This window comes from Thalassophryne amazonica, chromosome 8 (assembly GCF_902500255.1).
Source record: "Thalassophryne amazonica chromosome 8, fThaAma1.1, whole genome shotgun sequence".
Lineage (NCBI taxonomy): Eukaryota > Metazoa > Chordata > Actinopteri > Batrachoidiformes > Batrachoididae > Thalassophryne > Thalassophryne amazonica.
Genome location: NC_047110.1, coordinates 37227218 through 37279246, shown reverse-complemented (window position 1 = coordinate 37279246; position 52029 = coordinate 37227218). Strand labels below are relative to the sequence as shown.

The 52029-nt window shown below is 41.2% G+C and overlaps 1 protein-coding gene and 1 long non-coding RNA gene across 3 annotated transcripts; both read right to left on the bottom strand.

The window, feature by feature from the left end:
- Positions 1-25259: 25259 nt before the first annotated feature.
- Positions 25260-50805, bottom strand: LOC117515435. 2 transcript variants are annotated; one of them, XR_004562148.1, is made up of 4 exons: positions 50791-50805; positions 49710-50267; positions 30444-30454; positions 25260-25271 (listed from the first exon to the last, which is right to left on the bottom strand). It is a non-coding gene; the product is annotated as an uncharacterized LOC117515435 (long non-coding RNA). The 2 variants fall into 2 exon arrangements; XR_004562149.1 differs by lacking the exons at positions 25260-25271; positions 30444-30454 and adding an exon at positions 32200-32209 and having other exon boundaries at positions 49701-50267.
- LOC117515432 (interferon-induced transmembrane protein 1-like) lies at positions 33880-38087 on the bottom strand. Its single transcript, XM_034175999.1, has 2 exons — positions 37803-38087; positions 33880-34123 (listed from the first exon to the last, which is right to left on the bottom strand). The coding sequence occupies exons 1-2, from the start codon at positions 38028-38030 to the stop codon at positions 33941-33943; spliced, it is 411 nt and encodes a 136-aa protein (XP_034031890.1). The 5' UTR covers positions 38031-38087; the 3' UTR covers positions 33880-33940.
- Positions 50806-52029: the final 1224 nt, after the last annotated feature.

The window sequence follows — 52029 nt, the reverse complement described above, 5'->3', positions numbered from 1 at the left end:
GCATGTATTATCTGTATAACAGAGCCACTGGGAAGTCGTACCAGGACGTGGTGTCTTTATAAACCGAAAATACTATCGCGAACGATGATTTGGTTTCTGATTTTGTGAAAAGATATCGTTATTGCCTTAAGAAAAGCTGCAATACCTCCTGTAACCAGCTAGCAGGGCCTTTGCATGAGTTTAAATATTGTCACAGGTTGTGTTAACCGGCGTTCCTATTATTTTATGTTTTTCCATGTGAAAATGTAACCCCCGTCTTAGAACACTCTCCCGATCATACCTTTAAAGTTTTATCGCGTTTGCAGCCTTTAAACCCCCGTTATTAAGCGTAGAAAGAAATGTTGACCTTTGACCTCTGATTTTTTTATGTGTGTTTTTTCGCCTGAAAACGGGATGGATATGTAAGAGCGGCCTCCCGATCATACCTTTAAAGTTTTATCACGTTTGCAGCCTTTAAACCCCCGTTATTAAGCGTAGAAAGAAATGTTGACCTTTGACCTCTGATTTTTTTATGTGTGTTTTTTCGCCTGAAAACGGGATGGATATGTAAGAGCGGCCTCCCGATCATACCTTTAAAGTTTTATCACGTTTGCAGCCTTTACACCCCCGTTATTAAGCGTGGAAAGAAATGTTGACCTTTGACCTTTGATTTTTTTATGTGTGTTTTTTCGCCTGAAAACGGGATGGATATGTAAGAGCGGCCTCCTGATCATACCATTAAAGTTTTATCGTGTTTGCATAATTTAATACCCCGTTATTAAGCGTAGAAAGAAGCGTTGACCTTTGACCTTTGATTTTTTTATGCGTATTTTTTCGCCTGAAAACGGGATGGATATGTAAGAGTGGCCTCCCGATCATACCTTTAAAGTTTTATCGCGTTTGCACCCTTTAAACCCCCGTTATTAAGCGTAGAAAGAAGCTTTGACCTTTGATTTTTTTATGTTTTTTGTGAAAAAATGTTCCAGATGTGTAGAAAACGCACCCCCGATCATACCTTTAATGTTGTTCGTTTTTTGCATCGTTGTTATTAAGTAGAGAAGTGTTGAAAGTTGTTTTTTAAACCATATGCCGAATAAAAGTGATGAAGACCGGAGATGAGTTTCAGTCGGTGTTTTATTAGTAACAATATACAAAAACGTGTCTGACTGCTATGTATTTTTAAAAATCTTGATCATAATATCCAGTCAGTTTTTAATTCGACACCCTCCTTTTATGGTGAGAAACCTTCCCAGCGTTGGAAGTCTTTTTTTTTCTTAAGTTTCTTCCTGGCCGGCGAATCGGTTAAAAGAAGGGTTTCATCCGGCGAGCTGCTCCGTCCTTTTTTAAGCTTCTGAAACTGCTCGCGGGCTTGCGGGTTTGATACGCACGCCACCGGAATGTTCCGCTCCTGTAAAATATTGAGGAATTTCAACCAGCCTGTAGGGGGGCTCGATTTCTTGAACGAGGATCCGAGATGTTTCATAAGATCTATGGCGTGAGACCCCCTCACGACGTTCCCCTTGTAAATAAATTCCCCCGATGGACTCCAGCGCGTATCACCCACCGACAATTTCCTCATAATATATTCAGCGTTTCTACGCTCTCTGGAGGGGATATTCTTCAGGACCTCTGTCACAGTCTCATCCACCTCCTCCTCCTCCTCCTCCGCCCCCTCCTCCTCAGGTTGCTTAGCGACGCGAGTCTCTTGCGGGGGTGAAACGCGTATTCAAGTTCCCCCTGTTTGATCAGGGTTAAATAGCGCTGCAGCATAGCCTCATACTTTTTAATTTTTTCATAAGGGGAGTGAGTACGTTCTTCCAGCACGGCCCGCATTCGCGAGTCTAAATCATTTTCCGCCGTTTGTCTGATGTTATTTCCGCTCGGCGGAACGGTATGTCCGAGTTGAAGCATCTGTTGAGGAGTCAGTAAAAACATCTTTTGCGCCGCTTTGAACGCCATTATCCTCTGGGCAGTATTAGACTCGTTATAACGGGCAGGGCCGCGGTGAGCAGAGGCAGGAGAAAGCCGCCCGTCTGAATCAACGCTCCCCGCTTCCTTTTGTAACTGGTTTTTCTGTCGGCCTGAAGACGTAAAACTCTTTTTCGTTTTTTCAAGGCACGGAATTGAGAGTCGCTCAAGGCGATATTCCCCTTTAATATATTCAAAGCGATCTCGGATAAAGTTTTCAGAAGCTCCGGCCTGCAGGTCTTCAGGCTGTGGTGACGCTCCCTCGCCCCGGCTCTGATTAGCGCTTTAAGAGCGGGGACGTTCCTTTTTAAAAGAGAGCTCATATCCGTTTATCTTTCTGTAAATAAACTGTGGGCCACTCGTGCGGGAGTAATCCCGATCTCAGTCTGAACTGATCTGGACACTCCTGCGTGCAAGCCAGTAATAAATACCCGTAAGGTACGCTCGTAGCATCATCAAGAGCCTCCAAAAAAAATTGTTTTCTGCCGGGAAACATTTGCTGAGCCAGAATGTTCATCTGTAACTTGTCTCTGGGGTTTTTAAACAGCACCATATAATTACAATTCAAACTGATGGTTCGACTGTATTTCCCTTTATGAAACACGTTCTGTGTGATCATGATGACGCTCATATTCCGGTGATGTCTGTACTGGGTGAAAATTCTTACAACTTCAGGATGATCCGTTGCTTGAAAGATGAGATCGTCCAAAATAACCAGATGGCTCTGACCTTCAGGGAAAAGGCTGTCGTCCAGAAATGAGTCAGGGAGTCCTCTTACAAATTTAATATTTTTATTCTTCATTTCAGAATACAGAGGTTGTTCAGACGTATACAGCCATACAATGTTGTCAGGCACATATCTCATAGCGTGGCTACAATTTTCCAGCAATGTTTTCACAAACACAGTCTTTCCCGAACCACTCGGTCCAACGATGAGACAGGAGAATGGGAGCTGAAGTCTGGGGTCAATCTCACCACCCTGAAGGATTTTTGAAATGACGTTTGTCAAACTGAAACTGCTTTTATGACGTTTAATTCCCTGCTGCGGTGTTTTGATAGATGCAGCGAGGGCGGGGTCTTTTATATAACCCTCAACCAGATCTTTGACGCTGTCAAAGTTTATTTCCTGACAGCTCTCGTGGGTTTGAGTGATCCCCTTCACACGCATGACCGTTTTACCTCGTACGGTTTTATATGCGTAACTTTTAGGCCCCGCTGCTGCAAACTCTGTGATGACGTCGCCGTTCAACTCGTCGGTGAGCTGCCCCAGATAATTACCGGTAGGCAGCGGGGTTTCACCCCGCCTACAAACGTAAATCAGGCTATCAGTATCAAAATACAGAATCCTGTCAGGATTTGCCACAGCCTCCATAAAACCGTACAAGGTCAAACGCGCGTACGCCGTTGTAAACGCTGCGATGAAAATATTGACGGCTTTACCCGGTCTGCTGACGTACCACGGGCCGTACCTCCATTGAACCATAGCCGCCTGACTGCTGAGGAATGTTAGATATGTGACCTCGTACTCTTCAGAAAACAGATACCTGAACAGATCGTCAGCGTTTTTAACGAGCGCGGTCTGCGTCAGATTTGACCTCTGGGCAAATTTCCCCCAGAAGGAGTTGAGGCAGATCTTAGCCATCTGTCGTTTTGCCGGATTGTGACTGATTTTTTCTGGGTCTAAACGAATCTTCTGATTCAGCCAGTAGTCCGTGATATATTTTTCTCTGCTCTCGGGGTCTTTATCAAATTCGGGAGGGAAACCGGAAGCTTCCTGCTTGTGTTTTAAGAAGGTGTTTATGTACCCCTCAAAGATTTTATCACTTTTTTCCTCAAAATGCCAGACTTCAAAAATCTTAGCTACAACGTAGCCTGTATCCAGAGCTTTGTGGAATTCCAGGGTCGTCCAAGTCCCAGACAGAGCTCTCTGCTGCTGACTGTGTGTGCACGCTCCCGCTTGATTATTTTCATCAGTGCAGGTGCGACACAGAGTAAACACCAGTTTACCGTGAGGAGTTCTGTGTGGGAGGACGGGGAATTTTAGCCCCCGGGGCGGATACACGAGGGCTTTGATGAGCCCGAAATAAGTCCTGGGGTCTCGGAAATTTCTCTCGATAATTTCCGGATGCCCCATGGGATATGTGAAATTTACGTTAACGTAAGGATACAGCGAGGTCACGTCGACGTAATAGAACCTCTCATCTAGCTTAGCCGTGTACCTCAGACGGGACGTGCAAGTCCGACCGCCGTATAAAGCGTCGTGAGGTTCGAGGGGCGGCGGTAACCCCCTGCGGGCGAGGAAACGCCGAACGCTCTCATCCCTCAGCCTCATTTCAAGCCACTGATGTTCCCAAATTACGCTGAGGGTGACGCCTGGCATAGCCCGCAGAAAGGCTATTTTTTTCTGACACGCTGCGTGGAGCTCTCCAAATGAGGTGTTTGTGAGAGGGTTTATTTTGTGCTGTGTAAAACACCTTGCACACCCGTGGTAAAAACACCCGAGAAACTCCCACGCTTTTATCCCCCCGTCAATCTGAGCATACCCATCAACATAATAACCTCCTATTTTTTTCTCGCCCCTGTTTAGAGCGTGATCGATGGTAATGTTTTGCGTCTCAGCAACCCATTCTAACCACTGCACGGCCACGTCCGAATATTTTTTATGCTTCGTTCTATAATTGTCGGCGGAGGGGATCGCCAGCGTTTTTGGAGCGAGAAAGTTAGTTTGGAAGACTTTCATACACGCCGAGGCGATTGTAACGCAGGTAAAAGGATCCACGCGTGTTTCAGCGATGAATTCAGACATAAATTTGGAGCAGGCTGCAGCCAGGATTTTTGTATCGTTTTCACAATACATAACGGCCTCGGCTTTAAAATCGAAAATTGCGGGGGTTTTTGTGCACGTACCACACGTTAAATTCCTCTCTTTCTCCCTCTGACATATTTGCGACCCCGTAAGCCGCAGAGTCAGGGTATGGTCCGACATAGTTCAGATTTTTTTCTGAACTGAACAGGTGCGGAAAGTATCCTTTGCGGACGATTTCGTCTTTCAGCCGGATTCCCAGGGCTTTAGGCATCTGAGATAAGTGCATTGTAAGGAAAGATAACGAATCTATATATTTCTGTTTAAAGGCGGCGTCTGTCATGAGTAATAGTTTACTCCCAGTCATAATCACAGCGGGGGTTACGTCCTGCTGGACTAAATACTTTAGAAGCAGATAGCCATCAAAACCTTTTGAGTTGTGAGCGATGAACACGTATTCTTTGAATTTTCTCGTTCTAAAATGTTTAAAGAAACGGGCTACGCAGTCTGTCCCCCATGCGCTCCAAAAATCACCCGTCTTTGTTACAGCGCTGACGTAAAACGGCACGTGTTCCCCGTTATTATCGACATACGTTTCAAAGTCATAAAAAACGTATTTGTCTGAATGTGTCTCTTCAGCTTTGACCGGCGTCATATAGCAGAGGTGACCCTCGCCCGGCTCCTGGAGAGCCTTGCCGCATATATGACACCTTTTCTGCTTACACACGTGCGGAGCGCTGTTTTTAGAAAATGCTATGTAATACTCGCGTCTACATCGAGGGCATTTTTTTCTGTTATCACACACATTAACGAACTTACCGGCGGAAGGACGATACTTCGGCTGTTTATGCAGGCTGTAACAGGCGGGCGAGCGACACTTCTTGTTACATTCGCTGCAGAATACCGGGTTATTTTTCTCGTAACACTGCGTGGATTCACAAATTTTACAATATGACGGACAATTATGGGAGGCGGGGTTATTGTACCCCTCAAAGCAAAACTCACATACATATTTCACTCCCAAAAATCTCTTTAAATCGGTGATTCCGTAAAAATGATTATTAAACAGAAAAACGAAAAGAGTTTTCTGCAGCGCCGGTATTCCTGTCTGGAATTTTGTCAGCTTTCTCTCCCCATCAGCTCTGAAAAACACCACAATTTTACAACCCAGAACGTTTTCAAATTTTCCCACCTGCTCTAAAGATACCGGCGTAGCAGCCGTTAATCCGACGCTAATTTGTAATGCCTGCCCGCGATGCTCCGCCTCGTGCGTAGTCAGATGAGGATTCAATAATTGAACGAGATTTATCTCGAAACATAAACTGTTGTCAGGATTATACACGATATTAAGGCATTTGGATTTTTTCCTCAGAACCTCGTGATGGAGGAGGTCATCTATTCTGCCTTTCCCTGCGCCGTTCTGGTTGCGGATGACTTGGACCACTAATTCCAGAGACTCGTCGGATAAAACGTTGGAATTCGATTGTATCAATCGTTCTAGCAGATTTTGGAAGCCCGTCACATCGCCTGCGTCGTTATATGAGCTGATCAAAGCGGCCTCATTGTAGACTGAGTCCCCACGAATCTCCATTTGGATAAATTCCCCGGCCCTGGCATGTGTTAAAGCCTTTTCGACCAAGTTCTGAAGAGTCCCTACGACGTTACGATAAAATTCCGCGTAGTCGGGAATTTCGTCGACGCGGTGGAAATTTAGAGGCTGCCTGATTTCGATATTGTTAAAAGCCGGTCTCCTGATGACGTTAGCAGCCCCACCGCCCATCATGGGAGAGTGTCGGCTGGACCCCGGTCGTGCATCATCCCCGCCTTCCATCAAAACAGAGATTGCCGCGTTTATCGGGGTTAAACGAGCTCCGTTTAAAATCTCTTCTCCGTGCGCATTGCGCGGGGAGGGACTTCTTAAAGGTGAAAAAACGCGCGCGTCGTTTGGCATTTGATTTAATTCATCCACCGCGGATTGGACGTGAGGATTAACTTCACACGCGAGGAGGTTTACGGCATTATTTAGAGGAGTCAGATGTACCTGGTTCAACACCACGGGACCGGACTCGTCTGGAGGCGGGGTGTGCGGGGGGTCAGGGGGCTCTTCAGTATCAGACTGGACCGTTGAATTTATAGCGTTAATCGCAGAAATGATGTAGGGGTTAATTTCTTCCGATTCTCGTTCAGCCGCCAAATTGTTAAGAGCATCATTTAGCGGTGTTAAACGAACACGGCTTAAAAGTCTCTCTCATTTCTATCAAAAAAGATTACTTAAAGCACTTACCCTGAAAGCTGATGCGGTTTTCGCATCTGCTTGAAGACAAGAAAACTTAATTAAACAACATGGTTTTTCAGGATTTTTTTTTTTTTTTTACCGCAAATTAATTCTATTTTATACCCATCACGGGGTCCAGGCGCCTTCACTCTTCACCGGTCGTAGTGGAAATGAGCGGTGACTCTTTCCCACAGGGGGACGTGACTGCTTCATCACCTCGGGCGGCATCTTCGATCAGCGGGTGTCCCGCAACCCCTGATCGACCGGGTAATATCTTAAAAGAAACTGCATCTACCGTGAATAAGAATAAGCTTTGTTTTTCCGTCTTCAAACAAGCCCAGCGAACGACCCCGTCATCAGGAAATCGGATGTAATAAAACATTCAAGCTTCAACCAAAGATTCAAGCTTCTCTACTATGTTATAAAAGACCATCCGGCGTGACACCCCCGCTGCGCAGGTCACACACACACACACACACCTCCGAAACACACGCACACCTCCGAAACACGCACACACACGCACACGCACACACACCTCCGAAACACACACACACACCTCCGAAACACACAGTTAGCGTCTGCAACAGGTATTACAGCCGTGGGGTCATGTTTCCGTGAGGAGCTCTATGCGTGGGTATTTGACCGTCTTGCTGCAAAGACTTACAGACTTACTTGTTATTTTTAACCCTTCTTTAATTTAAGAATTAAAAAACAGAAAAGGAGACGCATTAATTTAAGAATTAAAAAATATTAAAGGCGTATTAAAATATTCGTGTTTAATCACTAAATTGAAGAAAACCTCCCATAATTATGCATAAGATATGGTATTTTTTTATTCCTTCTTTAATTGAGGCATTAAAACCATAAAAGGACGCGCTTTAATTTAAGAATTAAAAATATTAAAGGGGTATTAAATATTAGACACTGATTTATGTTTAATTATTTCAGAATTAGTTAATTCTTTAATACATTAAAAAAGATCTAGGTATTTTTTAATCGTTCTTTAATTCATGAAATAAAATGACATTAAAATATTAGACCCGGGTGGGAGGGGAGGTAGGGCTTGGAGGCAGCGCTTGGGGTGGGGTTAGGGGAGGAGCTTGGGGTGGGGCTAGGGGAGGTAGGGGAGGAGCTTGGGGGCGGGGCTAGGGGAGGAGCCAGGGGCGGGGCTTGGAGGCGGGGCTAGGGGAGGGGTTATGGGCGGGGCTTAATGGCGGGACATAGTGACGTAATCGATTCTGATTGGCTGTGACGTCATAAGGGCGGGATTAGGGGCGGGGATTAGTGACGTAGTCGATTCTGATTGGCTGACAGGGCCATAAATCAGTTTTGAACATAAGGTCTCTCAGTATTCTCTCTCATATGTTTATGGTTATTAAACACAAATTTGTTCCAGTTACCTTACCAGTTACCCTGTTTTGTGTCCACCATGAGAGTGAATGGCTTGGCATAATTGGGCAGAGATAATATTGTGGAACTCACAAGGTCTTGTTTAAGAGCTGTAAACTGTTCTTCAGCTTCTTTATTCCACTGTATTTTGTCAGTCATAGCCATTGGTATAGAGTGTATTAAATCCTGCAATTTCTGCACCTTCTCTGCATAACATGAAATCCAGGCTCTGCAATAATTACAGATACCTAAGAAAGTCATAATTTCCTTTTTGTTGACGGTTTAGGCGCTTTGAGAATAGCGTGCTTTCGATCGTCTTGTATTCGTTTCCCCTCAGGTGATAGGATGTGGCCTAAATAAGTCACTTGTGGTTGCACGAACTGCAACTTTTGCTTTTTAATTTTACTTCCTGTTTTTACCAAATGTTGCAAAAGCATCATAGTACATTTTGTACAGCTGTCTTTTGTCTTTCCTGCCACCAAAATGTCATCTACATACACCAAGATTTGTGAATCTTCTGGTGGAGTAAATGAAGATAAGCAACAATTTATTGCTTGTGTAAAAATGGTCGGACTGTCAGCAAAACCTTGAGGGAGTCTTATATATATATCTTTTCCCTTTGAATGTAAAAGCAAACCAAAATTGAGAGTCTGGATGAACAGGTACTGAGAAAAATGCATTACTGATGTCTATGACAGAGAAGTACATGTTTCCAGGACTTAATCTATTTAGCAGCGTATGTGGGTCTGGTACCAGAGGGGCACTAGTTTCTACTGCAGCATTTACTGCACGTAGGTCTTGTACCATTCGCCAATTCTGATTGTCTGCTTTTTTCACAGGATATATTGGAGTGTTACAGGATGCATCTAAACATTCCCTGATGACTCCTGCTTCCAATAATTCTGCAGTAACCGGTTCAATTCCTTTTTCTGCTTCAGGTTTTAACGGATATTGTTTGATCCGTGGTCTCCAATCAGATCGTGGTTTAATTTTGACTGGCAGAATATTTTTCAACAGTCCTACATCTGTGGGTGCATTCACCCAGAGATGAGGAGGCAGTTTGGCCAATAAAGTCTCATCTTCCTGTGTCAACAACACAGATGTTGTTAAATTTCAATTGTCCAGATCTACTTCATGTATCGCCGGTGTCGTCCAAGCACTTACAAACATGTATTTCCGATACAAGCCTGTGGATGGACTGAAATCCCACACTGACACTGCATCTGCTTCGTGCCAATCAGTTGCTTCCTCAGCTATTTTAGCAATTCCTCCAAGGTCCTTCCAGGACTGAGTGTCTGCCCTTGTCAGTGAAATATGCGGCACAGCCTCAGGTTTTCCTCTGTACCATTTGTCTGCACTTTGGGTCAGCACTACACTACACACAGAGGTGGTTTTTCTGTCTGTGTATAGGTGTGCTACTGTCTGTAATTCTGATGGAATTTTCAGAAATCCTGCTCCATACCTTTCATCCTTTCGTGGAGTGAATAGCATAGTTATGTGTAGATCTTTTGGTGACATCATTACTACGTGTTCTCTGTTTTCACAGGTCATCAGAGCTTCCTCCAATAATTGTTCAGTTTGTCTCAACTCCGACAGATCCAAAGAGTACTGCCAGGCCTGGGCCAAATTTGTATATACAGTAGCGGGCTGCCTCACAGCTCTCATACCACCTACTGTTGGCGTGACTCCTATAGATAAGGCAGTCATCAAATCTCGTCCCAGTAAATTTACTGGACAATGGGGCGAATAAACCACAGAGACACAAGAGAGAATACTGAGAGACCTTATGTCAAAAACTGATTTATGGCCCTGTCAGCCAATCAGAATCGACTACGGCACTAAGCCCCGCCCCCCTCATGACGTCACAGCCAATCAGAATTGATTGCGTCACTATGTCCCGCCCCTAAGCCCCGCCCCTAACCCCCCTCCCCTACTCCCGCCCCCTTATGACATCACAGCCAATCAGAATTGATTACATCACTATGTCCTGCCCCTAGCCACGCCCCTAGTCCCTCCCATAGTCCCGCCTCCAAGCCCCGCCCCTGGCTCCTCCTCTAGCCCCACCCCCAAGCTCCGCCCCTGGCTCCTGACCTAACCCTGCCCCCAAGCTCCACCCCTAACCCCGCCCTTAGCACCTCCCCTAACCCCACCCCAAGCTCTGCCTCCAAGGCCTACCTCCCCTCCCACCCGGGTCTAATATTTTAATGTCATTTTATTTAATGAATTAAAGAACGATTAAAAAAATACCTAGATCTTTTTTAATTTATTAAAGAATTAACTAATTCTGAAATAATTAAACATAAATCAGTGTCTAATATTTAATATGAATCTTGAATCTTTGGTTGAAGCTTGAATGTTTTATTACACCCAATTTCCTGATGACGGGGTCGTTCACTGGGCTTGTTTGAAGACGGAAAAACAAAGCTTATTCTTAGTCACGATAGATGCAGTTTCTTTTAAGATATTACCCGGTCGATCAGGGACTGCGGGACACCCGCTGATCGGAGATGCCGCCCGAGGTGATGAAGGCAGAAAAAACTAAGTTTCTTCTCCGTCACTCCCGGCAGGGTGGCTGGGTGTCAGGCCAGATGGTATTTTTAGAGCAAAAGGTGCCAGTAAGTGTTTTTCACAAAAACCTCGTTTGAAAAACAATTTACCCTTTTCAACAACATTATAGGAAAGAACACAGGCTGTATAAGGTTTAGAATATGTGGTTCATTACATTCATTAAAGTCACACACAAAGAAAAAAGCAATTGTTCATGTTTATTAAACACAGCATACGTGAAGGAAAACATTAAGAAAAAAGTATTTGGTCCACTTACATGAAGAAAAAAGTATACGTTCATGTTTATTAAACACAGCATACGTTAAGAAAAAGGGTATTTGGTTCACTTACATGAAGAAAAAAAAGTATACGTTCATGTTTATTAAACACAACATACATGAAGGAAAACATTAAGAAAAAGTACTTGTTCCAGTTACCTGAAGAAAAAAGCATATGTTCATGGTTATTAAACACAAATTTGGTCCACTTACATGAAGAAAAAAAGCATACGTTCATGTTTATTAAAGGGTAACCATCAGGCTGTCGCGATAAATTAGCTGATAGATGATTATTGTGTCTCCAGCTGCGTATAATAAACTCAACTCCTCTATGGCGATTCTGCTCAAAGCCACTTTTTTAAGGCAACAAGTTCGCATATTTTTTTGTAAAGTCAACTTATTATATTTTACACATTTTAGGATTCAAACATCAAATCCTTATCTCAACACTTCACGGTAACGTTCACATGCCAGCAGCTTGGATGTTAAGTCCTAAATCTAAACATTTTCTTTGCTCACTTGTATTGCTGCAAGTTCCTGCTTTACCACCTCATTCTGACCAAGAAACATCTGAAGTGGGTCAAAAAAATAACTGGAACTGTTCTTGAAAGCAGCTTTCTCCTGGTTAGTTTTTAATACACCCTGAAGACATCAAGATTCTCTGATCAGATTTCTTGGGAGACATCTATTCTTTTAATATGAAAATCAGCCGTCAGCATTTTATGTCAAGTGTTCCCTGAAAATCACAGATAACTGAATGACGGAGAACTGAAGCAACAACTTTGAAGTTTCAAATAAAACAGGGTTCATCAGCATTTTCTGGTTTATCAGAATCAGAACAGCTTTTAAAGGCCAAGTATCCACAGAATACATGGAATTTGACTTTGGTTTGAGCCGCACTCTCTGTACACGGTAAATGCATGCAAACATACAAACGAATTAAGTTAACCAGACTCAGTTTTCAAGCTGTAGCTTCAAGAAAATTAAGTTGACCTGAATATGATGAATGAACAAAACTATTTTGAGAATTAAGCCGTCACTTGGTGGATGCTCACAGTAAATACATTACTGTAATTTAATTTTTTCAGTACAGCAAAATAAACAAGTTACTGTAATCTAGATTTTATTTTTTCAGTACAGCAAAATAAGTTACTGTAATCTAGATTTTAAGTGTATTTGAGTACTGCACACTCGCAATAATTAAGGTAATCAAATCTGCTTCAAGACAACAAATTACTTTGTAAGGCAGCAAGTTTGCATTTTTAGTAAAGACAACTTATTATATTTTACAGTGTAAGGCATGTAGAAATACCCTAAACAGCAAATAATCCGCAGTAAAAATTGTACAACGTGTTTTTAAAAACCGCTTGTAATTATGAACAAACTAGTTTAGCTAACAACTGCTACAGAAAGGTGAACATTTATTAAAATGAATCTGAAATACACGAGTTGACCAACATCACGAGGGTAAGAGTTCTAATGTTAAAACTCTGTTATGTTTCGGACGCGGGTGGAGAACCGACCAGCGTTTGAAGGACCCAGCATAAAATAAGCAGAGCACGGTTCAAAAGGTAACAGAATTTAATAAACATAACAGTGAGTGATGCTAAACAACTAAACAGTCCGCGGTCTGGTGAGGTGAAAACACGGCGCGCTCTCAGCAGCGCAAACGGTCCGGAGCCACAGCAGTTCGGACCCAGGGACCCCGCCAACACCCCCCAGGTGGCCGCGACAAACCGAGTCTGTGAAGAAAGAAAACATGGTGAGTCCAACTCCACACAGAGAGACACAACTCAAAGGTGCACGCAATCAGCAAACACTTCCTGGCTTAAATCTATACATCAGCTTCTTACCCTGCAGGCACGGAACAACTCAGTTCAAATCTCCACTGCAGCAGAAGCTGATTAGACAATTAGCATAACGTGACAGCTCACTAACACAAGGCGTGAGGGACACCAAATCCACTGTCATTACTTCATAAAAGTCACCAAAACCAAATTACCTCAGGAAGTGTGCTGAAGAGCGTGAGACCTCACCCAATCCTCCTTCACAGACTGTGGCGTCAAACCTGGAGCGGTATCTGCGTCCATGATGGTGAGATTGTTCTAACGTCGATCTCACATGTCTGCAAACACGGTCGAATCTCTGGCAATCACACACTGTGCATTCAAGATTTAAATGCAGCAATCTCTGATTAAGACAAAATACACCACAGCTGTGAGTCCTGATGACCTGCACGTGATAACAAGCCTCAGGTGTTCAGGGTGAGGTCCTGATGCTCAGCCACTCAGTCCTGAATGCATACCACCTGGTGGGAGAAACAGAAAACAAAAACCAAGCCAGCCAAACACCCCAGCCCACAACAGTACCCCACCCTCACGGGAAGCCTCCCGGCGACCACACGGACCTGGGCCAGGAACAACAAAGCCCCCCTCCAGGAACCATGGCTGGAATGCTGGCTAGGGAACAAAAAACGCCTCCTGCAGCTTCAGCTCCCCGTGCTGACGATCCAGCTGGGACAGGCCCGTCTCCAGGAGCTGTGCGTTACTGTGCTCTGACAACAGCTCCATCATCAGCTGCTCCACCTGCAACGTTAATCTCTTCATGCAGTCATTGATCATCTCAATGTTGAGCCTCTCCAGCTCTTCCCTCAGCTGGATAACGCACGCTCCCAGCCGCCTCTTCTCTGTCAACAGGGAACTCCGTGCCGAGACCATCACTCTCATCCTGGAGCCCATCCTTTCCCATCCTGAGCCTGTCTGCAGCAGACTGCTCCGCAGCTGACACTCCAGTGCAGAGACATCCTTTGTTGACTTGAATGGTCTTGCCCTCTGTTTCGTTTAGCAAACCTATTAGAGTCTCCACCTTTGCGTTCATTCCTGTCGACTCTTGCTTTAGTTCACTTTGCATAAGTTTGGCCAGGAGTTCTTAAACCTGTGCACTCAGCCTTCTTCCGACTATGTGTTAAAGTCTGCTTAGTCATAAACAAAAAAAAGACAAACACAAACAACCATACCAACCCCCCCTCCCCAGAGGACCGTTCCATCAAACCCCGGGAAGAGAAAAGAAAAAACAACCCAAACTTAAGCTTGCAAAAAAAAAAAAATGCTAACACCCCCCCCCCCCCCCCCCCCCCCCCCCCACGACATGCAGGGACCAACACCCCCCAGAGCACATCCCGCCAGCTCCAGGAGTAATAACCACAGCCGAGGTCCCTCTGGGATCCAAAGTCACCCACGGGGACTCCCAGCGCCTCCCAGAGGGCCGTTCCATCATACCCCAGGAGACGCCCCCCCTCATGACTAACAGACCCAGCCCCGGCCGTCCACGGCTAGATGGACCCACAGTCCTTTCCCCCCCAGAGGACACCACAGTCACACCCTGAGGGCGGAAAAACAAAAAAAACAACCCCAACCCCACCCCCTCAGCGCAGTGGAAACTGGAAGTACGTCCAGTGTCACCAACCACGACTATACCCCAAAAGTCAACCGGGAGGAGTGGAACAGCGGTAATGGCATACGGCACAAGACGGCGCCACCCCTAAAACTTTTAAACCAGCCACCAGCTGCGGGTATATTCCACTGCCCCAAACCTCAGCTACGCCGATGGCGTATGGCTCAAAGGTGCACTGAAGCCGGAGGTGGAACAGGGAAGTAATAAAAAAAAACACCAACCCCCCCCCCTCCCGGGTGCAGAGGTTACCTGGGAAACGCCCAGCATAACCAAACTGCACCACTCCAGCAACGCCGACAACGTACGGCTCAGACGGCTGGAGCCAGAGGAGAAGAGGGAACAAAAAAAGAAAAAACAACCCAATTACCCCCCCATCACCCCCCAGAGGACCGTCCCATCAAACCCTGGGAGGTGAAACCAAAAGAAATAAAAAAGAAAGACTAACAGACTAACATGAAGTCACCTGGGTCCAACTATGCTCCAGACAGCGTGTATTTTCACGCCACCAGACCACTGACAGTGCTTAAAAACCCACAAAAACAACAAATTAATCCCTGATAAAAACACCTCATACTAAAACAAGAAACAGATAATAGACCAATTAAAAAAAAACTACCATTGGCCTACATCGTCAAATGCAAAGAATGGAAAAACGTATTTTCCATCCTTTGAACCTAGACGGTAATGTGACTGTCACCAACAGAGGGAGCCAAAGTGCCAAATAAGAAAATCCCTGTGGTAACAGAGTAAAAACCAATACACACTGCTGCAAACGACAGCAGGTTCTACCAAACAGCTGAAAGTGCAAACTAAATACCACCGGGGCTGCTACAACAGGCGTCGGAGCCAGCTGCACGGGAGGAGACGGGGCTACAGCCGTAACAGCGGGGTGCAACGCGACCCAAGCTGTAAACTCCGGCATGTGCGCACCAACGCGCACAACCCGGGCGGAGGGCACCCGCAACTGATCCCGGATCAGCTCCAACATCTGCTGCAGCCTTCCCGGCAAAAATACCGTCTCTGCTTCTGCTGGTCCATTGTTAAATGGCCAGAGACTACTGTTATGTTTCGGATGTGGTCGGAGAACCGACCAGCGTTTGAAGGACCCAGCATAAAATAAGCAGAGCACGGTTCAAAGGATAACAGAATTTAATAAACATAACAGTGAGTGATGCTAAACAGTAAACAGTCCGCGGTCTGGTGAGGTGAAAACACGGCGCGCTCTCAGCAGCGCAAACGGTCCGGAGCCACAGCAGTTCGGACCCAGGGACCCCGCCGACACCCCCCAGGTGGCCGCGACAAACCGAGTCTGTGAAGAAAGAAAACATGAGGTGAGTCCAACTCCACACAGAGAGACACAACTCAAAGGTGCACGCAATCAGCAAACACTTCCTGGCTTAAATCTATACATCAGCTTCTTACCCTGCAGGCACGGAACAACTCAGTTCAAATCTCCACTGCAGCAGAAGCTGATTAGACAATTAGCATAACGTGACAGCTCACTAACACAAGGTGTGAGGGACACCAAATCCACTGTCATTACTTCATAAAAGTCACCAAAACCAAATTACCTCAGGAAGTGTGCTGAAGAGCGTGAGACCTCACCCAATCCTCCTTCACAGACTGTGGTGTCAAACCTGGAGCGGTCTCTGCGTCCGTGATGGTGAGATTGTTCTCCTGACGTCGATCTCACACATCTGCTCACAAGGTCGAGTCTCTGGCAATCACACACTGTGCATTCAAGGTTTAAATGCAGCAATCTCTGATCAAGACAAAATACACCACAGCTGTGAGCCCTGATGACCTGCACGTGAAAACAAGCCTCAGGTGTTCAGGGTGAGGTCCTGATGCTCAGCCACTCAGTCCTGAATGCATACCACCTGGTGGGAGAAACAGAAAACAAAAACCAAGCCAGCCAAACACCCCAGCCCACAACAAACTCACTGTTGTTACTCCAGTCCGCTGTTTTATGATTTGTAAAAAGCTGCACCACGCACTTGAAAGTTGCATATTTCCGACCAATTCTGTCAAAAAACATTAACAGCCTGTGAGCCGACACACTGCTGTCAGTGTGACAAGAGGAAAGTGTGTCATGTAGAATCTGTGCATTTGTTCAGAGCGTATAATTATAAATCTCAAGTCGTTTTAACGTGGATAAAGATTTAAATGCGGTTGTTTTGCAGAAGTTCCACTGAAAACACACAGAAGCTGTAATTTTTACAATTCACACGCCGTATCTTTGATAGAAACAGTCGGTGGTCATTTATTGAGAAATCTAACTGGCGGAGGGTTTTACGCTTTAAACGCTTATTTGGTTGTGAAAAGTTCCACAAAAGCTTATACTTTTCGAGCTGATGCTGACTGTTTGCATAAATTTTTGGCTGAGTGGGGAAACGTCTGACATTATATAGCCAATATGTTTTTTTTTCTTACTTTATGGACCTTTAAAAACTTTAGTCATGTTACTAAATAATTGTTTTTCTTTTTTTCTTACCTCATGAAGGCGACTCTCTCTCTCCGGCTCCCCGTGTCGTCTAATAACCCTCTGGGCTTCATTTGTCGGTCTGAATTCTTCTTCTTCTTCTTCTCGTTAAACCAGAATAAACTTTTTACGCATCGCAATTATTCTCTCTCAAAAACATTCATTAATACCAGTCCAAAATATCCTCGAACCTCCGGGCATCTTGCAGGAGCGACGGTCACGTCTCGCCACAAACTGAAAGAAAAGATGCGACTTATTAAATATTTAGCCCACACTTTAAAAAAACCCGTCATGATGTGATTTTTTCTTCTTACCGTGTAACACGAGTCCGTCCCCGCGGCGCCCTGTTGACGGTTCGACAGACCTCCGTCGGTTAGAACACACCAGCTCCGCGTTATTAACCTGTATTTTTAATATAAATGAGATTTCAGAGGGTTTACTATCTCTGCTGCTGTGTCTGGGGAAAAACAAAACTTGATTAAACAGCGTTAAATAAACTCCTAACAGAATATCCACAAACTGTAACACAGACCATACTTATTAATGAAATATTTACACTTTAAAAAGTTATGAGCTGATTTTCTTACGTCATAAAGGAGAGTCTGTCCCTGGCGCGTCGTGTCGTCTAAATGATCCTCTGGGGTTAATTTGTCAGGCTGAATTCTTCTGCTCCATCAGAATAAACTTTTCTCACCGTGTGGCTCTATCTAACAAAAAAAACATCATTTAAAAAATGTTTACCGCCGAGGATCTTTAAAAAAAACAAAAAAAAACAGAAGCATTTCTATCAAAAGATTACTTAAATCACCTGCCGTGAAAGACTTTCGCACTCTGAAGAAAAAGAAAACTTCATTCCGAGAGAATGAACGTCTGCTCCGGTCAGCGGCTGGAATGAAGGAAAAACACTGCAGCAGGAGGCGGGACAGAAAACTGGACCAGCCTCCAAAACAAGCTCATTACCCACAGGTATCAGGTTTTATGGTGGACCCAAAAAACACACGTAATCATCCATCAGGGGATTTAGCCTGACACCTCGGACCGAGGGACACAGCAGGACCTCATAAAAATATTGCTTCAAACGGGATCTGTGACGCTGGTCCGGTTTGTCAAAAGAGGTGCGACCTTTTGCGCTAAACACCCCAAATACACACACACACTTTTAAGACGCAAATATCCCCAGCCCCGCGCGTGTAGTGGTCCCATATTATGAACAAAAGTGGATGGATAGCAAAGTCATGACGGATAATACAGAAATAGTGGACCTTTTAATAGTTGCACTAAAAGAATAAAACGCTGCTTACAGGAGAATTAGTTTTCCCAGCTTCAGCCTGTCTTATTCCAGACATGTCAGAAACCGCATGAACAAAACATCTACATATCTTTAACACCAAAGAGATTTAAATATATCCGTACATACATATGTACATACTCATATTTTTTCCCATTTCTATTTCCATGTTTCCTTTTTGTGAATATTTACAAATAAAATAAAGGTCACTGCGTGTATTAAATATATATCAGCGCCACCGGGGTGTCGTACCAATATGTGCTGTCTTTATACACCGAAAATACTATCGCAAACGATGATTTGGTTTCTGATTTTGTGAAAAGATATCGTAATTGCCTTAAGAAAAGGGGCAATACCTCCTGTATCCAGCTACCAGGACATTCGCACACTTTTAAATGCTGTGACAGCTTGTGTTAACCTTTGAGCCTAATTTTTTTTTTTCATGTGAAAATGTAACCCCTGTCTTAGGACAACCTCCTGATCATACCTTTTAAAGTTTTATCACGTTTGCATGCTTTAAAACATTGTTATTAAGTACAGAAAGACGTGTTAATCTTTGATCCTAAATTTTTTTTCTGTTTTTTTTTTTTTTTTCACCTGAAAACAGGTTGGATGTGTGAGAGCGGCCTCCCGATCATACCTTTAAAGTTTTATCGCGTTTGGATAATTTAAAATGTCGTTATTAAGCGCAGAAAGAAGTGTTGACCTTTGACCTTGAATTTATTATGTGCGTTTTTGTGAAAAAATGCTTCGGGTGTGTTGAGAACACTCTCCCGATCATACCTTTAAAGTTTTACCGCGTTTGGACGCGTTTAAAAATTGTCACGGCTCGTGTTAATCTTTGATCCTAAAATTTTTTAATGTTTTTTTTTTGCATGAAAACAGACCGGATGTGTTGAGAGCGGCCTCCCGATCATACCTTTAAAGTTTTACCACATTTGGATGCGTTTAAAAATTGTCACGGCTCGTGTTAATCTTTGATCCTAAAATTTTTTAATGTTTTTTTTTTTGCATGAAAACGGACCGGATGTGTTGAGAGCGGCCTCCCGATCATACCTTTAAAGTTTTATCGCGTATGCATGCGTTTAAATATTGTCCCTCACATAAAACATGTTCAAGCTAAAATATCTAAAAATATTTCTAGTACCCTCAACAAAGCAAAAATATTTATTGAATTACAAAGCTCTACATATTTTATATCATTCACTTGTTTCGCCATATCTGAATTACTGCGTGGAAGTTTGAGGCAACATTTACAAATCCTCACTTTGACCATTACCTTTATGATACCTTGTCAGTATTCATGACAGCCAATTAAGCAGTGTCTTTACTATAACCTTGATTAGCAATTTGAATGTGTATTCTTTATTCTATACAACATATAGCCTATTGAAATGATGTAGTTAACTAAGGTGCAGCAATACAAATTCTATGGAAAAGAAGAGACTTACATGATTAATTATAACATTTATTAAAATAAGGGATTACTTTCATCAATCAGCAACTCTGTCACTACATAAACGGAAAGTTCACCCCTTAAAAGTCAAAATTCAGCCAAAAGAGGGGCACCTATTCTCGTTTTGAGCTTCTCACAAACCTTCATGCGCTGCGTCTCCTGGAACTCACCGTGGAAGAATATGAAGAGCTATTGTGGAATACTTTCGAGCAAAACTGCAGACAAAGATGTTCAGATGGTTCTCGCAGGATGCTAAGGTGACACTCCATGTGGTCCGGCTGCTGATGGTCTATTTCAGAGAGCCCACGGATGGGCTTGTCCTTCTTGCAGACGTAAGTTTGTTCCTCTTCTTTCTTAAATTTTTATTGCATTGAATAATATTCTCACAACATGTATATATTTTCTGTACCCTATAGTCATCTTCCATAGGCTGACATCGAGAAGACCCTCACCCTGCCCATGATCTAATAACACTGCTTGGTATTTGGTGAATTCGCGCATTCGCATCAGATGAGCCGAAGTTATAGTCATCCCAGCAAAGCATGAATGTTAACCCGATTAGAGATATTTTCAAGATGCTTTCTGAAATAACTCTAATTTCATATTTCAGATGGGACAGAGCGTGTAACTGTGACGCTGTAATTTCAGTGTACTACAGTACCAAGAGGAGGCTGCCAGCACACTTGAATTCATTCAAAAGTAAGCCTCTTCTTCTCCAATTGACCTATTCACAGCAGTCATTTTGACATTAAATTGTATGGTCAACTCTCTCGTGGTGCTGTAATGACATAAATTGAAATGAAATTAACGATAGAAGGTTCACTTCTTCTATAAACAACAACCCTTTTTTGGAGTGACAAGATTAGGAATGAACATATCAGAGGGACGGCTCAGGTGGGACAGTTTGGAGACATAGTCAGAGAAGCGAGATAGTGATGGTTTGGACGTGCAGAGGAGGGACCCATAGGGAGAAGGATGCTGAGGATGGAGCCACCAGGCAGGAGGAAACGAGGGAGGGCAGAGAGGAGGTTCATGGATGTGCTGAGGGAGGACATGCGGGTGGTTGGTGTGACAGAGGACAGGGTGAGAAGGAAACGATTGATCTGCTGTGGCGACCCCTAACGGGAACAGCTGAAAGACAAAGAAGATGCAGAAGATCCTGTCCAAATTACTAGTGACTGTTTATCAACAATCCTGTATGTCCATATGTTTGGAATGCGCCAATAGCCATCTCATCAATGTATCTGGTTAAACATAGTTCTGATTTTATTACCCAGCCGTGCTCTATATTGGAGATTTTATTTATGTCCAACCTCCGATCTCGGACTACCGTTTTTTCAGGTGATACATTGGGATCAATCCTGAAAGGGTGACAAAGACCTGCATGACCACTTCCAAAAGGACGGGTAGACTTGTTCAAAAAAAGTCGGCCACGGTGAATCCCCAGGTAGCCACACTGCTCAAGAACCTGATGGATCTTGAGTGGAATTTCATATAGGTGACTAAGAACGCTCTACTCCCGCTCGTCTTGTCAGCAGTGTTTAAATTTTGACTTTTAAGGGGTGAACTTTCCGTTTATGTAGTGACGGAGTTGCTGATTGATGAAAGTAATCCCTTATTTTAATAAATGTTATAATTAATCATGTAAGTCTCTTCTTTTCCATAGAATTTGTATTGCTGCACCTTAGTTAACTACATCATTTCAATAGGCTATATGTTGTATAGAATAAAGAATACACATTAAAATTGCTAATCAAGGTTATAGTAAAGACACTGCTTAATTGGCTGTCATGAATACTGACAAGGTATCATAAAGGTAATGGTCAAAGTGAGGATTTGTAAATGTTGCCTCAAATGTCCATGCAGTAATTCAGATATGGCGAAACAAGTGAATGATATAAAATATGTAGAGCTTTGTAATTCAATAAATATTTTTGCTTTGTTGAGGGTACTAGAAATATTTTTAGATATTTTAGCTTGAACATGTTTTATGTGAGGGACAATATTTAAACGCGTGCATACGCGATAAAACTTTAAAGGTATGATCGGGAGGCCGCTCTCAACACATCCGGTCTGTTTTCATGCAAAAAAAAAAATTAAAAAATTTTAGGATCAAAGATTAACACGAGCCGTGACAATTTTTAAACGCGTCCAAATGTGGTAAAACTTTAAAGGTATGATCGGGAGGCCGCTCTCAACACATCAGGTCCGCTTTCATGCAAAAAAAAAACATTAAAAAATTTTAGGATCAAAGATTAACACGAGCCGTGACAATTTTTAAACGCGTCCAAACGCGGTAAAACTTTAAAGGTATGATCGGGAGAGCGTTCTCAACACACCCGAAGCATTTTTTCACAAAAAACGCACATAAAAAATTCAAGGTCAAAGGTCAACGCTTCTTTCTGCGCTTAATAACGACGTTTTAAATTATCCAAACGCGATAAAACTTTAAAGGTATGATCGGGAGGCCGCTCTCACACATCCAACCCGTTTTCAGGTGAAAAAAAAAAAAAAAAAAAAAAATTTAGGATCAAAGATTAACACTTCTTTCTGTACTTAATAACAATGTTTTAAAGCATGCAAACGTGATAAAACTTTAAAAGGTATGATCAGGAGGTTGTCCTAAGACGGGGGTTACATTTTCACATGAAAAAAAAAATTAGGATCAAAGGTTAACACAAGCTGTCACAGCATTTAAAAGTGTGCGAATGTCCTGGTAGCTGGATACAGGAGGTATTGCCCCTTTTCTTAAGGCAATTACGATATCTTTTCACAAAATCAGAAACCAAATCATCGTTTGCGATAGTATTTTCGGTGTATAAAGACAGCACATATTGGTACGACACCCCGGTGGCGCTGATATATATTTAATACACGCAGTGACCTTTATTTTATTTGTAAATATTCACAAAAAGGAAACATGGAAATAGAAATGGGAAAAAATATGAGTATGTACATATGTATGTACGGATATATTTAAATCTCTTTGGTGTTAAAGATATGTAGATGTTTTGTTCATGCGGTTTCTGACATGTCTGGAATAAGACAGGCTGAAGCTGGGAAAACTAATTCTCCTGTAAGCAGCGTTTTATTCTTTTAGTGCAACTATTAAAAGGTCCACTATTTCTGTATTATCCGTCATGACTTTGCTATCCATCCACTTTTGTTCATAATATGGGACCACTACACGCGCGGGGCTGGGGATATTTGCGTCTTAAAAGTGTGTGTGTGTATTTGGGGTGTTTAGCGCAAAAGGTCGCACCTCTTTTGACAAACCGGACCAGCGTCACAGATCCCGTTTGAAGCAATATTTTTATGAGGTCCTGCTGTGTCCCTCGGTCCGAGGTGTCAGGCTAAATCCCCTGATCGATGATTACGTGTGTTTTTTGGGTCCACCATAAAACCTGATACCTGTGGGTAATGAGCTTGTTTTGGAGGCTGGTCCAGTTTTCCTGTCCCGCCTCCTGCTGCAGTGTTTTTCCTTCATTCCAGCCGCTGACCGGAGCAGACGTTCATTCTCTCGGAATGAAGTTTTCTTTTTCTTCAGAGTGCGTAAGTCTTTCACGGCAGGTGATTTAAGTAATCTTTTGATAGAAATGCTTCTGTTTTTTTTTTTTGTTTTTTTTAAAGATCCTCGGCGGTAAACATTTTTTAAATGATGTTTTTTTTGTTAGATAGAGCCACACGGTGAGAAAAGTTTATTCTGATGGAGCAGAAGAATTCAGCCTGACAAATTAACCCCAGAGGATCATTTAGACGACACGACGCGCCAGGGACAGACTCTCCTTTATGACGTAAGAAAATCAGCTCATAACTTTTTAAAGTGTAAATATTTCATTAATAAGTATGGTCTGTGTTACAGTTTGTGGATATTCTGTTAGGAGTTTATTTAACGCTGTTTAATCAAGTTTTGTTTTTCCCCAGACACAGCAGCAGAGATAGTAAACCCTCTGAAATCTCATTTATATTAAAAATACAGGTTAATAACGCGGAGCTGGTGTGTTCTAACCGACGGAGGTCTGTCGAACCGTCAACAGGGCGCCGCGGGGACGGACTCGTGTTACACGGTAAGAAGAAAAAAATCACATCATGACGGGTTTTTTAAAGTGTGGGCTAAATATTTAATAAGTCGCATCTTTTCTTTCAGTTTGTGGCGAGACGTGACCGTCGCTCCTGCAAGATGCCCGGAGGTTCGAGGATATTTTGGACTGGTATTAATGAATGTTTTTGAGAGAGAATAATTGCGATGCGTAAAAAGTTTATTCTGGTTTAACGAGAAGAAGAAGAAGAAGAATTCAGACCGACAAATGAAGCCCAGAGGGTTATTAGACGACACGGGGAGCCGGAGAGAGAGAGTCGCCTTCATGAGGTAAGAAAAAAAGAAAAACAATTATTTAGTAACATGACTAAAGTTTTTAAAGGTCCATAAAGTAAGAAAAAAAAAACATATTGGCTATATAATGTCAGACGTTTCCCCACTCAGCCAAAAATTTATGCAAACAGTCAGCATCAGCTCGAAAAGTATAAGCTTTTGTGGAACTTTTCACAACCAAATAAGCGTTTAAAGCGTAAAACCCTCCGCCAGTTAGATTTCTCAATAAATGACCACCGACTGTTTCTATCAAAGATACGGCGTGTGAATTGCAAAAATTACAGCTTCTGTGTGTTTTCAGTGGAACTTCTGCAAAACAACCGCATTTAAATCTTTATCCACGTTAAAACGACTTGAGATTTATAATTATACGCTCTGAACAAATGCACAGATTCTACATGACACACTTTCCTCTTGTCACACTGACAGCAGTGTGTCGGCTCACAGGCTGTTAATGTTTTTTGACAGAATTGGTCGGAAATGTGCAACTTTCAAGTGCGTGGTGCAGCTTTTTACAAATCATAAAACAGCGGACTGGAGTAACAACAGTGAGTTTTAACATTAGAACTCTTACCCTCCTGGTGTTGGTCAACTCGTGTATTTCAGATTCATTTTAATAAATGTTCACCTTTCTGTAGCAGTTGTTAGCTAAACTAGTTTGTTCATAATTACAAGCGGTTTTTAAAAACACGTATAATTTTTACTGCGGATTATTTGCTGTTTAGGGTATTTCTACATGCCTTACACTGTAAAATATAATAAGTTGACTTTACTAAAAATGCAAACTTGCTGCCTTACAAAGTAATTTGTTGTCTTGAAGCAGATTTGATTACCTTAATTATTGCGAGTGTGCAGTACTCAAATAAACTTAAAATCTAGATTACAGTAACTTATTTTGCTGTACTGAAAAAAATAAATCTAGATTACAGTAACTTGTTTAATTTGCTGTACTGAAAAAATTAAATTACAGTAATGTATTTACTGTGAGCATCCACCAAGTGACGGCTTAATTCTCAAAATAGTTTTGTTCATTCATCATATTCAGGTCAACTTAATTTTCTTGAAGCTACAACTTGAAAACTGAGTCTGGTTAACTTAATTCGTTTGTATGTTTGCATGCATTTACAGTGTACAGAGAGTGCGGCTCAAACCAAAGTCAAATTCCATGTATTCTGTGGATACTTGGCCTTTAAAAGCTGTTCTGATTCAGATTCTGATAAACCAGAAAATGCTGATGAACCCTGTTTTATTTGAAACTTCAAAGTTGTTGCTTCAGTTCTCCGTCATTCAGTTATCTGTGATTTTCAGGGAACACTTGACATAAAATGCTGACGGCTGATTTTCATATTAAAAGAATAGATGTCTCCCTTTTGGAAAGTCTCCCAAGAAATCTGATCAGAGAATCTTGATGTCTTCAGGGTGTATTAAAAACTAACCAGGAGAAAGCTGCTTTCAAGAACAGTTTCAGTTATTTTTTTGACCCACTTCAGATGTTTCTTGGTCAGAATGAGGTGGTAAAGCAGGAACTTGCAGCAATACAAGTGAGCAAAGAAAATGTTTAGATTTAGGACTTAACATCCAAGCTGCTGGCATGTGAACGTTACCGTGAAGTGTTGAGATAAGGAGTTGATGTTTGAATCCTAAAATGTGTAAAATATAATAAGTTGACTTTACAAAAAAAATATGCGAACTTGTTGCCTTAAAAAAGTGGCTTTGAGCAGAATCGCCATAGAGGAGTTGAGTTTATTATACGCAGCTGGAGACACAATAATCATCTATCAGCTAATTTACCGCGACAGCCTGATGGTTACCCTTTAATAAACATGAACGTATGCTTTTTTTCTTCATGTAAGTGGACCAAATTTGTGTTTAATAACCATGAACATATGCTTTTTTCTTCAGGTAACTGGAACAAGTACTTTTTCTTAATGTTTTCCTTCATGTATGTTGTGTTTAATAAACATAAACGTATACTTTTTTTCTTCATGTAAGTGGACCAAATACCTTTTTTCTTAACGTATGCTGTGTTTAATAAACATGAACGTATACTTTTTTCTTCATGTAAGTGGACCAAATACTTTTTTCTTAATGTTTTCCTTCACGTATGCTGTGTTTAATAAACATGAACAATTGCTTTTTTCTCTGTGTGTGACTTTAATGAATGTAATAAACCACATATTCTAAACCTTATACAGCCTGTGTTCTTTCCTATAATATTGTTGAAAAGGGTAAATTGTTTTTCAAATGAGGTTTTTGTGAAAAACACTTACTGGCACCTTTTGCTCTAAAAATACCATCTGGCCTGACACCCAGCCACCCTGCCGGGAGTGACTGAGAAGAAACTTTGTTTTTTCCGCCTTCATCACCTTGGGCAGCATCTCCGATCAGCGGGTGTCCCGCAGTCCCTGATCGACCGGGTAATATCTTAAAAGAAACTGCATCTATCGTGGCTAAGAATAAGCTTTGTTTTTCCGTCTTCAAACAAGCCCAGTGAACGACCCCGTCATCAGGAAATCGGGTGTAATAAAACATTCAAGCTTCAACCAAAGATTCAAGCTTCTCTACTATGTTATAAAAGACCATCCGGCGTGACACCCCCGCTGCGCAGGTCACACATGCACACACACACACACGCACGCACACAGCTAGCGTCTGCAACAGGTATTACAGCCGTGGGGTCATGTTTCCGTGAGGAGCTCTATGCGTGGGTATTTGACCGTCTTGCTGCAAAGACTTACAGCCGTTACAGCCGAGAGAGTTATTTTTAACCCTTCTTTAAGAATTAAACAGAAAAGGAGACGCATTAATTTAAGAATTAAAAAATATTAAAGGGGTATTAAAATATTCGTGTTTAATCAGGAAATTGAAGAGGTGCTAGGGGCGGGGTTAGGGGTGGAGCTTGGGGGCAGGGTTAGGGGAGGAGCCAGGGGCGGAGCTTGGGGCTAGGGGAGGACCCAGGGGCGGGGCTTGGAGGTGGGACTAGGGGAGGGGCTAGGGGCATGGCTGGGGCGGGACATAGTGACGTAATCAATTCTGATTGGCTGTGATGTCATAAGGGGGCGGGAGTAGGGGAGGGGTTAGGGGCGGGACATAGTGATGTAATCGATTCTGATTGGCTGTGACGTCACGAGGGGCGGGGCTTAGTGGCGTAGTCGATTCTGATTGGCTGACAGGGCCATAAATCAGTTTTTGACATAAGGTCTCTCAGTATTCTCTCTTGTGTCTCTGTGGTTTATTCGCCCCATTGTCCAGTAAATTTACTGGGACGAGATTTGATGACTGCCTTATCTATAGGAGTCACGCCAACAGTAGGTGGTATGAGAGCTGTGAGGCAGCCCGCTACTGTATATACAAATTTGGCCCAGGCCTGGCAGTACTCTTTGGATCTGTCGGAGTTGAGACAAACTGAACAATTATTGGAGGAAGCTCTGATGACCTGTGAAAACAGAGAACACGTAGTAATGATGTCACCAAAAGATCTACACATAACTATGCTATTCACTCCACGAAAGGATGAAAGGTATGGAGCAGGATTTCTGAAAATTCCATCAGAATTACAGACAGTAGCACACCTATACACAGACAGAAAAACCACCTCTGTGTGTAGTGTAGTGCTGACCCAAAGTGCAGACAAATGGTACAGAGGAAAACCTGAGGCTGTGCCGCATATTTCACTGACAAGGGCAGACACTCAGTCCTGGAAGGACCTTGGAGGAATTGCTAAAATAGCTGAGGAAGCAACTGATTGGCACGAAGCAGATGCAGTGTCAGTGTGGGATTTCAGTCCATCCACAGGCTTGTATCGGAAATACATGTTTGTAAGTGCTTGGACGACACCGGCGATACATGAAGTAGATCTGGACGATTGAAATTTAACAACATCTGTGTTGTTGACACAGGAAGATGAGACTTTATTGGCCAAACTGCCTCCTCATCTCTGGGTGAATGCACCCACAGATGTAGGACTGTTGAAAAATATTCTGCCAGTCAAAATTAAGCCACGATCAGATTGGAGACCACGGATCAAACAACATCTGTTAAAACCTGAAGCAGAAAAAGGAATTGAACCGGTTACTGCAGAATTATTGGAAGCAGGAGTCATCAGGGAATGTTTAGATGCATCCTGTAACACTCCAATATATCCTGTGAAAAAAGCACACAATCAGAATTGGCGAATGGTACAAGACCTACGTGCAGTAAATGCTGCAGTAGAAACTAGTGCCCCTCTGGTACCAGACCCACATACGCTGCTAAATAGATTAAGTCCTGGAAACATGTACTTCTCTGTCATAGACATCAGTAATGCATTTTTCTCAGTACCTGTTCATCCAGACTCTCAATTTTGGTTTGTTTTTACATTCAAAGGGAAAAGATATATATATACAAGACTCCCTCAAGGTTTTGCTGACAGTCCAACCATTTTTACACAAGCAATAAATTGTTGCTTATCTTCATTTACTCCACCAGAAGATTCACAAATCTTGGTGTATGTAGATGACATTTTGGTGGCAGGAAAGACAAAAGACAGCTGTACAAAATGTACTATGATGCTTTTGCAACATTTGGTAGAAACAGGAAGTAAAATTAAAAAGCAAAAGTTGCAGTTCGTGCAACCACAAGTGACTTATTTAGGCCACATCCTATCACCTGAGGGGAAACGAATACAAGACGATCAAAAGCACGCTATTCTCAAAGCGCCTAAACCGTCAACAAAAAAGGAAATTATGACTTTCTTAGGTATCTGTAATTATTGCAGAGCCTGGATTTCATGTTATGCAGAGAAGGTGCAGAAATTGCAGGATTTAATACACTCTATACCAATGGCTATGACTGACAAAATACAGTGGAATAAAGAAGCTGAAGAACAGTTTACAGCTCTTAAACAAGACCTTGTGAGTTCCACAGTATTATCTCTGCCCAATTATGCCAAGCCATTCACTCTCATGGTGGACACAAAACAGGGATTCATGTGTGCAGTCTTGCTACAACAACATGGTAATAAAAATAAATCAGTCGGCTATTATTCCAAACGTTTGGATACATTCTTATCGCCTGCTAGACAGATAGCTTATGTAGAAGAATTTTTAGGTCCTTATTTGAACTATGATGAACTATCAAGTGTCCTGATCTGAACTATATGTCCTCTGGCTGAACTAGCAGGTGTTCAACCCAAAAAAGGGCTATATTAGTCATTCGGTTTGTCAGGTACTTTCCAAGGCCTCTTAGGTACTTTCCCGCAGGCCAGGTGCAGTGGGCCTCAGGCCAGCTGCACCTGTGGCAGAAGGGTTTTTTAAAAAAAATCAGTTGTAAATCCTTCAAGTTTTAATGGGAGCGTTTGTCACATTGAAATAATGGCCTAACACCTGCTTAGGGTTCACTAGAGGACGGTTCCAATAGAAAACCATGTCTTGGGAATGAAATAAATAAAAAAAGTTGAAGGAGGAGCGATGCCCGCGGGTCTCCAATAAATAGATGAGCGCGGTCGTCACATATTCAGTCTCTCTAGAGGACTCAGTTTGTATAAGCTCTGTGTTGAAGGCTTAAATAAACTTAAAAACTCTGTGCATTTTATCTTGCTTAAGGCTGAATTATTCCAAAGTGTTGTGTCCTTTAATTGCAAGCCTCTTGCAATTAGTTTGTGTTATCTAAAGAAGACATCCTGAGATGACCAAAAGAAAGACCACGTCACTTATACAGCAATGCTATTGTCTCAGCCACACATTACCATTGAAAGATGCAACACCTTGAATCCTGCCACGCTCCTACCTACTGAGACAGATGGTGAACCGCATGATTGTTTGGCAGACACAGAGAAACAACAATTACCTCGACCAGACTTAACAGACGAACCATTTACAGATGGACTACATTACTTTGTGGATGGCTCATGTTTCAAAGATCAGAAAGGACAGACATTAACAGGCTATGCTGTTGTTAAATGACCAAATACTGTTATTGAAGCAAAACAGATTGATCATTTTAAATCAGCCCAAGCTGCAGAACTCATTGCATTAACCAGAGCTTGTATCTTGGCTAAAGGACAGAAACTATCAGTCTATACAGATAGTCAATATGCGTTTTCAACAATTTGGTTCTTTGCAAAACAATGGCAACAAAGAGGTATGATAACCTCTACAGGGAAACCAGTGACACATGCAGGCTTACTCACAAATTTGCTAGAAGCAGTGACATTACCATCACACCTGGCATTATGTAAATGCCCAGCCCACACCAGAGGCACAGATTTTGTCTCCAGAGGAAACCGTCTCGCAGACAAAATAGCAAAAGAAGCAGCAGCTGGTCGATATGGCACTTCTTCTATTTACACAGCTCAGACAGACAATGAACCATTAATAGATTCTGACCTTTTACTGGATATGCAAAAACAAGCACCAACACAGGAAAGAAATCTGTGGTTGAAAAATGGGGCAACCCCAAACCCCAAAGGACTTTATTGTGTACATAACAAACCCATCCTACCCAAAAGCTTATTCAAAGCAGCTGCAATTGCAACACATGGGTTAACGCATGTGTCGACAGGGGGGATGTTATATATGGTAGACCAACACTTTACTACCTATGGATTTAATTTATACTTAAAACATTTTTGTAAAGCCTGTGTTACCTGATTGAAACACAACCCACAGGGAAATATAAGACCCCGGAGAGGGCAATTCCCAAAACCACAGTATCCTTTTCAAATTGTTCATATGGACTTTATTGAACTAAATCGATGTGGACCTTATCAATACTGTCTAGTATTAATTGATGCTTTTTCAAAATGGGTAGAAATCTTTCCATCACAAAAAGCAGATGCTTAAACAGTAGCAAAAGCACTGTGTAAGACAAGTATTCCATATTATGGAATACCAGAGACATTGTACAGTGATAATGGAACACATTTTGTAAATGAGGTTGTACAAAGAGTAGCAGAACACATGAAAATTAAGTTAAAACATCATTGTGCTTACCACCCACAAAGTGCAGGATTAGTGCAAAGGACAAATGGCACAATAAAAACAAGATTAAGGAAATGTATGGAAGAGACAAAACGAACCTGGATTGAATGGTTGGACCTAGTAAAATTGTATATGAGAATAACACCAACACCATCAGGTTTAACACCATTTGAGATACTTTATGGACGACCATATCGTCTACCAATTTTTGACATGGATACTAAAACAGCAGATGAGGAACAAACATTAGCAGATTTTATGAAAAAGACATTAACACAGAAAGAGATAACTCAAACACATTTACTGCCGAATAATTCTGATCTTCCACAGGACGGCCTTCCAGTAGTCCAACCAGGAGACTGGGTGTTCATCAGAGTGATTAAGAGGAAGAACTGGTCCAGTCCTCGTTGGGAAGGTCCATACCAAGTGCTGTTAACAACACCAACTGCAGTAAAGATAGCGGAGAGATCAACGTGGATACATCTAAGTCACTGTAAGATACAGCGTGTGTTGGCTGCCTCCACAGTGTAAGGGGAAGTCTGGCTACAAAGGGAGTCTATTTAATTAGCAATAGATTGTCTCAACGCCAGTGAAGCAGGGAGATCCTTGCACTATTAGGTGAGGTTGGTTAACAACACTGTATCCTAGCAATCATGACTGAACTACAGCAGACCCCAAATTGGGGTGGTGTGTGTGCACCTACCCAGGTGACTGACCATACATATGTGGTAGTGCCAAGGACCTCCACAGAGAAGAATGGCAGCACCAGACGGAGGAGATCGATATACCAAGATGTGTTGCCACATGATCACATGTGGGGCTCGGATGTACCGAAGGACCAAAAATTGTGGTCTGTAGGAGATAAAATAGCATATTCACTGTTCCCCTGGATAGGAGTGGTAAAAAATTCATTAATGATTGAAACTCTGAGTCATCGATTGGGACTGTTCATGAATGTAACTGAGAAAATAGTAGCAGCTCAAAATACTGAAATAGATGCTTTACGTACCATGGTGATGCAAAATCGCATGGTTTTAGACTTGCTTACTGGTTCACAGGGAGGGGTTTGTGTTCTGCTGAACACAACATGCTGTACTTTCATCCCAGACTCCATTCATTCAGTGGATGTGCAGGACGCATTGGAAGAGCTGAATAAACTTCGTGATGCAGTGCATAAACACACCCTAGCCGTGAGCCAGTGGGATCCCTGGTCCTGGTTGACTTCAGGACCATGGTGGCAGTTACTATTGAAAATAATGACACCAGTTATTGTAGTCCTAATTCTGATTGGACTTTGCATGTGTTGTGTGATCCCTTGTATCAAAACTATGGTTGGCAAAATGGTCTCAAATACATTTGTACAGTGTAATCTGGCTTTCCAACAAACTATGCCAAAATATCAAGCATTGAAACAGTCAGACTTTAGTGGAGAAAAACTATAATGACTGTGTTGAGAATTATGATGATATTGAAAAGCTCACAACTTCCAGTTTCAAGCTTGAACTGTTGACGTGATTGAGTTAACACACTCTTAGCCTATGAAGCTTATAGCTGAAAAGTACAAGTGGTTAAAGTGGACAAATTTTCTATTGAAGTGTGTTTTGGACATGACAAAACTTATGTAAATAAACGATAAACAGGGAGGATTATGTCAAGGATTTTATATAGTTCATGCTTATATTATCATTTATTTATATAGTTCATGCTTATATTATCATTTATATCCTTTTATGACTACGTGACCTTTCCTCTTGTGAGGAGGAGGTTTAAAAGAAAGACTGTCTGCATTCTTCATGATTGAGCAAACTATTTTTCATTTGCATAAGTGCCTTATCCTGCTTTGACAAGCCACAAAGCTCATGTTGCAGGAATGGAAGGTTTCAGCCGTTACCTTGCTTTGCTACCACCCTCTTGCAGACATGACTCTTGTGTAACCTCTCCCGGCTGTCCTTGTTTGTTTTTTCTCATGTTGATGAACTGAATAAAAGGCTGGGCCAGAGGAGGGGATTTTGGGAGAGCTTTGGAGCTTAGCACATAAGCTGCTCCTTGTTCTCCTCCTCTGCGCAGAGCAAAAAATATATATATTTGTCTCTCTCTGACTGGTTTCTTTACAGTGTTTGTGCCTCTCATTTCTTTAAAAACTGGGTGCAAACCCAATATTACCATTCATTTTTATCATTGAAGATCAAAAGTCTGGGTGTGGGACAAGCACAAAACGGCAATATTTGCATATAATGATGCTGAAAAAGGTGAAAAAGTCATCATAGACTACTAGAACAAATTTCTTAACACACTTTCATTGTAAAGATAACTATAAAAGTGTGAAATTTCCCCTTTTTTCTGTTTTTCATACAATATGATCAAAGGACATAATAAGTCTAAGAATCACCCTAATATAATTTTTTGTCAGTAAATAATTAACTGAGGAAAACTCTGTGGTTGTTTGTTTGCTTTGATGGTAGCATTTTATGAACAATAAACAAATAGCACAACAGACTGTTTTTTTTTAGCATTTATTGAGACACTTCTCAAGTCGTTGCATCTGACATGACCTTTTTTCGAATTCCAGAGAATATAAGTTTTCATTCATCATGATAGCGCAAGCAAAGCTATATGAAAACCTCAAATTTTGCCCATTTAGCACAGAAGCATAAACTGCAACAACATACAGTTGCAGATTAATCCAAGAAATCAACCATAATGTGAATATTTGTTTGAATAGCTATTTGCTTGTGAAAGCAAAACAATGACCGCAATGAAGACACTAATATACAGGAGAGACATCAGGATTGTGGATGCAATGTTGATTCCTGCCGCGGTCTTGCCGTAGTGCCTGGCCCCCTCCAGGTCTCCAACCATCTTTCGGTCTCTGGCCTGAAAAGACAAAGAACATAACAATCCTAAACCCAGTGGGTGACAGAGTACTTTACATAATTAAATATTTATTGTGCCATTCATTTGGTGCTGCTTATTTAGGCCCAGGTCATAGTGGCACCAGATTAAACAGACAGTCTGCACTTCCCTATCTTTGTCCAAGTCCTGTAACCCTTCCTGTGGGATTACAAGACATTCTCAAGACAGCTGGGTGATGTAGTCCTTCCAGTGTGTCTCAGGCCTTGGGGCCTCCTTACAGTTGGGCATGCCTTGAAGACTGACTCCTTTTAATGCAAAGAAGCAGCGGATCTACTCTGAGTCCCTCTTAAATATTTGAACCTCTCACCCTGTACCAGAGTGTAAGCACAGATACCTTAGGAAAGAACCTAATTTCTGCCATTTATCTCCGCAACCTTGTCATTTTGGTCATTACACAAGTTCACAACCATAGGAGTGTAATTCAAATGGAAAATCAAGACTCTCACTTTCTGGCTCATCTCTTTCCTCACCACAGTGGTCCAGTACAGCATCCACAGGACCTAAGATATAGCTCCAGTCTGTCTGTTGCTCTCATGCTGCATCTTACCCCTACTTGTGACCAAGACCCTCAGATATATATACTCCTCCATTAAGGGCAGTAATTTTCCTCTAACCCAGATGGGACAGTCCACCCTTTTCCAACAGAGAACCACGGTCTCAGATTGGGAGTTGCTGATCCTCATCCTACTCAATTTCAATTCAATTTTATTTATATAGCGCCAAATCACAACAAACAGTTGCCCCAAGGCACTTTATATTGTAAGGCAAGGCCATACAATAATTACATAAAAACCCCAAAGGTCAAAATGACCCCCTGTGAGCAAGCACTTGGCGACAGTGGGAAGGAAAAACTCCCTTTTAACAGGAAGAAACCTCCAGCAGAACCAGGCTCAGGGAGGGGCAGTCTTCTGCTGGGACTGGTTGGGGCTGAGGGAGAGAACCAGGAAAAAGACATGCTGTGGAGGGGAGCAGAGATCAATCACTAATGATTAAATGCAGAGTGGTGCATACAGAGCAAAAAGAGAAAGAAACACTCAGTGCATTATGGGAACCCCCCAGCAGTCTACGTCTATAGCAGCATAACTAAGGGATGGTTCAGGGTCACCTGATCCAGCCCTAACTATAAGCTTTAGCAAAAAGGAAAGTTTTAAGCCTAATCTTAAAAGTAGAGAGGGTGTCTGTCTCCCTGATCCGAATTGGGAGCTGGTTCCACAGGAGAGGAGCCTGAAAGCTGAAGGCTCTGCCTCCCATTCTACTCTTACAAACCCTAGGAACTACAAGTAAGCCTGCAGTCTGAGAGCGAAGCGCTCTATTGGGGTGATATGGTACTATGAGGTCCCTAAGATAAGAAGGGACCTGATTATTCAAAACCTTATAAGTAAGAAGAAGAATTTTAAATTCTATTCTAGAATTAACAGGAAGCCAATGAAGAGAGGCCAATATGGGTGAGATATGCTCTCTCCTTCTAGTCCCCATCAGTACTCTAGCTGCAGCATTTTGAATTAACTGAAGGCTTTTCAGGGAACTTTTAGGACAACCTGATAATAATGAATTACAATAGTCCAGCCTAGAGGAAATAAATGCATGAATTAGTTTTTCAGCATCACTCTGAGACAAGACCTTTCTAATTTTAGAGATATTGCGTAAATGCAAAAAAGCAGTCTTACATATTTGTTTAATATGCGCTTTGAATGACATATCCTGATCAAAAATGACTCCAAGATTTCTCACAGTATTACTAGAGGTCAGGGTAATGCCATCCAGAGTAAGGATCTGGTTAGACACCATGTTTCTAAGATTTGTGGGGCCAAGTACAATAACTTCAGTTTTATCTGAGTTTAAAAGCAGGAAATTAGAGGTTATCCATGTCCTTATGTCTGTAAGACAATCCTGCAGTTTAGCTAATTGGTGTGTGTCCTCTGGCTTCATGGATAGATAAAGCTGGGTATCATCTGCGTAACAATGAAAATTTAAGCAATGCCGTCTAATAATACTGCCTAAGGGAAGCATGTATAAAGTGAATAAAATTGGTCCTAGCACAGAACCTTGTGGAACTCCATAATTAACCTTAGTCTGTGAAGAAGATTCCCCATTTACATGAACAAATTATAATCTATTAGATAAATATGATTCAAACCACCGCAGCACAGCACATCCTAGACACTTGACACTGAGCAAGAAGAAACCACTGGAGCCCACCAAGGGTATCATCTTTGGAGAATGGCAGCTGGTGCAGTTTTAAGGCCCCTTTCACACAGGGCCTGCGTGGAGTTGCATTGTGCTGCGTATCTAGTATGCGGAATGGCTGCATATGTTGCACGCGGGGGGTGTTAGCCCACCTTTTCTTCTTCCGTGGTTTCTGTGGTTTTGAAGCTTCACTGCCAGCAAAGTTCAGCAGAGTCCAGCCGGATGAATAAAATGTAGCAATGCAGGTATGTACTTGTAAAAAACCTTAAGTCTTTTTCAGCAGACTGACGTAGGGCAGCGTAAAATTGCGGCGGTATTGCGTACAGTAGCGGAGTGTTGCATAGAGCATTGCATCCAGTGAACTACACCAAATGTACACAAAAATTTTAACTTGTTAAAAAAAATTTAATTAAACATGTTAAATTTTCACTGACTCCTTTGCGTCCCTCAGGGTATTGCCACATAGGGCTTCATAAGCTCAGTGTCGCTGGTACGCCGCATTACGCAACTCTATGTTGGCCCGGTGTGAAAGGGGCTTAAGGGATCATCCACTGCACGGCGGCACCCAGGTCCAAACCTGAAGTGGCTCATGTGGGTGAGCACCTGTAACATCCTTTCACTCAAAAATAAAACAAACAACAGATAATTATTTGTATATGTACCTAAATTGTGGCACAGTACTGTACTTTTGAGAGACTACCTGTGTAGAATTGTACAAGTTTGAAAAATAAGATGTGATTTCCAAGATACAGTTGTAACAAAGATGGATTTTACAATATATGATGCAAGTTCCTTTGGCTTCTCTCTTTTTCACTCGGAGTTGCTACAGCAGAAATAACTTCACATTACATGGAGTATGAGCAGGGGTGGCCTTGAATCAGGAACCTTCTGCTCAGGAAACAAGCTCACGCACCATTTGTTCCACCAGCACCACCGCATATTCTCAATGCGAACAATATTTTACTGGCTGTCTGAATTTCTAACAGATTGGTCTACAAGAATGTTTTTGATATTTGCTGATATTTGGATTCCAGACACCTTAATTTGTGGTGCTGAGATGAAAATTACATGTTAAAAAAAAAAAAGAAAAAATCAATTACTAAATAAAAAAACATAATTCTTTCAATACAAACACACAGAAATGTGGGTGTTTGTATGTATGCAACATTCTGCAATATTGCATTTACAGTTATTATTATTTTTTAAAAAAATCATACATTGTGATTTCTGGATTTTTTTTTTTTTTTTTTTTTTTTAGATTATGTCTCTCACAATGGACATGCACCTAAGATGAAAATTTCAGACCCCTCCATGATTTCTAAGTGCGAGAACTTGCAAAATCGCAGGGTGTTCAAATACTTATTTTCCTCACTGTAGATTATTCTGGATAACAGAAAATTAGTATGCGAATCTTGGCATTTTTAAGGAGTGGAGCTGCCACAGTCAAACTCACCTTAACAGAGAAGATGAGAGCTGCCAGTCCGAGGCAGCAGCAGAAGCCCGAATTCAAGCTGTAGAAGAAGCAGCACAGGGACCAGACGATGTGGTCTTTAGGCAGCTCAGTGCTGATGTTCACGGCGGTGTGTTGATAAAGCACTGGGCCTCCTTGCTGATTTGGAAACCCTCCAGTGCCTCCCTGCTGCAGTGGCATAGCCTGTTCTGGGTATTGGTGAGGATTCATTGTTGTCTGCTTGACAGGGCACAAAGAGACTGTGTGTAGAGGAAGTGTAGAGGAGCCTTTCAGCATGGCTGAAAATGTTCTTGGGTCTTGCAGTTCCCCTTGACTTTTTTTTTTCTTGCTTGAGTTTTTATTTCCCCAAAGCACGAGACACAGGAAACAAAGCAAATACATATTGTTAGTTCAGCCAAGAACTTCAATTTTTCTTCCAGGTTTTGTAGAATTTATTGCACTCACCTCTGCAGCAAGTACAGCGTTGGAGTAGAACTGAGGAAACAATTTTATATTTTGAAGCCATCTCAGAAACATTTTGGTTTGGTTGGTAAAACATTTTGAAAAGTGTAGACTCTCCGAAACCATACTTGATCAAAATGTAAGTCCCTTCAGCTGCTCTCTTGTTTGCGCTCAGGGTCGCCACAGCAAGTCCAAGGTGGATCTGCATGTTGATTTGGCACAAGTTTTACACAGGATGCCCGTTCTCACACAACTCCGCATTATATGGAGGAATGTGGCAGGAGTGGGACTTGAACCAGGAGCCTTCCACACTGAATCCAAGCACTCTAACCACTTGGCCACCATCCTTGCCCCAAAGTTTTTCTCAATCAATATATCAATAATAAAATCTGACTGGATTTTATATATATATATATATATATAATAGCCATTTATAGACATCTTTACAATAAAATACCCGATTTGCACTTAGATTAGACATTAGATTAGAGAGAATTTTATTGATCCCTTGGGAAGATTTCCTCAGGGAAACTGAGGTTCACCATTGTAAAGAAACACACAGGGTAATATGTACACAATACACAGAGTATCAAAAGTGAAAGTAAAAAAGAAAAACAGTTTGCAGTATAAATACACAATATAAATGCCAGACATACTAATACAATAACATGCTTTTGGAGGGTGGTATGCATTTTCAGAGGCCCGACGTTCATGACGAGTCGCCCAAAATGACAGATATTCACCCGAGTTAGTGATTTGATCTTAACAAATGCCCCACATAAATACTCCTCAACTGGGGTTTTTTGCAATGATCTCAGTGACCACTGTATCGTGGCCACTGTTAGGAATACTAAAATGGATAAAAAGAAACCACGAGTCATTATAAAGAGAGATTTAAAACATTTCAGTAAACAGGCATTTAATCATGACCTTTCTAAGTGCCAGTGGAATAGAATTGAATTCATTCCAGATGTTGAAACAGCTTGGTCATTTTTCTATGAGTGTTTCATGGCTACAGTTAACCAGCACACCCCCTTTAAGAAATTTAGAATTAAAGAAAGAGATAATCCTTGGTTTACACCAGATTTGGCAAATGTTTTACGTGAGAGGAACCTTGCCTGGGCAAAAGCAAGAAAATCTGGTCTCAAATGTGATTTGGATATTTTTAGAAAATTAAGAAATAAATATTAAATAAAATGTTAAATTAAAAAGGCCAAGTCCGAATTCTATTTGTCTACAACTGATAGTCTCAATGATCCAAAAAGATTTTGGAAAACTGTAAAATCTCTAACCGCTGGAAATGACTCACAGGCTCTTCCAAATTATATTGTTCACAACTCAAGAAATATTTATGATAAGGCTGAAATGTTAAATTGTTTCAACAAACATTTTATTTCCTCTATACCCTCTCTAAATTCAACCAGTCCAGTGACTGTGTCTGAATCATCCACTGACACATCAGCCTTTAGTTTCCAGCCATTTACCTTGGACCAAGTCCACACAGCATTAAAATTGTTAGATGCTCGAAAACCTCAAGGACCTGATTTAATTGATCCCTACTTTCTGAAAATTGCTGCTGATTTTATAGCACAACCCCTGACTTAGATTTTTAATTTGAGTGTGAGCACTATGCAAATTCCCAAAATATGGAAATCAGCTTTTGTCACACCATTATTCAAAGGTGGTGACCCTACAATATTAAATAACTATAGGCCAATTTCAAAACTTTGTATTTTATCTAAAATTTTGGAATCTTTAATAAATGACCAGTTGAAAGAATTCTTGTATTACAATAATATATTGTGCAATTTTCAGTCAGGTTTCAGAAAAGGTCATAGTACCATTACAGCAACACTGAAAGTGATCAATGATATCTCAATGGCTCTTGACAATAAGCAACATAGTGCTGCGCTTTTTATTGATTTGTCAAAAGCTTTTGACTCTGTGAACCATATTTTACTTAAAGAGAGGTTGACCTATATTGGACTATCTAAAGAGGCGGTTGGGTGGATTTGTAATTATCTTACTGACCGATCCCAATGTATTAAATCTGATCAGATTTGTTCTAATATTCTTCCATTAACGAAAGGAGTGCCCCAGGGCTCTGTTTTGGGGCCACTCTTATTCACTATTTATGTGAACAACGTTGACCAGGATCTCATGGACACAAAATATCATTTTTATGCTGATGACATGGTCATCTATAGTTTTGCAAAAACTCTAAATGCTAGTGTCTCTATATTACAAACCACTTTCAACATAGTTCAGGAAAAGTTTCTAAAGCTAGAACTCTCTTTAATGCTAATAAGAGCAAAGTGATGCTGTTCTCAAAAACAAAAAACAATCTGCTGATGAGCCCTTCAACTGTCACTTTTCAAGGGGCAGAGATTGAAAGGGTCAAATCATTTAAATATCTAGGAATCTTAATTGATGACAACCTTAACTTTAAAGGACACGTTGAACAACTAATTGGTAAACTGAGACTGAAAATTGGTTTCTATTTCAGAAACAGGCTATGCTTTTCTTTTAATGCAAAAAAGAAACTCGTAGCTGCAGCATTTTTACCAATTTTGGATTATGGTGACCTCATTTATATGAATGCCCCAACTCAAGTATTGAAACTATTAGATTCAGTCTACCATGCCTCTCTGAGGTTCATCACAAACGGTAAGCCTCGTACACACCACTGCGAACTTTACATACGTGTGGGCTGGCCAGCCTTGGATTCTCGTAGACTCACTCACTGGGGTATGTTCATTTATAAGCGTATTCCCCGTCTGCTCCCCTCATATCTCTCTGAATATATTCAACCAAAAGTGGCTGGACTGTATTCCTTATGCTCTTAAGAATCACTGCTCCTGTCTGTACCAAGTGTCCGCACAGAAATTGGGAAGGTGGCATTTCAGTTTTCTGCCCCCACAACATGGAACAATCTTCAGAAAGACTGGAAACTAAAGGAACTGGTTCCAATTGGCAATTTTAAACTTTTGCTCAAAGGCTTGGAAATGAAATCCATGATTTGTAAATGCTTTTAAATAGCTGTATTATTGTATGAAATGTCTTTTATGTTTTGAAATTGTTGTGATTTGTGCCGCTGTCTTGGCCAGGACTCCCTTGAAAAAGAAATTAGTAATCTCAATGGGACTTTCCTGGTTAAATAAAGGTTAAATAAAAAAAAAAAAAAAAATTGCATTGTTACCACTTTTTACTGCAATACACAACACGTAATGCGTACATAAAAAGTTGGCTCACTTTAACTTTTGTCTCCACCTTAAAGACACTAACCACACGTTTGAGGACAAGGAAGTTAAAATATTAGCCAGAGAGAAGAAATGGTTTGAGAGAGGGGTCAAGGAGGCATTCTTTGTGAAATGTTTGAAACCCAGCCTTAACTGGGGAGGGGGTCTGAGACACGCTTTATCCCCTGTTTACAATGGTGTACTCAGGTCAAAGCAGTTTCAGTCTTTTGTTCATGGTAATGAGTCATTCACGTCATCAGCAGAGTCGTCAAGGGAGCCATCAGGAGAGGGACAGCTGCCCTGTCATTAGGAGGGTGCTAACTAGAGCACAATAGGTGCTAATTAGAGCTATTGTTTAGTCACCAGCCTATAACAGTCTGCCTCACGGTAGGAGGGGTCTGGTTAGGTTTAAAACTCCAGCTTTTGTGACTTCTTGATTATTCTTCTCTACAAGAGGCAAGACAGAAGTCAGACCACCAGAGCAAGAATTTTAGCTGAGGAAGCTTCTGCGATTTGAAGCGAAATGTCCTCATGTCAAGCAACCCAGTCCAGTCGAAGATTCAAGCTTCTCTACTATGGAAACCACCTGGACAACTGAGAGCCTACACAGAAACATTGTTTGCAAGAATATTCTCAATTCGCCTTCACTACTACTGAGTAGTCTTCTAGAATATTCTCTAACTGCTAGAACTGTCCAGAATTTTCTAGAAGTTTCCAGAATTATCTAGAAATTTCAAGAAACTTTTAGAACTTTCTAGAACGTTAAAGAAAATAAAATCAGTTTGTGCTGAGTGTAGTCATTTTTCCATAGACTTTAGACATAAGCAGTTGAAATATAACACTTAGAAGCCAGAAACAAAAATTGTGTTACATAGTGTAATTATTTAAACAAAATTATGCAGGTGCATAAATTTGGGCAAACTTGTCATTTTATTTATTTGAATACATTTAGCACTAATTATTCAAACACAAAATAGGTTTAGTAAGGTTTGGCATTTTGTTCGGTGGGGGGGGGAGTGCATGGTAGGCTATCTCAGCTCCCGGTCTATGTACCAATGAGGGACACCCATGTGTGGCCGCGAGCCCCAATGGCACAAAGCGTAACTAAGGGGGCCCAGGGGTGTGGCTGGGCCCACACAACCGCAGGACTAATGTGTGTCTCACACACACATTTGGGACGCGGGACACAGGGGTAAATACTGCCCAGTGCGGAACGGTTGGCAGCTCTGGGTGACAGGTACGATATATCCAAGTAGTCAGTGCCATAAGTATTTGGGCAATTTTTGAAAATGTACCTCTGTACATCATAATTGACATTAAATGGCAATCAAGATGTGCCTGTAGTGTAGTGTAGTGTAATTCAAGGTGGTTTAGCAAAAAAAAAAAGAAAAAAAAAAAGTTTTGTTTCTGATTTTTCCCACCGGAGCAGCAATTATTTATTTATTTATTTATTGGTTCTTCAGTTGACATTTCGACTCATATACCCACACCCAATTAAAAGGAAAGAGTATCAATCAGTAAACTGCAGCAAATTAGATTTTTGTTGATACTGAAATCTTACAGGTGAATGTTACAAGTGAAGTGCAACAAAAATACTTTGATAGAAACAAAGAGCTTTTATCTCAATTATTTTAATGAATCTCACAAACAACAACTCATTAAAGATGGGAACTCAAAAACAAATGAAATGCACGCAAGCTTTGACCCCATTAAAGTAAAATAACTAGTACATGCATTGAACATTGAACGGTTCACAAATTTCAAGTAAAAAAAAAAACAAAAACAAAAGAACTTTCACTTATACAGTCCGTAGAATTCAGTGGCCATCGAAAGATGGACACATGAAATATTAGACCCCATTTAAAATGTCTCTGCCTTTTCTGTGATCTCATCTCAGGACAGAAGTGCTGACAACTGTCAGATAAACTATGGTCGAGTGTTCTCAAAAGGTTTAGGATCATTTATTAGTATCACGAAAGCTGGCGCAAGACAGGAGACAATTTTTTTGTGGAAGTGGCTACTGCCACAGTACTTTGTCACGAATGTTACCCTTTAACCACCATTTCCTCTTTACCAATGAGCGACTCTGTTCTGCCCATTCTGTCTGTTATTGATTTCTTACCCATGTGAAGTTTGAGAATAGGTTGAGAACAGAGAATAGGTTCCATTTTTTTAACATTCATTCAGATATCCATTTTTGGATTTGACACACTGTGGCACGCTCTACTTATTGACACAGTACTGTGGCAGTGGAGTAACCAAAATGGGATTCGTTGCAGTCTACGCCCATTGTAATGTGAAATACGATTGGCCTTGTGTCAACAGACAAATGGAGCTCCTACTGACAGTATTGTGGCAGTAGCCATTTCAGTGCTTACATGCTTCAAATTTTCTACCATGGCCACAACACACTGCCAGATTTTCTAGAGTATGAGTCACACCAGTCATATAACGCCTCAAGGAGGAAGGAAGAAAAAAACAACAAAAAAACCAACAACTCCATCTGCAACCTCAACATGAAAATGATAACCAGTTTTTCCAAAACTCACTTCATAGTCACCCTTTGTTGACTTCAATGAACATAAATACTTGTTTTATAAAAAATAAAATACATTTTTCTTGACCCCAACTTTTGACAGCACTATAACAGTAAAACTTTCCATTTCTAGGCTATGTTGTTTATAAATGGAACTGTTAAATTCTTTCTAACATTTTTCAAACATTTAAATTCTCTCAACATTTTAGTTGTTGAAATTATTAATATTATACGTAATATTATACGTAGTATTAGTAGTAAAAAAAAATGCTTCAAAAGTAGGGTATTGTGGTGGTGTGTGTGTGGTGGGGGGGGGGGCTGTGTCCCTGCCCCACCCCACGCTCCCTTTCCCTCTGGATTCGCCCCTTCTTTGATGTTCCAGGTGACCCAAATGCAAAATCCTCAAACTAGTCCAGCAGTTAAGGGATAGTAGAATCGTGCACTTTTTTACAAAAGCGCCAAACTTTGTCCAGGGACTCTTTAGGTTATATTAAGTCATGTCAAAGCGGGAGACATTTGATTTTAGCCCTGTATCCTGCTTTTTTTAAAAGGGTGTTTGCATGGTTATAATACAGTGTATATTTTGATATTCATATGACAATACGATCATATGGTTATTATGTAGGGGGCCAGTGATCAAGATTGGACATTGTTAAGCTGTAGAGAATGGCTACTGCAACTAGTGCAAAGCTATACTGCGCTTATGTGATCATGTATCGTGCGGCGTCATACGTCGTCGTACATCCTTATACATTAGCAGGGTGGTATGTTTCAAAATGGAAAGAGGTAGAGGACTCATTTCAGGCCTGTAGGGATCTTTAACAGGCCTCTACCTGTGAGACATAAAATTAGGTCACTGTGATCTTCCTAGCATGAAAGCTGTAGAGAGTAGTTCATTAAAAATATTTGCCAACCAGGTATTTACAGTGTCTTCAGTTAAAAAATATGGTGATAATCGTCCAATAACATAAAATAATAATGATAACAACAACAACAACAATAATAATAATAATAATAATGGTTATGGCCATAAAAACAAAATTGATTTCTTGTAATTAATAAAAAAGCATTTCCTTCCGTTCAAACACTTGCTATTTTAGAGTGTAAATATGTTAGAGTGCATGAGTAGCATCTTTCCTTTGCCCTATGCTCGCAAACAGCTATATTGCATAGGTATATTGATATTCACAATGAGTTAGACAATACTTTGTCACTTTAGCTATATTGCATAGGTATATTGATATTCACAATGAGTTAGACAATACTTTGTCACTTTCCCTAGATAAACGCTTTTTCTAAGAGTGTAAGCACACTGAAGTACATTCGAAGCATACCTACTTAGCCTTAATACATTTTTCATAACCTTCAAGTTTATATTATGAACTTAAAAAGACATTTGGATAAGAGTTTGTCATGAATTATATGCTGTAGAAGGCTGAAAATGGTTATTCTCTTAAACCCAAGTTTTTAGAGTGTAGACGTTTATGGATTCAGTGTCTTCCGATCTTATATACTTCAGGACTCTATAAAGTACCTCTGATAAAGTTTTGGCGCTTTGTATAAAAGTGCATGATTCCCCTAAAATTTGTCCCTTAGCCGCCGGACTACAGTGCTACTGTTTGATCTTAGCACTGCATTTGATATGGTGGATCATCATATATTATTGAATAAAATTGAGAATTACTTTGGAATTGGTGGCAATGTTTTCATGTGGGTGATATCCTAATTATCTAATCATTCTGTGTGTCATATATACAGTGTTATTTCAAACATTGCTCCTGTGAAATATGAGGTACCATAGGGGTCTGTTTTAGGCCTTGTGCTATTCTTTCTCTATATAGCACTCCTGGATGAGATATTGCAGCATTCTGGAATTATTTTTCAATGCTACAATGAAGACAATCAATTGCACATGGTTGTAACTGCACATACTCTAACATACTAAGACCGCTGTCACACATAGCAAGAATGAGGCCGAATGGTGTCAGAATGACGAATCAGCCCACATCCAAAAAGTGTTGAGGTGCAGTCTGAAAACATTAGGCAGCAGTCTCAGAGCAGTCTACATGGGCAGGCCCATTCATGCGGCTGCTTCAAATGTTTTGCACATGTGCAAAACAATTGTGGCACAGTCCAAGAGACACCCATCAAACGGCAGTGTGAGTGCAATCCCACTGCAGTCTACATATTCGTATGGCGTCACAACAGCATTTGGAACAATCTGATCGTGTTTGGGGGAACCTCGACATGGATCGGGCAAGTCAGATCCTGCTGGCATGTCCCGCTTGTGTCACATACATGCACCTCCACCTCTCTGTTCAAGGAGCACAATGGATATGTTGATATGCAACATGTATGTGGCATGCATCCATCATGTGCAGTAGACGTGAACATTGCGCAATCAAACTGAAAGCACTGTCTATCACTGCGAGCCATGCTGTGTCCGTGACCATGATGCTGATAATCCGTCTTGTGTGGCAGATGCATGTCCATCCTGCCACCGCTATGTCCTGCTCAGAGGTCAGTGCGCACAAGGGAGAGAGCATATGAGCAAATACGTGTATCAGTGGGTTGAGTGAGTGAGTGACAGCACTCGGGCCCATCCGTCAGTTTGGGCTCTTCATTTATGTTTCTGGTGCATGTCTCTGTACTGTTGTCTGACAACAATTGTGCGGGTGTGCACAACTCAGTCTGGACTGGATCCACTCACATTCCACGTTGTCGTCCAGCAGTCGTATACGGCTGTCCGACTGTCCATCCCTCCCAACTGCGCCTCAAGGTTTGGGTTGTTTTCCCGTTCTGGGTGATTCTGCTTGGTTCTTGCACATTCTTGCTGTGATGGGGGTCAAAGACTTTAGAGGACTGCCTGGCTTCAGTTAAAAACCAGATTTCTAGCACCTTTTTACTTTTACATTCTGACAAGACCGACATGATGGTCATTGGTCCTGCAAGACACAGACATCAATTTGACCAGCTAATGTTACCTTGAACATGTGTGTTATTCATCACAGTGATAGTGAAAAACCTTGGGGTGACCCTAATTTTGGCTTCCCTCCACTGACTTTTTGTCCATTTGAGGGCAGATTTTAAGGTTTTGTTATTAACATACAAAACCTTTCATGGATCACAGCCTCCCTAACTGGCTGACCAAATTAAACGATTATGTACCTGCTTGTATCTTTCAGGAGGAAGGACTGTGCATTCCTAAGGTTAAAAAGTAGTCAGCAGGCTACAGCGCTTTCTGTTACCATGCAATTGTTCTGTGGAATAATCTGCCTCCTCAGATAAAATAGCTTGATTCCCCTGAGACAATCCAGTCCAGATTAAAGATTGGGTTTGTGTTGTGTATGACTAATGTACTAGTGTTACACTAAACTGATTTTTCCTCTCCTTAATTATGTTACAATGTAGCAGGTCTCAGTTTCTTCATACCTAAATTTTGCATCTGTTAGCTTAGCAAAGCACTCACTGCCAATGACCACATTAGTTTCCTGTTTGTTACTGTGTTGATTTAATACTGAGAAATAAGGCTTTCGTGGATAGTTTCAGTTGATTGATTCTGCTCTCCTTTTACCTGTTTGAGGTGCTGTGGTTTGGTCAACCCACTGCACCACTGTTTGAGGATGCAGCCTACCAAATCAATCAATCAATCAACATTTATTTATAAAGCGCTTTACAGCACCAACTGGTGTCCAAAGTGCTTAACATTAAAAACACAAATTTACAAAAATAAAACACATATAAAATTTTAAAACATATAAAAAAAGAACATAAAAATAACAGAACATGTCACCTCCCCACTAAGTGTTAAAAGCCAGTTTAAATAAATAAGTCTTTAACTTAGATTTAAAAAGTGCTAGGTCAGGAATAGTACGTAACTCAAGAGGTAGCTCATTCCACAGTCTGGGGCCAGCTACCGCGAAAACATGATCACCCCAGCGTTTATATCTTGACCTTGGAACATCTAAGTAAAGCTGGCCAGACGCCCTTAATGTCCTACTGTAGGTGCGCAAAGTTAAAATTTCAGACAAGTAGGGAGGTGCAAGGCCATAAATAGCTTTAAAACCAAACATTAAAATTTTAAAATCAATTCTAAAACGAACTGGAAGCCAGTGGCGTGAGTACAGGATGGGCGTAATATGCTCACGTCTAAAAGTGTTTGTCAAAAGACGAGCAGCAGCATTCTGCACCAACTGGAGACGTGCAAGAGACGACTGATTAATGCCCGAATAAAGTGCATTACAATAATCAAGTCTGGAGCTGATGAAAGCATGAATGGCCGTCTCAAGATCACGTCTACTGAGAAAGTGCTTTATTTTAGCCAAAAGGCGAAGTTGGAAAAAACTCGCTTTGACAACAGAATTTATCTGTTGATCGAACCTCAAACAGCTGTCAAATATCACTCCCAAATTCTTGACAGCTGGTTTTACATAGTTAGCCAAAGCACCAAAATTTGGTGTTACCACATTTGGTATGCCAGTGCGCTCAAACACCATGATCTGAGTTTTACCATCATTCAGGTAAAGGAAGTTTTGGGACAGCCACTGCTTTACATCACAAATACAATTAAATAATGATGACAAAGCATCACTCCCATTAGTCCTCACAGGCAGATAGATTTGCAGATCATCTGCATAACAATGAAAGGACAGGTTGTGCTGGGTTATAATTGACCCCAATGGCAGAATGTACAAAGAAAATAGAATTGGCCCAAGGACAGATCCCTGCGGCACTCCACAGCACAGAGGAGCAGTTGATGAGGAAAGGTCCCCAATCATGACAGAAAAGCTCCTTTCAGCCAAATATGATCTAAACCACTTAAGTGCAGTACCATGAATGCCAATAAAATGTTCCAACCGAGAAACAAGTACTGTGTGATCCACAGTATCAAAGGCTGCTGTGAGGTCCAACAGAACCAGCACACCAGGATTCCCTGCATCCACCGACAGAGTAATATCATTATGAACTTTTAAAAGTGCTGACTCAGTGCTGTGTCGCGATCTAAACCCGGCATGCCGTACACAGCGGGTACATTTTAATTGAAAAACATACGTTTTAACTGGCACACGGCGTGCGCTAGCCCATTCGGATTGTCATTAAAGTGCACCATAGCCGCAACTACTACATAGTAAGTAAAGTGTGACGCTTGCTTTCTGACCTGAGTATCACCTGAACTGTGAAAATAAGGGTCAATATACAGTTGTATGAAAAATTATGGGCACCCCTGATCATTTTCATGATTTTCCTTTATAAATCACTCCAGATTACTCCAACAAAGGCTGACAAGCCATGTTTGTTGTGTGTACAGAAAAAGGCACTGCAAAGTTTTGTATGTTTGTTGTTGTTTTGTATGTTGTAAAATGAATACAGGCCTTTCTGAGACAGAATGAAAGGCACAAATCAAACAACACAATAACATTCTCATCAGGCTTTTATCCATTGCTGACAAAGCATCTGGTTTTTAATCATAAAAGCACAATGTCAAAAACTGATCACTGCTGACTCTGATAACAGCTTTCACGCCGATGCAGAAATTAGTAAATCTGAGTCATCAATCAAGGCTTAGATGCAGCAGGAAAAAAAAAAAAACATGTTAATACATTTTCAACCAGTCTTACACTTATTTCCAACATCAGCTTAGTAAATTTTGAAAGCACTTTGAACATCAGATACATAAGAATTGTCTACATTTAATGCAGTGAAGTGAACAGACCAGTTCATTTAATACTCACATCATTGTCAAGGCCATACGTGACGACATCACAAGGCTTAAACGGACATTTTAGGAAATAACGTATGAAAATGTGCTTTTCCAAAAACTTGAAAATCCTGGATAAGTCCACTGTTCAGATTGGTACGGTGTAGTGTTTAAATGGATCATCATCTTCATATATTTAAACATTTCTTACAAACTGCAGTGGCATACATTACTTTTCTTAATCTGAGTTTATTTTAATGAAATGTTTGTAGTTATGATGATTGAAGTAAATCCACTTTTATTAGATTTTTTTTTCTGAAATGAACTAACGACATCTCAAAGATTATACTTCCCGTTACGTATGGCAGCCAGCAGGTTAAACAAACTTTTGTTTCTTGCAGAAGCAGCTGGTGGTTAAACTTTTGCTTTCTGATAAATGTGCACTTTGTCTGGGGAAATTTAAGGCATCACATCTTGGAGGAGGCGTCGAAGGCTGAGGCCCCTGGACGGCTGTACACACGTACGGATGCATTCTGAGAACAAAGTCAGAAGAAAGAAAGAGAATGGAACAGTAAACATTTCACTTTGTAGAAAACACATACTCATAACTGTAGGAATGGCACCCCCAATCCCACAAAAAACCCTGAAAATAACAATGACAAATGTGATACTTTAAATAAAGTAGTTGTGCTAGATGGTTGTCCACTTATTGGTAGGATTAAGTAATGAATGGATATACTGAAACTTTATGGAAAGGTTAAAACAGACTGGGGTTAGAACAGTTCATTTTTAACTTTAATATGTAGTACACTTTGTTCAATCACATGCTGTTAGGAGACAGAGGAATTAAAATTTGTAGAGTGTTTGTGCAAATCTGCACATCTGGCAGAATGGAAAAAATGAAAGTTATCAGACATTTCTCAATCGCAGCTTTGAGTTGGTGAGCAGTTGTGACAGAGAGTGATCTCAAAAGTCTTTCAATAAGGCTGTTTTTTTTATTTAAACATGGATTTTGCTCAGTCATAAGATGTTAGGATTTAAAGGGATCAGGTTTACCTTCTTGGCCTCAGGCATTGTACTTGTTCAGAAAGTTTTGAACCGTGTTTCCGTAGTCTGGATGGACGGCTTTCAAGTGCTCCACCTGCACAGCAAACAAGGCTGACATTTAACTGATCCTTAAGTTACCCATGGGTCTCACACGGTGACGCATCTTAAATTTATAGATTTGTTTATTCAACAACAGCATCTTTGGCACAGTCAAAAATTAAACCCATAAAACTTTCTGATCTCAAAATTACAAGAGCTGGTGTAGTTCTGGTTTGGTGAATGTTGTGATGGAGAAATACAGTTAAAAGTGAAAACTTAAACGGTGCATGCAGGTAGGACATTTGGGACCAACCTACTCATCAAAACACCAAAAATCAGGGAATCTCTTGGATTTCTCAAGTAGAGTTTCATACTCTTGTCGAACAAATAAAGGCATTCTGAAGCAGTTCTGGTTTCTAACATCTTACTAAGACATGAGGTTTGCTTCATCCTGGTTAGACATCTGTGAGTACCAACAGTCACACAAACATGCCAGCCCATCAGCACAGCTCTTTAAAAATCACATGACTGTGCAGATGATGCCTATTTCTCTCCTGATTAAAACTGCAAATACCTCCAAAGTGAAATCAATTCCAGCTGAGGTTTTTGGAATTTTTATTTATTTTTGTGATAAATGGGACATCATAAAGACAATCGTTGGACTGTGTAGTTGTACACAAGATGGCTGACATAGACTCACATGCGATTCTGGATGAAGGGCTGAGCTTCTTTCAAGGACATTGCCATGTTCATACAAAGCCTCACTCGCTGCTCCTCATTCAGCACATTTGTGTAGAAGTTATGAACCTGCAGTATGGCAAACAAATGCATGATCCAAATTTGTTACTGCAAAATTGGCCAACCTATATGGACAATAATTACAGCTGTGTTCAAAATATCAGCAGCATGTTTAAAAAAAGTGAGCAAAACTCAAAATCTTTATAATAGTTTTTATTTTCATACACGCAAATGCACTGGGAACACTGCACATTCTACTGCAAATCAAAACACGAAGGAAAAATTGATTAAATTGTTATTACTTTACAGCAAGTGGAGAAAAAGGAGTAGGCTGTTCAAAAAATAATGTCTGCATTTTCTTTACAAACATTTACTATATAAACTAAAACGCTGCTTGAAGTTTGAGTTTCCAGTGAATCACTGAACAAATATTTAGTTGTATAACCACTGTTTGAGAACTGCTTCGCATAT

What these genes read in the sequence shown, in the direction of transcription:
- LOC117515432 (XM_034175999.1), bottom strand. Translation starts at nt 38,030, where the DNA reads ATGAATCCTCACCAATACCCAGAACAGGCTATGCCACTGCAGCAGGGA. An exon ending in CTCTCATCTTCTCTGTTAAG is followed by an intron (nt 34,124 to 37,802) that starts GTGAGTTTGACT and finishes TTGTCTTTTCAG; the next exon opens with GCCAGAGACCGAAAGATGGT.